Source organism: Benincasa hispida, chromosome 5 (assembly GCF_009727055.1).
Source record: "Benincasa hispida cultivar B227 chromosome 5, ASM972705v1, whole genome shotgun sequence".
In the NCBI taxonomy this organism is placed as follows: Eukaryota; Viridiplantae; Streptophyta; class Magnoliopsida; order Cucurbitales; family Cucurbitaceae; genus Benincasa; species Benincasa hispida.
In genome coordinates this window covers 6,024,448-6,096,536 of record NC_052353.1, presented here as the reverse complement: position 1 = coordinate 6,096,536, position 72,089 = coordinate 6,024,448, and the positions used below count along the sequence as shown (strand labels likewise).

The following is a 72,089-nucleotide window of genomic DNA, read 5'->3' as shown; positions in this document are numbered from 1 at the left end:
GCTTCAGTAGTTTTCTTAATGTTGTATGTAGACGATATACTACTCATTATGAATGATGTAGGTCTACTGATTGTAGTTAAGAACTAGCTAGCGACCCAATTCCAAATGAAAGATTTGGGAGAGGCTCCAGTTTGTTCTGGGTATACAGATCTTTCGGGATCGTAAGAACAAAGTCCTAGCACTGTCTTAGACATCGTACATGACAAGTTGTTGCTCACTTGATGCAGGACTCCAAAAGGGGCCTACTGCCGTTCAAGCATGGAGTCACTTTGTCTAAGGACATGTGTCTTAAGACACCTTAAGAGGTTGAGGAAATGAGACGGGTCCCATATGCATCTGTCGTTGCCAATTTGATGTACGCGATGCTCTGTACTCACCAGACATCTGCTACGCTGTGGGCATAATTAGTAGGTATCAATCTAACCTAGGCCAGGGTCACTGGACAACAGTGAATAACATCCTCAAGTATCTTCGGAGAATGAGGGACTATATGCTCGTGTATGGATCTAGGATTTGATCCTTATTGTATTTACGGACTCTGACTTTCATACTAAAAGGGACTCTTGCAAGTCCACATCAGGGTTAGGCTTTACTCTTAACGGAGGAGTTGTAGTGTGGCGAAGCACTAAGTAGGGGTGCATCGCCGACTCCACTATGGAGGCAGAGTACGTAGCGGCTTGCGAAGCTACTAAGAAGGTCGTCTGGCTCAGGAAGTTCTTAATAGAACTAGAAGTTGTTTCAGATATGTCTAGGCCAATCACTCTCTATTATGACAATAGTAGGGTTGAGGCGAACTCCAAGGAGCTTATGAGTTACAGGCGCGACAAACACATAGAGCGGAAGTATCACCTTATCCGCGAGATAGTGCATCAAGGAGACGTGATTGTCCCGAAGATCACTTCGAAGCACAATGTTGCTGACCTACGAAGGCTCTCGTGGTTACAGTGTTTGAGAGTCACCTTTAGAGCATAGGTCTACAGGACCGCCTGCGGCTGGACTAGGGCAAGTGTGAGATTTTCTTGTACTGGGCTTTTATGCCCTAGTTTATTGTTTTGTACTTGTTTTTGTACACCTCCCTTCACTTTAGGATAAGTGGGAGATTGTTGGGGTTGATGCCTTAAAGTCTCATGTCCTATAGTTTGTAAACATTTTGTACGAACGCTTTTGATGTATAATATATGATATTTACTTCACTTCTTGATTTTGCTCATCTGAATGTTTTATTTGCTCTATCACAAACCAATAAACCTAAAATCCTTGGTTGTCTTTAAACCCGAAAACATTCATCAACTCCATCCATAAGTGATAACCAAAATGGTCTATAATATATGGATATTAGAGGAAAACTTTATCCTAGTAACGCTACGGATGTGGCCCACATGTGGAATAATAGTTACAAGTGTTGTGACTTGTCACAGATGGTCTGATCCTGATCATTCGTGTAGGGGACATGTGAGCGGGGGCATCCTATACAAAGAGTTTGTATAAGACCTGACTACGAAGTGTTAACTTCTCGTTATATAACACCATTCATGACAGAGATTTCACTTCACTAGGATGACCATAGGTAACATGACATCAATCCTGAGTGAGTTGGGAACTCCTGTCATTGAGAGCGGTCCTTTGATTTGCATGAGTGCGAGTAGTCAGCCGCCGACTCAAACCTACCACTTTGGGGATTCGTCTGATTTGGGAGTTGGGAATTTAGCTACACAAGATGGAATTCACTCCTTCCCCAAAGTAGGGGTAAGTAGATAGATAGCCCCATTAAGGGCTGATTCCAGGGCTTGAACGATGTGACGTCACACACCTTCTCATGGCCTGAGAGATGTTCACATAGTTGGACTATGTTGTATTGTTCATTAGAGGGATCAGTGATACTTAAGAAGTGAGATGTAACTACAGGGGCAAAACGGTAAATTGGCCCAGGTGTACTTATGAGCATCTGTGAAGGGTTATCGTATTCATGATTGGTTATATCCAATGGACACAGAAATATACCTGTGGTAAGAAGAGTTTAGTTGTTGGTCTTTAGTGGAATGCCTGGCAGTTAACGGATGGTGGATCTCGTGGCTAAAGAGTTTAGTCAGTTATTCACGTATCGTTGGAGCTTCGAGCCATAGGTCCATAAGGTCCCCTTGGTAGCTTGGATACACGTTGAGAATCAGTTTGTGGGTCAGTTTGAAATGTTCAAATTGACAAGAAGAAGTTTGATTATATATGATATAATTGAACTGGTTAATTATATATGATATAATTAACTAAATGTATGAGATACATTATTTTGGAGAAAATTGGATATAAATGTGATTTATATACTATCTGAATTTTATAGGAACAAATTATCTTTGTATTTAATTTATAAAATTAATTGTGACAACTTTATAAAATTTTATAGATTAATTGATAAACAATAAATTCAATTCAAAATTTTGAGAAAAATAATTACTTAACAATCAAATAATAATAATAATAAAATTATTAATTACAAGTATTTGTAAAATGAGTGATTTAGAATTAAAGTTACTAGAATAATGAACAATTATAAAGTATTAAATTAAACCAAATTTACCTTTCAATAATTAATTTACACCATAATAATTTTAAACAAAATAATTTAATATAATCTCCATTCATAGAATGGAAAAGTATGAGAATAAAATGAAGTAAAATAATAAAATAAAAATAAAAAATAAATACTAAATAGAATGAAGAAGAGAAAAATAAATAAAGGAAAAAATAGAAAAGAAAAACATGTAAAAATATCACATAAAGCAAAAAAAAAAAATGATTAAAAAAGTTGAAATAATGAACATAAAAAGAATAGAAAAATAATGAATAAAAAAGAGAAAAAATAGATGGGAAAAGAAATAAAAATAGAGGAAAAAATGAAAAAGCAGAAGTGAGTTTATTAAAAACCTACCAATTACAATGAAGATAAAAAGCATGTAAATAGAGACATCCTTGATGCTTGGGAAAAATGTTTTCCCAGATAAATACCTCAAATTCTCCAACCAAACAAGTATTTTATATATCTATATCCATTCTTATCCTCTATTCCCTAAAACCAAATAGTCCATAAGAGCATTAGTTGAATCTAAAACATGCCGTTGATCATTTCCCATGAATATTAACATTCAGTAGAGGAAAATTTATAGAGCATGTGAATTGAAAAAAAAAAAAAAGAAGAAAAGAAAAATGAGATTTAGGAAAATTTAAATTGTTTTCATTTTTTAATAAAGAATTAGGAACAAGAATATGGGATGAAGCTAAAAAAATATAGTGTTTTTTCAAACAATTGACAAAAGTAGGGTAGTGAAATCGTGTACAGGGTACACGATAACCATTTGGAAAAATCGTGTACAGGGTACACGATTAACATTTAATCCAGTCACTACTAGGTCAGCTGACTTGGTTGACCGGTTGCATGAAGACTCGTGGTCCAGATCCATGATAGCCATAATCGTGGACCCGGTCCACGAATTTTTTCTTTTTTCTTTTTTTAAAAAAACTAGATTGACTAATTATTATTTTTAATTGGAGATGCTAAAATAATGCAAAAGTCTATTATGATACATAATGGTAGAAATTGACTCACTTTTGTTTTGATATAGATATTTTCTACAAAACTCCATAAGTCTAAATAGAATTTACCAATTCCTTTGTATTTCATTTGTAGTTGTTGCAAATTCCAATTTGAGTATCAAAGTCTCTTTTAGAATCTAGAATAAAATAATAGAATTTATATATTCTAAACAATATTAAGACTTTAGGACTGGGTCCACAAATTCCTTCATTATTAAACTTAACAATATATTTAGTCTACAATGAAAACATAATTATTCTACACTTATATTTAAAAAAATGTCATGATATTAAAAAAGATTTACAATTAGTTTTTAATTTGAAAATGGAAGTTTACATGAAATCTAAAGACGACCCCCTGGCCCTTACCCCTCATGGGGGTTGTCTTCGTGTCCTTCTAAATTAGGTTCACCCTGTTGTCATTGTCATCTACGACGAATACGTCTTCGATCGGTGTCAGCAACATTGAGCTGTCTTGTTTGTTGAATAATACTTTCTATGTTGACCAATGTTTGCTGACACATTGAACCCAACTCTAGTAAGTTGTGCTGCACTGAATATTGTTGTACATCTCCGATAAAATTATTCTGTACAATGAAAAAAATAAATATTAAACAATATTCATATGATATATATAAAAAATGTCTGATTTTAAATCTCTTACCATGCAGTAATAGTAAGCACTACCAGGTGTGATAAATCGCCTCGTGATTGAATCGTACCAGGAAAAATAGTCATCTAATACAGCTGACCCATTTGTTATTTCTCCCTGTGCACAACAATCATGTCGTCCATGCCAGTAGGATATATATTCTGCATGGATTCGATGCTAGTCTTGGTCGTGCTTACCTCTCAAATCAATCTGGTGTAGTGTTGGGAATGCATAGGACAACGAAGGTATCATTTGTCGCAGACCGAACTGTCTCAACACACGATCTGGATAATGCCACACTATTATATGGAAGCATATAAAAGGGTAACGGTCAACCAGATGTCTTCACCATCACGATAGTAATCAGGTAATGATGACCAAATCTGTTGTGTGTATGACGCCCAATTAATCTGACAAAAAAAGAAGATAAGTATACATCCAAAATGTTTTAAATATTCATTTATATATACATTTATATATACATTTGTTACTTGATTGTGCATCAGTCTGTCAAATATTTTTTGGTACACGAGCAACATATTTGCTGACTGTTTAGAGGTAGCTAATACACCATTCCATCTAAAATTATAAAAAATACAATTAATTTATATTCTTACATAAAATGATAACGAAATAAATATATAAATGAAATAATACCGGGCACTAATTGGACGATGATCTGGGGCCTGTAACTGGACTTATGGTGCTATAATTGGAAATCTATCATAAGTCCATACTGGTAGTATCAGTGGTCCCACTATTTCCAACGCTTGTGCATTGGTAGCCCGACAAATTTCTCTATACAATCATGCAAGACATGCACCACCCCACAAGTACGTACCAGCATGCTCGAAATTAGACAGTAGTGAGATGAAACATGAGATGCACTAGAGTATTTGACTTGTCAGCGAACAAAAATCTTCCAATAAGTTGCATAATTTATGCTCGTGCATACCTACGTACGCTGATGTCGTCGCATCGGAGGTAATTCTGGAAACTGGGACGCCAACCAGGGGTTACTCAATCTTGAGCCTTTCAGATCATCTGGTAGAACGCCTAAGAGCTCTTCATAAACATTCTTCCAATCAGTAGTGAACCTGTCAATGGTTGCCCGTCCACTCGTAACCCAAACTGTATGGCAACATCCTGTAGCGTGATTGTACATTCCCCACAAGCGGTGAAATGTGTAAGTTTTTTTGTCTCCAACGCTCAACTAGAGCAATAATGAAGTGCCAATCAAGTTGGATAAATCCAATTTGTGCAACCAAGAAAACCCATTTGTTCAACGTAGAGAATAATTGGTGATCAAATGGGATAGTATGTTATGCAGATGCCTCCCTCTCTGACAACTCAAAACTACTGTAGAAGAACTATCCCATATAGATTGTGAACGATGCGTATTTTGTTGATATAGTTGTACAGGATTAGAAGAACCAGGCTCCATTATCTAAGAAAGTTCAAATTACATTACATAATAAAATCCATCACATAAAAGATACATAAAAAGATACAATTATATAAAATGAAACTATTACATAAAAAAATAAGTATACATAAAATGATATATATATATATAATATATTATTAATATATATATATGAAGATTATACATTTAAATCATGGATCCATAAACTATACATTTTCGAACTTGATCCTCATTTTTATAAACAAAGACATATATTGGAAAAAATTAAAGAAAAAACTTTACCTCAATCAAAGAAAATGCTTCGGATGAAGAAAATCCTTAGGTAGATCGACTCACGGTGGCAGCAACAAGAGAAAATAAGGCAAAGCGGAGGTTTTCGAACGATGTTTGGACGGAGGAAGATCGAAGTTTTTGGAGGAAGAACATTTCGGATTGAGGAAGAAGAAGTGGTGCGGCAGTTTAATGGAGAAGAAAGTCGTATACATGACTTAAAGTCATCGTGTACAGGTACACGATTACCTCAGTCAACGTTGTATGACTGCCCCATTGGCAGTCTGTGCGTACCAGATCAATAGGTACTCGTATACCAGGTACACAATTTAGAGCTAATCATATATTGGGTACACGATTAAGGCGTAATCGTGTACCGGGTACACGATTAAATAACCTATTTTTGTCAATATTTTCAACCACTCTATTTTTGTTAATATATATTAAAATAACATTATTTACAAAAAATCAAGAATATGTTTATAACTATTTTTATTTCTTGTATCTTGAAAAGAAGAAAAAAAATAAACTTATTTAATAACTATCTTTTGTTTCGCGTTTATTGTATTTTCTCCCTTATCTTATAGTTCAAATATAATTTGGTTATATAATAGAAAAGGGTAAATTACCTTTTTTTGTCCTCAAATTTTGAGTCTAGTGTCAATTTGATCTTTAAGTTCAAAATGTTACACTTTTAGAGGGTGTTTAGGGCAAGGAGAATCCTAAGACTATAAACCACGAGTGAATACTATTTTGTAGTCCTCAATTGGATACAGTCAATACTATTCGAAACCTCTATTTATACGACATTTACTATTTGCCACAGTCTTTACTACTTTACATTTATCATTTTTTTTATTCTTTACTACAGTGCTTACTATTTCCTTCTCAAACTAAAATAATCTACCCCTCAAACACATACTATTATAACCCAAACTAAAATAATCTACACTCCAAACACAAACGTTTATGATCCAATTATAATAACCTAGGACTATAATAACCAACTCCTTGCTCCCTCTATATTTAAGTTTTGAATTTGGTTTCAATTTAGTTCCTAAGTCACAAAAAGTTACAATTTCACAATTAGCCAAATTGAAACATAATCCATTGATGGTAAAGCAAAAAAGTGAGCCTCAATTGATTATGTTTATTGTTGTTTACCTGTGTCCCATAATCGTAATGAACTATGACACTCTCCTCCAAATCTGTAATAAAAAGTGCAATCTAATTGAGAAACGAATTGTACTTGAAAATTACGTGGGACCCATTATCTTTACTGTGTTACTATTACAGATATTGTTATTGTAACAGTATGAGAATTATGAGTCTATCACATTTACTGTTATCTTCACCTTTCCTGTTATCGTAAATGTGATAGATTCTCAAATTAAGTAAACGTAATAAAAAACAATTCAATTATGTTTACAAATCAATTACGATTGATCTATTAATAGAATCTCATTACGATTAATTTTTATTATAGTTTGGTAAATGTGGCTTTAATTCAATTTAGTCTCTAGGTTTCATGACTTGTACTTTTATTCTCAAATTTTCAATGCTCATTTTTTTTTATCTTTGGTGCCAGTGTCTATTAGTTAATTTAAAAGAATTATAATTAATTAATTTTTCACTATTTTTCACCAATAAGTTTTTTTTTTCACCAACATTAAAATTAAATTTAAAATTTTACTTCAAAATTAGGGACATTTTCAAATATAGAAAATGAACTAAACTATTTTGAAATATGCTGAATTTATCAAATGGGCTAATCTTGTTTTTTTGTTATATGTGTAAATAGTTTCAAGTTTTTTCCATTTATAAGAATTTCCCTCATAATTATTTAAAACTAATTAATAGATATTAACGCCAAAGATTAAAAATGAGTATTTAGTTAAAATTTGAGCTTAAAAGTGTAAATTTTGGAAATCTAGGGATAAAATTAAACTAAAACTCAAATATCAAGAGTAAAATTACAACATTTTGAGCCTATGGACCAGATTGAAACCAAACTCAAAACTTAAGTACAAAAAATTTAACATCTTGAAACTTAGGGACCACATAAAAACTAGACCCAAAACCTAAAGATAAAAATGTTTTATTTCACAAGATATATAGTGTTGGGGGTTTCAAGGAAAGGCCTAGACCCATGTGCTAGCCTAACCCAAGGACACTTTAGGAGTTCACACATCACAAAATAGGCAACCTCAAGCTTTGGGTCGAACTAGTCGTGCTCATTAGCCAGAAACCTGCAACCGCAAGAGCTACACTTACATTGACACTATTAATATTGCATACGTCCATAATGAATGTCAGGTGATGAACTCTATAAAAAGTCTGTGTTCGACGAGATTTTCGGAGAAATTTAATTCATGGAATTTGAACTTTATATTTGTATTAATTTCTTTGATATAATGAGTCGATCTCTAGTACATAATCCTTTGATGTTTTCTCTTGAAAAATGAACTTTAATCTTTAACCTTGTTGATCTTCTTGGATGATTGGCCTTTGGACTTGATGATCTTCTTGGAGGATCGACCTTTGGGCTTATTGATTTTCTTGAAGGATTGACCTTTGGACTTGTTGATCTTGTTGATTAGTTTAGATCGGTCTCTAGCTTGTTAATCGTCTTGGATCGGCCTCAAAACTTTAGGAGAGTTATATTCTTCAGATCTTCAGAGCTTTAATCATATGGACTTCAGATCTTCAGAGCTTTAGAGCTTCGGTCTTTAGAATTTGAGAGCTTCAGAGCTTTGGTCTTCAAAACTTGGGAGCTTCAGTGTTCAGAGCTTTAGTATGTCTCCTAATCTTCAAAGCTTTAAGGAAGTTCTATTCTTCAAATCTTTAAAGCCTCAACCTTGGAATCTTCATAGCTTTAGAATTTCAGTCTTCAGAGCTTCAACCTTTATTCTTTAAACCTCTTAATAAAAGGGTAGGGTCACTATTTATAAAGGTTTCCCGTGAGTCTTATATGGGCTTGGGTTCAATTGCTTTTGGGCCCAAATATTGAGCTTGAGCTAAAGTTAGGTATGGGCCTAATCTTTTATTTAGTCTAAAATTTCACCAAGGGCTTGAATTGGATTGGGCCTAAGCAACTTTAATTACTTGACTGATCCCATTTATAATTTCCACAAAAGGCTGGGGCTTTTGGTGTTATGACATGACAACTTGTGATTAGTCGAAATTTCTCATACAACAATCTCATTCCACCACTTCAAGGGATAAATAATATTATGTATGCTTAGCCAATCCAAATAACACATGTACTGATTTAGGCATCGAAGTATATCTGGCTCGTTGACACGCTGGTGTAAGTTCTCTTACAAGTCAACTCAACTGAAATCCTCAAACAAGAGAAACTCCGCCTAGAGACGAGTAGCCTGGAAGAGATTCGCGTGCCAACATATAACATGCATTATAATATATAAAAAACAATTACCAAAAGGTTACATAATATAATATAAATATATCTCAATGCAAAATTAACAACAACAATACAAGTATTTTAACCCCCAAATATTATCCAAATTTTTGGAGTTTATGCCCTAAATCTCGTGGTCTTGTAGTTTATAATTGTATTGTATAAACATTTTTTAATCTAATAAAATAAGTGTATTTTATTCAAATTTAGTTGCATTAACCCATAAAAACTAATAAACTAAGATTCAAAGTTATCTCTGGTAACTTAAACATATATGTGGAGACATACATGTGGATCGTGTTTAAGTGATAGCCTACATGGTCTGTAGTAGATGGGCAAGGCTGGGTACGTTATCCTTGTGACACTACGAATATGACCCGTGTTGTAGTTGTTACAATTGTTGTAAAGTGCTATAAATGATATGATCTTGATCATTTATGTGGAGACATGTGAGCATATTCTATAACACCGTTGCTAGAAAAGACTTACATTTCACTAGGATGATCATAGATAACTTGACCTGAATCCTAGGTGAGTTGTGAACTCCTGTTTATAAAAAAAGGTCTTTTGATCTACATGGGTGAGAGTGGTCAGTTTCGTCGACTCAATATGCCTACCATTTTAGGGATTCGTCTTGGAGAGTTGGGAACGCAGCTTCACAAGAAGGCATTCACTCATTTTCTATAGTTAGAGTAAGTAGAGAAATTACTCCCTTAAGAGTTGATTCTGGGGCTTGAACAATGTGGCGACATACCCTCTCCTAGCCTGAGAGGGGTTCTGTTGTTGTTAAACTATAACTTATTGTTCATTAGAGGAATTAGTGGTATTTAAGGAGTTAAATGTAACTACAGTGACAAAACGGTGATTTTGACCCAACTATATTTACAAGCAATTTGTGAAGGGTCAACACACCATTGATTCGTTATATCTAATAGACATAAAAATATATATATAGTGCGAAGAATGAAATTGTCGGTCTTTAGAGGAGTGACCGACAGTTAGTGGAAGTTGGTTAATTTAATTACAGAGTTTAATTAATTAATCATGTATCATTGGAGCTTTAATCTATAAGTCCATAAGGTCCTCTCGTTAGCTCAATTGGGATTAATGAGAATCGAATTAATTTGAATTGTTCCAATTAATAAAGGGAATTAATTATATGAGATATATATATATATATAATCAATTTAAAATTTAAAATTGGTTATAGTTTAAATTAATGATAGGGGAGGGAATTATTTGATCACTCCCTCTCCCTTTTTTTTCTTCTTCCTGCTTCTTAGATGTACGGAAAAAAAAGTTCTCCCAAGAAGAACTATGTAAAAATTTTTCTCTCAAGAGATTATTCCTTATTCCCTTCCAAAAATTAATTTTTGAAACTCACACACTCTCAATCGATTCTCAGCCTTGAGAATACTGAGGTTGTCACATGGTGGTGTCTAAATTCTTGGAGAATTGTTACTGCGTTAGTGAGTTTGTTCGAAGAGTTCGAATTGTTCATGCTAATCACCGGGAGAGGATTCACGAAAATAATTTGGTCTTCAAGGGTGATTGTTCTTCCACCCTTTATCACCTCTTAATTCTGTGAAAATTGCATGCTTAATTAGAATGTAGATCCATGTTTCCATCCTTTGTAAATTCTTATGTTCCGTAAAATTGAATTGGGACTACGGTCCATTCCACTGTAGGTGTTCACACATCCCTTCACAAATTTGATATATAATATTATTTGTCACTTGAGTCCAGTTCCTTAAATGATGTCAACTCAGATTAAACTCAATTATATTGCTTTTTGTAAATTTCGTAGTGGTAAAATATTAAAGTAAGACTAAATGCATGTTCCATAAACAAAATTGTATATTATTGGATAATTCTAACTGATTCCAAGGGTATAAAATTTAAAAAGCAAAATTTGATATTTGAAACTAAAATAATATATAAATATTGCTACTGCAGTTGTGTTGGCTGATCATTTTTTCTTTAGGCATTCTATTGAGTCCTTTGTCCTTACTCTTGTCAAGGGCTCTTGTCTGTCTAGAGAATATTTTCTCCTTTTATGGTGCAGAGATGATTTTGTTGGCTCTTTGGCCATTGATCTGAAATTAATTAATTTTAATTAATTAATTAATTAATGTTTAGATAATAACAAACTTAAATTAATTTATTAACCATCTGAGTGTTTAAATTATCTATTGCGCAGAGCTCGAAATAACGAACCCAATGCAATTTTAATCGCTCAAATTGAAGTTCAAACGAAGAAAATATGCCCAAAACAAGCTTAACGAAAAAATCTTGAGCTAATGACGTGACAGAATTTTTCTCATCAAATTGGACCCAATTGAAAGGTGACAGTTGGAGCAACGGAGGAGTAACACATTGTGACCTTTTGATTTTTGAATTGGTTTTAAAAAGAAAATTAATTCAATATATGTTTGTATCGACGGCTAGTTTTTGACACATAATAGACTTTTTTTTTTGTTGGGTTTTTAAATTGAAAATGAATTTAATATTATTTTATGTTATGTTTAAAGGCTAATTTTAGAAACAACATTTGTTTTTTTTTTTTTAGGTTTTAAAAGAAATGATTTCAAAAAATAGATATTATTATATTCTTTTCCTGCTTTTGTCTAACTACTAGATGAGTTTAAATCTTCACCATCCAATTTCCTTTAAACAACATCTGATTGCCCAAATTGAATTGGGTTTTCACCTACTCCATCTCTTTTTAAGCTATTCATCTTCTCCATATTTAAAAAAATATAATTTTATATTTTTACAATCCTCAAAATCACATTATTATTCTCTCTAATCACTTAATTGTTCCTTTTCATCTTATTCTTTTGAGATTTATTGTATTGTGAGAATTTATTTGTTGTGAGCTCAAAATATATAAATCTACTTTTTTAGAAAGTTTCTCCCGTATGTTCTTTAATTTTTCCAAACATTTTGTGAGGGTTGCTCTTGATCCCGAAAAAGTGCGATTGTAATGGTTTGATCCTAGAAGGGGTTGAGTTTGCTCTTGAACTCGCAAAAAAAATGGTTTAGCAGTTGCCTCTAATCCGTGGAAAGAGTCGGTGAGATCCTTATCCAAGATCCCAAGAGGTGCTTGGGAAAGCGGATATAGATTAAGTTTGACCAAACCACTATAAAAAAATTTCGTGTTGATTTCTTTATCCCTATACTACTTTAATTTTGCAATTAATGTGTTATTATAGTTTATTACATAAAATTAATTGCAATATTTGTTCATGAAGTTAATTGCTCATATTTATATATTTTGATCTGTAGTTGTCAAATTTGTACGTTCATCATCAATCTTATTATTAAAATTAAATTAGGTACTTTAAAGTAGTATTATTGACTTCTTAATTATTTTGGGTTTAATTTATTTGCATGAATTTATTGTTTAAATTACTTGTTAGCAAAATGTTTGTTAATTTATTTAATGGGGCCCACATTAAAAAAAAGTTTTCATTAATTTTTGTAACCCTATTCACCTTGCTCTAAGGTTGCCATACTAATCCTACAACTTTCCATTTTTGGTACCACGAGAATTTTTTATCTTGCAGATTTGTTTTCTTTTTGTTTCTCTTATTATTCGTCTTTATACGTCTTGTAAGGTTAACCCTTTTGATTATAAGGATTGTAAAAGTGTGAAAAGAACAGGGAGATTTTGTGTGCTTGTTGTAGGAGTGGTGCTTGAGTTTTTATTCAACCTTCTGCAAGTTCATTCTACTTGAGTTGTTGAGTAAACGTTCATTCTTTCTGTTGAGTGATACAACTTTTAGTGAGAAAAAAACTCTTTCAAAGATAAAAGGAATTGCAAAGCTTCATGTTTAAAGTTTAGAGGGAGCCACAGCCACGTGAAGCATATCACGAGAGAAAGTCTCGGGTTTAGGGGAGTTTAAACTTTTCATTAGGAGTAACCTCTTTGTGAGTTTAGATAGTGTACACTATCAAATAAGTATTCCTCTGTAATTACTTAACTCTATTAGTGAAGTTTTTTTCATCAGGCTCTCCAAACGTAGGCGTGGTTACATTGAATTGGATTAATAATTTCTGTGTGTTCCTTCTTCTATTTTTTTCTATTTGATTATATATCCGTGACATTGTATTTGATTAGTATGCTAACTTTTTCAAATTTTAAAAACAAGAAATGAGAGATTATCAAATAATTTTTTCCTTAAAAAAGAGAAATAAGAAACAAGAATGCTATCAAACCTTTCTTATAATAACATTTAAGAAGAAAGTGAGAGGAAAAAAAACTTCAAGTGGAAAAAAGTAGATGTTAACCACAAGAATGAGTGTACATCAAACTTTAAAGACAAACTTTTAAACAATAATAATGCAGAAAGTTGAGCAATAAATAGTTACCCAATACAAAATATGGCAAATCACATGCATGAACTAAAAAAATTAAAAGAATGTTCAATGAATTGGATAAATCTTAGTCATCAATGGTAGAATTTTGGAATATCACACCAAAATTTCTACAATGGAAAAGGTAAAGTTTATGTGTCTTTAAGGGATGGGTCCAAATAATTTTTTTCTTTGATGCATTATTTTTTCCAACCTAACATCATAATTTATTGTTAAGCATGGGGGCAACTTTTTCAAAAGGGGTTATGACATTAATACATATACCACCTAGTTTGCACAATCAACAATAAAGTTTAAAAACAAATATTAAATATTAAAAGTAAATATTGTTTGAAATTAATTCATTTTTATTGTGGATAAAAGTGACTAGTGTTGTCCTTTCTTTTACTTTTGTAGTTTTGTGATGATAAATATTGGTTTCATAATTTCATTACTTTGATTAACCACTTCAAATAGCTATTTCATCCAGGAGAGGTTGTGAAATTGTCCAAAAATAAATAAATAAATAAAACCTCCGACTACTATGATAGAAATAAGTAGAGAAATTTGAGAAAAACAAAACAAAATTGGAAACACAAGAATTGACGTGAAAAAACTTCAAACCAAAGAAAAACCACGGACCAAAAAAACATCGCTATGTGAATATTATTACAGTCACGTAGAGATCTCTCTCAAATCCCAATTACAAAGAAAGTATACCCTAACAGCATTGTATCACATATCTGAGTTAGTTGTATACTAAACTTTAAAATGTTTCGAATTGGAATGTTTTGAAAAAAAAAAAAAAAAAAAAAAAAAACATAGGTTTATTTATAGTGCTTGGAGTATTACTTTCTTGAACCTTTCTGATGTAAGATAACTGCTTTTCTAATATTTGGTCAAAATTCAAAAAAAAAAAAATCTTAGAGATAATACTTGTACTTGTGCTAGATTCATCATTTACATGATTTAATGGAGATTAAAAGAGCCCATAGGTTTGTCAAATTTGTGCTTGGTAAGGCTCTCATCACATAGAGGTGTGTAGGTATTTGATGTCCCAATTAACTTTGGTAAGAACCTTTGCTATACTTGATACTACAGTAGAAAATGTATTAAGTTTAGTTTCATCCAATACATCTTCTTTAAAAAAAACGTTCAACGGGTTCTTGAATTTTCAATATTATTTTGTTTACATCTAATATGTATCTAAATTTTCAATTTTGTGTCTAATAGACCTATTGATTTTTTTAAATATAAAATATTTCAAAAACTCATTAGTTACAAAATTGAAAATTCAAGGATCTTTCGTAGTTAAATATCAGTTCATAAACTTGTTACTAGTTAGACACAAACTTGAAAATCTAAGGATTAAATTTTGTAGTTTAACTTGAAAATATACATCGGTAGTGCAGACACCTCTAAGAAAGATTTTAGACAGCCCATATAAAAAGAAAAATAGAAGAGATTAATCAAAACCTTTTGAGTTTATTATGAGAAAATTCAAGTTTCTAACTTGTTGATTGATGACATATGTCTTAAGAATTGAGTTATAGTTAGTAGGAGTATTCATGGATTGGATTGGATTGAAGATTGGATTGAAGGACTCTTTTAGACTCAATCCAATTGTTCGGATTGTAAATTTCTTTAAGCCAAATAACCTTTATTAAAAAAATGAACCCAACCCAACCCAACCATGAAATCTTTGGATTGAGTTGATTTGGGTTAGATCATTTATTTAAAATTTTGTTATAAAAGAAGTAAAATATAAATATGTAAAAATCGGATTTAATTATTTTTATATATTGAATTAAGATTAACAACTCAATTTCAATTTATATAATGAAAATTTTCTTTTTAGAGTCCTAAGAAACTATTTTTAAGAGTGGTTGGAAAATAAATTATTAAAAAATAATGAAATTAAATAAAATTAAAATCAATATATTTATAAATAATTGTATCATAAGTAACAAAAGAAATATATTTTAAAGTTAATAATAAGTTCGGGTTGATTAGGATTAGTTTGTATTATATTAGGTGAATCTATGAACCAACCCAACTCATAAAATTTTCATTTATTTGAAATAAACCTAACCCAAATGAGTTGATAACCTAACCCAGACCACATGGGTTGAGTTGGGTTGATCGATTTTTTCGAATTATCAGATTTTTTAAACACCTTTAATAGTTAGTATATTTGGAATGCATTTTTCAAATGTTTAATTTAAACAATAAATTATTTTAGAAAAAAAATAGAGTATTTGACAACTATTCAAAATAGCGTGTGAAGAGTATTTTCAACCATATTTGTCAAAAGTGTTCAAATAAAAACGAACTTTTTGAAAAACATTTTTTTCTCAAGTCAATCCAAACGAGTCCGTAGATTGGCTAATCAAAACTATTTAGATACATGAGAAAATACAAAATCAAACCCCATGACTCATTACTAAACATACAGTACTAAGAAGCAATTGAATAATATAACTTAAAAAAAAAATCATCTTCAGGGTAGTTTGGAAAATATTTCTAAGAATAATGTAAATAAAAAACAATACACAGATATAAAGTAGAGAGAAACAATTGACAAATAGAGTATGGTAGAATTGGATGAAACTCTACATAGTGCAAATTGTGTAGCACGTAAATGATTTTGGTGGTATTGTACCCGATTAGTTTTTAGGTAACACCATTAAATCATGGACATGGTACACAATTTATCTAATTCGTGTATCACCTTCACGAGTTATCAACATTATTTTTAGAAATAGTTTCATGTTACCCTCTTTTCTTGAAGTATTCCTCTCCCTTTCTCTATATATACATATATATAAAAGTGTACTTTCTATGATGACATGGTTGATTAATTAGAAAAGAACAAACTATTATTTAGAAAGTATATAAATTTAATTTTTCTTTTAATTATTTGTCAATTCATTGCCACTCATTTGGCAACCAAACCAATCAAAACCACAAACATGAGGGAAGAAAAAGACTTAATTTTGCAATTTAAATGAAATAATTTTCAAATAAAAACAGTGAAGAGGTTGTCAAAATTGAAAACCCAACTTGGAGATGAGGAATGGAGAACTTTTCATACAGAATATTTTTTATTACTTTAATATAAATATTTATTTTGGGGATGAGATCTTAGCGGTCATCATATAATCTCAACCAACCAAATGAACCAAATTAAACAACATAGAAAGAAACAGAATGTCAATGTCACAAACCATAAATGCAAAACAACTTCATCCATGTTTTTATGATTTTATCAGTTTCACAAATGAAAAATAAGTATCTTTTTAAAAACCAATTAATTTTTACCTTCTTTTTGTGTGAAATTGCCACTTTTAACCCCAAATATATTCTTCTTTCCTTCATTTTGCAGCGTTTTATTTTAGTTTCTTCTTCCTTTTTCCTTTTTTTTTTCTTTTTTTTTTTTGCGATTCTTTTTTCTACATTTTCCCTGCATTTCTTCTTTGGTTTTCTTTTCTTTTACTTTTGTTCTTTTGTTCTTTTTTTCTTATTTTTTCTGTATTTTATTTTTGTATTTCTTTGCATCGAGCATCGAGTGAACTTCTGAATTGAGCATAGAACATATAGCATAGAGTATCGAGGATTGAGGATCAAGGATCGAGTAGCATGTACCTAATATATAACATATAACATATAACATAGAGCATAGAACGTAGAGCGTAGAGCATAGAACATAGAGCGTCAAGTATCGAGGATGAGTACCAAGAAAACTTATAAATCACAGCGTGCAAATGGTTTTCAGGTCGAATGGGTAAATTAACAGGGTGTTGACACAAGTAGAATGCTACTTTTCATTCAATTTTAATGTTTATATATATATATATATATAAATAAGTTCCATACTTTTCAGTACAGGGTAAAAGCAGGAAGACTTGTATAAACAAATGCCTCCACTAGATGGTTTATTTTGAGTAAGGTTAAAGTAAAAGATGATATTATTAACGGTCCATGTTGACCATTTTGACTTTTATTAAGTTTTAGAGTCCATTATCGAGGCGCAACAAAATGGCATCCCCCTTTGCTAATATAATATCTTACTATATCACTACACAAAAAATAAGAGTCATTGTATAATTATCGACTCCTAAAAAGGTAATGAAGGAATGATTTCAATCCAATTAGGATTTAATATCCAACAAATTTCTTCAACACTTAAATGTTGGACAGTCATTGTCATCCAAATTGTCCAATTAGATTAGTCGAAGTGACATTTAAGAGGACGTTTGGGATGCCAAGTTGGTTATACAATATATGGATTATAATAGTCTGTGTTCGAGGTGCGGACAATTTATTAGTCTAAGTAAGAAATACACTATAATAAAGAGGGATTTCAAACAGTATTACTATAGTTAATTGTAAATTATAAATAGTTGTAAACACCACTATTATATTTGGATCCCCAAACATGAAGTGGGTTATAATAATCCGTCCAAAACATGAAGTGCAATAGTAGTCTTTAGAGGGGTGGAGAAGGACCCTCTCATCTGCTTTCATGTTTCTTGTGCGTTTCGGCTTCCAAGGCTTTTTGTAACTTCTCTACATGAGTTATTTTGCATAGTTGGAAATCCTTTTTGTAGATGGTGGTCCTTTCTTGTCCTTGTATTCTTTCATTTTTTTTCTCAATGAAAGTAGTTTTCTTCATCAAAAATAAAAAATAACCCATCCCACCAGCTTTAAGTTGGAGGTCCAAACAACTTTTGAGTAAGTTCGAACACTCACGGATACAAAAAAGAAAAAGAAGATATAGATCTCACTAACTACTAAGGAAATACCCAACAAGAAATATATAAAACAGAAACCAACAAAGTAAGAGAGAGAGAGAGAGAGTCACATGCATGATTTGGCTGGTTTAAGATGCTCCGAGTCTTTCTTTCTCCGAAAGCTTGTTAGAAGCCATGCACATGGTCCTCAAAAGACTGCTCACTTCGTGTTCTGCTGTCTCAATCTTTTCTGTTTCATGGAAGATTTTACAATGAGAGAGAGAGAGAGAAAGACAATGAGAAAGAGAAAGAGAGAGCTGCATAAAGTGAAAAAGTCATCGGGTAAAATTTTAGAGCTACTCACTAGCTTGTCTGCTGGTGAATGGCGTGGGGCTTCACAATATTCAATTTTGTCTTACCTTTGGACCACTGCCAGTCTGCCATCTGGTTTTTCTTCATTATTTAGTTTATCATATTCATCAGCTTTTTTCCAAACCCTTACAATACAACATAATTCAACAACAAAAATTGAGACAATCACTTTACTTCCCCCTCTCTATTTATATCCCTTACCAATACCCTTCATCTTCCTCCAAATTATAACACAAACTCTTTATTTCTCTATTTTTCTCCTTCTCATTTGCCGTGTATCACCAGCAGTTGAAGCTGCCAGCATGATCTAAACTTCTTCTTGCTCTCTTCACACAAGCAAGGAAAGATCAGATCATATGGTAGCTTCACCTTTTGATGGTATCACGAGAAAACTAAACTAAACCACCATTCCATTATTCCTCTTATTCTCCCTATTATAGAAGCCTAACCCACTTTCTATCTTCTAATTCCAACACTACCAAACAGCTCCTTTTGGCTGCAGAGCTTCAATTTTACTAGTTTTAACCACTACCCCATTTTTTCTTCCTTGCTGAGTTCAATTTATTTTAGCAAATTCTTCTACATTAACCAACCATTTATGGATAAACTCTTTTCATTTCTTTTTATTCTTTTTTTATTTTCTTTTTGGATCAGTTTGTGTGCATCTCGATAATCTCACGAGATAATCTGTTTGACCCTACAACATTTGGATGCCATGAAAAACACATAGGATATTAATCTTAAGTATAGGTGGCTCTATTATGGATGAACCTAAACTCTTTTCATTTCTTCTTGCAGTGTTTCGTCCAATTCACCTTAACAACTTCCTGTATAGGAAAGACACTTTTTTTTTTCTCTCTCTCTCTCTTGTCTTGCAGGTTGGCTTAATTTGATCCTGTCATGGACAATAATATACTTATTTTGTAGAAAGAGTTGTGGAGAGAGAGCAATGGAGATTCTTGAGATTTGGCTAAAAATGGGGTATGAAGCAGATCTGCACTTGCAATTCCGAGTGGAATAAATGCTTGGGTCTCTGCTCTGGGAATCTCTCGACTGATGTTACTGTTAGGGTTTTGAGTGACAGAACTTCTCTTATCCAAAGAGGTTTTGATGCTTTTGAGATCCCGTTCTCTATGCTTATTGCTTTGAAACTCTACAAACTTTTATTTATTATTTCTTTCTAAAATATATTATATACAAAAGTTTAAATCGAATCGGAATCAAGAATTCGGTTAAATAATTTATTTTCAAGAAATTGGAGTATTATTATTCCAGCATCTTATATATCATCTTAAAAGTTGAAAGCTCCTGAGGGATGGGTGATTCGAATACTTTGTCCTAATGGGTTATTTTCGTTTTATTCGGAGGAAGCATTAAAAAGAGAAGGGTACAAAAAATATAAATGAATACTGTTTCCACGTTGTTGGAGGCATTTTATATTCCATTATTCCCAAACATGAACAGTTGTGGATGTTTGTTTTAGGGAAAAAAAACTTAGGTAGCGCTGGCTGCCCCATCTATTGTGGGGCTCGACTACCACTCAATTGAAATGTGTCACGTGATACGTTTCTTTAAATGATTTTTTTTATGCGTGCAGAGGAGATGGAAGCATGAAATTAGTAGAGGTTGCGTCTAACCATTGTTCTTGTTTTAGGCTTTGACAAATGATGAACTCGAGCAAACCTATATTCCATTTTTGAAACAGTATACAGCTATAATTGTTGGGTTGGCCTCTTACCATGCTCATCTTTACTAGCAATTTTAGTCTCGCTTTAATAAGGGTGACTCCACCTTTTCATCCCATCTCCCTTCATCTTTTTCTCTCAGTATTAATCTTAATCATGTTTGATTATCTATAAACAAGAAAAATAAATTGAAAGGGGATGAAATTAATCCTAAGAAACAAGGGAAGTAATCCAATATTACACGTTAAATTTATACAATTTGCAGTTCAAAAGCTGAATTTATGTTTGATACGAGCCTATGGATTTATTAATTCCACAGGTACATAAAGTTAGGCTATCAGGATTTCAATTATACAAAGCATAAACCCACAAGCAAAATACAGCATAAATCCAGCTTTCTATGATTAATTTAGGGTATAATCCAAACATGAATTATGCCAATCTAGGTTTCTTCTTAATGACAAACTACATCATCTAAAGCTTATTAAACCGGTGCTAATTAATTAATAAAACAACAATAAACTACTGATATAAACCTACCCAAATCAATTAACTAAAGCAAACTGTTTTCCAACTAATTGTCAACTAATTCCCTTCATCGATCATCGTGACGTGCACTCGGTCTATAAAAGAAATTTAACAAGACTCCTATGCCTAGTGGGAGTGGTTGAGCCCAATCCAGAAGTCTCCTTGGAGATCATTCCAAATCCAAAGTGGTAAGGATGCAACCTTCCAAATTAATGCAACAAATTCCACCCAAACTCTTAAAACTTTATTTCCATAATTCTTTTCATCAATTTTCAGCAAACCAATCAACTAACTAACCAGCCTTGAGTAGAGCTTGACAAATCAAAACATATAACCCACAATCAAGAAGCCAAATGTTTGAATCCTCCCATTCTCATATTTGTTGAAGAAAAAAAAAACCTCAAGAACAATGACGAAGTTAGTTTTTATCATTGCATGCTAATGGTTGGTTTAATAGGAAGAATATCTTATTCAATTGCCTCCTTGTTGATGAGAAAGGATTTTCTAGTTACCACTTAGAGCAAACATACCCAAATCTCATACCAAGGGATCAGAGTCATTGGAACTATTTTGAAATCGACAGTATCCAGACGGGGAGGTCTGAATTGACTTAAGGATTAGGAGAATGTTTCATGGTGTTTAGTGTTCATAGGAGGAGACGTCTCTCTGCTAAGTGTAATGTTTCTTTCTCAATGTCTGTTTACAAGGAGCCTTTTATTTTGAGCTTTTCTTTTCATATGGCACATTTCTATTCTAAAGTTTGGTCTTTCGTTAAAGGAAATAGGGGGGAGAAAAAGAACCATATCGTATTTAAATAACAAGCATATTCTTTTTTCACAAAATTGTGCCTACGCTATTGTATTTTCACAAATATATCTCGATTACTTATCTTCTTCACACATGTATCTCGTACCTTCAGATATATCATGGAAATGAATTTCGATTTCCCTGAATTCCGACCAATCTGCAATAAAATCTACAATTACTCAAATCGACTGTGGTAAGTATCGGGTTAATCAAGCAAACCATTTCCATCAAACTCACATTGATTTAACCACAGATGCCACAAAGGATCAGAACCAAATTATGCATTGAAAAGATGCTCTAATTTGGATGCTTTGTCCGTCATTCTATTTTTAATGACGATTAATGAAGAAAAACAGAGGTTCAATGTATCTCATTCCTACCGTTCTATGAAACTGAGGTCTCATTTGGTAACCATTTATTTTTTGGTTTTTGATTTTTTAAAATTAAACTTATAAACACTCCTTTCACCTCTAGGTTTCTTGCTTTGTTATCTACTTTTTACCAATGTTTTAAAAAACCAAGTCCAATCTTGAAAACTATAAAAAGAAATTTTTAAGAACTTGATTTTTTTTTTTTTTTGAAATTTGGCTAAGAATTCAACTCTTGTACTTAAGAAAAATGCAAATCGTTGTAAGAAATTGAGAGAAAATAAGCTTAATTTTCAAAAACAAAATAGTTGTCAAACATGATCTTAATTATAAGGATTTCAGCTTCAGCTTGGAGGATTGGTTTTCAAGTAGTTCTAAACCAGCACTAGATTAAAAAGCTTAGTTCAAGGTGTTAGGCTCCGATATCAATTTTGATTCACGTGGTCTAACATCTAAATAGTGAATTTAATATAAAATTGAGAGAAAATAGTATTGCAGGAATTCAAACTCATGATTCCTACTTTGATAAATACTACTAAATCTAAGAGTAAATATCAAGTTATTAGGCCAGGTAACTCAATCTTTCAAATTTATATTTTAACATGTAGATTGATGGGCAGAGGATGCTTTGATTAGTTGATATTGATCCTACTTGATGCAGTGCATTAGAATGATGACATCAAAAGCCATGAAGAAATGGGAAACCCATCCTAAGGAGAACAAAATATTCCATTAGAAGGAGACTCTCCTAACTCACCATAATCCATAGTTCTTTATACTTTATAAGTACACACTCTGGCTTTTTCTAGCCTTACAAAGAAATGGGAAGAAAAGACTGCAGAATTCCAAGGAAACTATTTAACAACTTAACTAAAGTAATATACTAAAATTAATTTGACTAAACATAAGATAGTATTCAACTTATGCAATTAAAACAAAACTATAATATTATTCCCTGCACCATACTCACTTAACAAACTAGAAATAAATGTTTATGAACCTGGAATTACCAAGAAACTGACCCGGATTGTGGTACATGTACAAGTATGGCCGTCCGAACGGATATTTCCAATTATTAAGTATAAGCAAGGAACTTGCCTGTACATGAACACGGAGAAAGATTCAATTATACTGTTTTCAATAATCAATACTATGCGTTAGTCAACAAATGCATCATAATCTTCCATACTAAGATTAATGGGAAGTCCTGAAAACAGAGTCAACCCACGATGTGATTTACCAAGGAACTTTGTTTTCATTAAATGCTATTGTATTTGAACTTATCAACAAAAGAATGAGGCAATATACCTCTAAATTATTCATCTTCGTTTGAACTATTCCTTGCTCGTCCACTGATCAGAGTTTTCCATCAAAATCCTCCATAACTTGAATTACCATCACCAAGACCAATTCCAGAAAAATGTAGTTGTCTAGAATAATTCACTAGCTCGATAAGTCGTCTCCCCAAGACCAACTCCAGAAAGATTTCGTCTGATGTCAATTAAAGGGATAACAAAATTTTTATTAGCTATTGATGCCCAACAAACCAACATCTTCGCTTCCTTCTCTGTAATCTTTCCCCTCCTCGCCACAATCCTAGCTTCCATAAACGGTTTAGAACACTTCTCCTTCGCAAAACCGACACATTTCTCCTCAGCGGCAGCCAAACAAGCCTCCATTTCTCGCTCTTCGCAATGCTCCCTCTCCTTCAAATCCAACCCCTTCTTCGACCGTAACAAAAATCCCCACCAGGGCGGCTTGCACTTGTTGGAAGCAGTTATTGAGCAACCGATTCTGGCGCCGGCCTTGCATTGTTCGATAATCTTCGACTCGCATGTTTCGTACCCAGATTGCCATGCTTGCGAATCCCTAAATGCAAGCAAGTACGGACCTGCGGAGGGATTTTCAGATTGAGAAGCTCGAATTGGGCCACGAAGAAGGGGAATTGGGCGTTGGAAGGTGATAATTGTGGAAGAGGCCGAGTATTCGTCGGGATTATGGAGTTGCGAGGGCTCCATCATCGGAGGGTTCACAAGCTCATCGTCACCGTCGACGTTTAACTTCTGAAAAAATACAAAGATTTGTTTTTTTTTTTAATTTTTAACTAAAAATAATTAAAAGGTTTGTTTTCAAATATCGTGTCTCTAGAGAATCAGACATCCATGGATACATGATATTTGATTATATTTACGAGTATTTTTACCAATTTTATCACTAAAAATAATTATCCATATTTACAAGTTTTTTAAGGGAATAATTTTATAAGTTAAATTACAAAATAACTCCAAAACTTTTTTTATTTTAAAGCACTCTTTTTTTTTTTTTATGGGAAAAATCTTCCACTTCTACTACGCAAATAAGTCGAAAATAACTAAAAAAAAACTTTAAAAAAAAATAAAATCAAAAATACAAGACAAGACTTAGAAAACTCTCAATTGAAAAAAAAAAAAAAANTTTAAAGCACTCTTTTTTTTTTTTTATGGGAAAAATCTTCCACTTCTACTACGCAAATAAGTCGAAAATAACTAAAAAAAAACTTTAAAAAAAAAACTTAATAATAATAATAATAAAGAAATTGAAAAGTGCAAAAAAAAAAAAAAAAAAAAAACCCACAGTCCACCAGAAAGAAAATCCTATTTGAAAATTTGTTATAATCACACGTAACAATCCTGTCTCCCAATCAAGTTTTTTATATTATTTACACATTTTTCCTACTATCAACTAGAGAATACAAAAATAATAATAATAATAATTAATTAAAGTTAGCACACTGAACTAGTATTTCTAACTAGGACAATTGAAAAACCAAAGGTATGAGCTTCTTTTATAATGTAGAGCCCGTGACTTTCCAACATTTTCAATGTAGGACAAGTTCATGATTTCTCTAAACTTTTTCAAGTTAAAATTGTCTTATCTTTTGTATTTGAGGTTTTTTTACCCTTTGTTGGAGGTCATATTTGGAGAAACTCTTCAATTGCTAGCAAATGGAGAATGGTCAGCACAAATAGAAAAAGGAAAATTGAGAAGAAGAGAAAAAAAAAATTAAGGGTAGTTTTATAATTTTGGTTCATAATGATGTAAGTAAGAATACAAAATTCTTAAGCTTGAAAGAGTGGGATAAAAACCATTTTGGATTCTAAGATTTGGTCGTTTAATCAATTATCTCTTCTTTATTACAATGTCAACAAAAATTAAAACTTAGAATGTATTGCAAATATTGACATGGTCAGAAATAACATATTCAAATTTTTACCTTACAAAACTAGCACCATTTTTTAAAATTCGTTCAAATAGCTTTTCTCGGTTATTCTCGAACAAAATCGACCATCAAAATTTAGTTTAAAAAATTAGCTTTTTCTAATTTATCAATGTTTTGCTCTTTTGGGCCTTTCTCATAGAAGTTAGACCGAGATTCTAGTAAGTTTTTACAAATATTATGTGATCTTCCTGAATCTTATACCAAATCTTATATATTTTCAAAATTTCTCCAAATTCGATTATATTTATTAAATATTATATCAAAATCATATGTAATTTTTTAAATCTTTAGCCAAATTTTCAATTTCCAAATCAATTTACCAATTATACAGATGAATTTTTTAGATAGATCTCAGGTGATTGATTTTGATTTTTAAATTTTTTCAAAAAAAGATAAAATATGAAAAATATATAAAATCTCAGTATGAATATCAGGCAGATTAACACCGAGATCAGTGAATTCTCGGGCAGATTAATGTCGAGATTTTATATATTTTCCATATATTACTTTTTTTCATTTTACAAAATTTAATCTTTCACAAAATTTAAAAATCAAAATGCAATCATCCATCTGAAAAATTTTAGAAATTCATATAATCATCGAAACAGAAATTGGCCTATTACATAATAATTGAATATAATATTGATAAAATAACTAAATTTGGAGATTGAAAATATATAAGATTTTTATATAAGATTTGAATAGATTAACTGATATTTGGAAAAATTACTAAAATATCAGCATTAATCTTTTCGAAATGTACGTTCAAAATGGTCAAAACAAAATTTTCAACCAAATCTGGGTAGTCAATCTCGTCTGAGATCCACTCGACAAAAATTAGTTTAACGACTTTTCAAAAAACGTGCTAGTTTTGAGAGATGAAAAGTTGAGAGTGTTATTTCTAATATTTTTTGAAATCTACCATATTCCTATTAATTGAGTATAGTTAAGATAGACTCATAATTTAACTTGGATAAAATAAAACAATACATGTTCAATTCTTGAAATTTTAGGTGTGTGGATTGTTTGCTTGTTTGTTTTCCTTTTGAGCTCAACATATAAAGTTGGGAATTCAAAACATTGAGTTGGGTTAATTAGTTGAATTATGTTAAAACTAACGCTTTAAATTTAATTAGTTTACTTTAAAAAAAATAATATCATTCTAAACTATTTTAAAATTTACATATTGATGTTTGTGATTTGTTGGAAAAAAATATGATACCCCAACTAATAAAATTAAGAATACATATTAAAAAATTAGTGATGGAATTGGAAAGAGATTAAATGCACATATTTTTTAGTACAATATGAGTGGAGGACTTCAAACACAAATCTCTAAGTCCCTAACGTAAATTTATACATATTATTTTCAACACATAACAAATGTCAGCTATCCATCCCACGATTAATATTTACATGTCTAGAAGTTAACAAAATACATTTTTCAACATTTTAGTCCTTGCTACATCATCTATCATTAATTAAACTAATAATCGTAGGAGCCAAGAAACCATTTTGAACCATTTTCCAATCTGGGAGTTCATTATCTTTTAATCGTAGTTTTGTCAAAAACGATGCTAATTAGGTTCGTACCTAAAAAACCGTTAGATTCTTCATGGATATAACTATATGATTATCTCATTTTTAGAACATATAATGTATGTCATTCTCCTAAAACAAATGTGAGAATTCATATGTTCTTGCAGATGTGATGATATCTCCACAAAACAAATATGAGAAACTAGATGGTCATAAAATGGGCATATCTAAGATTAACACAAAACAAACATCACCCAAAAGCAAAGTGAAGATAAACAGTGAAAAGGGTGGAAAAATCACATTTCTTTGCTCTTTATTATAAATCTAACTTTAGTATCCTAATATACAGTGAGGGCAAATGGTACCAATAAACATAAATGAAAGATTCTTCTTAGGATTTTGAAGTTTCATCTATAATGTACAAATGAAATCAACTGATTGTCATTATCCTGGCAAACTCTTCATAGCTCACTCGGCCATCGCCATCCAAATCGGCCTCTCGAATCATTTGTTCAGCCTCATCGTCTGTCAATCTCTCTCCCAAATTTATCATTACATTTCTCAACTGCAAACTCAAATCGTTGAAATCATTTTGTCGGTAAGACATTTTTATTGGACAATAATATAATGTAGCTTTTGTGGATTGTTTGTTGACTTTCAGGTTTTAAACTTTAAAGTAGCCTGCCTTTTCGTTTTCATTGACTAATGGCAATGGCCTTCAAATGAGTTCAGGGGGCAGGCAAAACAACAAAACAAGCATAACAGCAGAGAGAGATCCTTTGGCAAAATGAAGATTTGTGTGTTGTGAAACCCAATTCAGAGAGAAATGGAAGAAAAAAATTGAAAATTTACCTCAAAAGCTGAGATATAACCATCTTGGTCTCTATCAAACACTTTAAAGGCTTCTTTTAGCTCCTCAGTAACATTGTCCTGCAAAAGCCAACCCTTTCTAAGCCACCATGTACACATAAAATGGCCATTACAATTCATCTGTACCCTTTCTTTTCTTTTTTTGCTCTCTTACCTTCATTTTTCTTGCCATGACATTTAGAAACTCATCAAAATCTATCGTCCCGTTACTATCGACATCAACTTCACTTATCATATCTCTAACTTCATTCTTGGTGGGATGTCCATCCAATGACTGAATTACTGCCCCTAGCTCTTCCACAGTGATGAATCCTACAAATATCCCCACAAGTTTCACTCAGCAGTCATCCTTAAACCTTCACCCTTTATAAACTCAAAAGAAAACAGTTCTCACAAAGAATCAAAAAGCGATAGCTTAAACTAATTTTGAATTGTAAAAGTTCAGCTTATCAAAACTAAGAGAAAGAACAACTTATTGACTAAAAATAGATCATCATGCTCAAGTATCTCACCACAGAACCAATTTTTATCATGTAATCTGTTAGTAATCTCTGAATTTCCAGATTCTGTTTAGTTTGTTAATATTCAGTTGAGTCTAATGAACAAACCATAAATTTTACAAAGTGGGTATAACCCAATACTAATAAGCATGCAAATTTCTTTCTTCGATGTGGGTGGTTCAAATCTCAATACCCCACTTCATGTATTATGAAAAAACTATAAATTTGAGCCTCAGGTTTCGTTCAGGAACAATATCAAACATGTGGTAGGCAAGAATGAAAAAGGAAGAGAAATATGAACGCACCATCAGCATCCTTGTCGATTAAACAGAAGGCTTCACGAAAATCAGCGACCTGATCTTCTGTAAGAGCTTCAGCAGCCATAATAATTGACAAAATTGAAAAGGAGGAAGAAGAAAACAAAGGAATTTGTGGTGGTGCAATGGGACTCCAAAGTTTATATTCATATATATATATATAGACACATGTTGCAATCAGTAGGTGAGGGAAAAAAGAGAATAATATTGTTGATTGTTCAATGAAAAATTGGAATAGTCAAACGCGCTAAAAGAAAACTACAATTTTCCCAGAAATTTTTTTCTCCACTTTGAATGAGAAATTTTCTAGATTGGAAAAATTTGTTGGACCCCAGAAAAAAAATAAAATAAAATGAAGCACATTGTCATAGAGATAATGGCGAGTTTCATACCCAATTTCTTGGGGTCAACCAAATCGGACTTAATTAACATTTGGTTTTTTTATTTTTGTTTTTAAAAATTAACAATATTTACCTTTCTAAATTTTTTCTTTTGTTATCTATTTTTATCAATTATTTAAAAAATCAAGTTTATTTGGAAGAAATCGAAAGATTTAAATTATTATAAGAAATTGAAAAAAAAATAAGATCAACTTTTAAAAATTAAAAAAAAAAAAAAAAGAGGCCTAACAATCTCAAAGTTGATGAAATTTTATTTTAATGAATTCATATTGAAATTATAAATAATTACAGTTCTTTCTTTCTCATCCAATATATATATATAATCAGAGTAGGAGATTCGAATTATAAATCTCATAGTTGCTAACACATGTCGATCATTGGATACAATTATACTCGTTTTGGACTTCTTTCAATATATAAAAGGATCCCTAATTGTTTCGAGAAAAGAATAATAAAAAACCAAAGGCTTGTTTAGTAACCATTTGATTTTTTATTTCTAAGGCTATAAACATCCATTCCATCTCCTAATTTTATTGTATTGTTATCTACTTTTTACAAATGTTTTAAAAATTAAGTCAATTTTTTAATATCAATTCCTTGTTCGATAATTATTTGGTTTTTGAAAATTCAGTTTATTTTCTCTTAAATTCTTACAATGGTTTTTGTTTTTCTTAAGTAAAATGGTCAATTTTTAGCTAAATTCTAAAAACAAAAGTAAGTTTTAAAAAATACTTTTTTAATTTTTAAAACTTGACTTGATTTGTCAAAAAATTGGTAGAAAGTAATAGATATAAGTTTATGTTTTTTTTTTAAAAAAAAAAAAGAACCAAACAAAAATAAAATTATTATCAAACGGACTAAAATATTTTAGAGCATCTTATGGAAAAATTATTCTAAAGATCTCGTGGCTAAGAGTTTTACATTTGTATGAGAAAGAAAGGATAAAAGTATCTCAAATTTATTTTTTTTTTCAATAGATTATTAAAAGTTCGTAAGTTTCACATTTTTTATTTGCTCCATTGCAATTCATTTTACAGTTGAATTTAGCTAAATTATAGATTTAGTTCTTAAATTTTATTATTTATGTCTATTTAATTCCTAAATTTTTAATATTATAAATTTAATTATTAAATATTCAAATTTTAAAAATACACTAAATTACAAGAGGTAATATTCAAAATTAGAGGTTTGTCACGTGAAATTCAAATTTATATATAAAATAAATCAATTAATCTTATAAAAGTTTGAATTTGTTAAGGGTATATTAAATGTTTTAGGGGGTGTTTGACGCGTTGAGTTGAGTTCATACATCTATAGAGTTTATATGTTTGTGTTTTGGATATTTGGAATTTAAATTCATATGTCGGTAAATCTGGTGCAGTTTTTATGATTCTTATTTTGTTTGAAAATTTTTTTATTCAATAATTTTACATATATTTTTTAATAAACTATAAATTGTACTTTATTTTATTATTTTTAAACATATATGGATGGTTGGGAGTTTAGAGAAATGAAGCTTAGGGTATATTTTTGGGATCATGCATTTCAATTTGTGACGTTTGTAGTTAAGTCATTTTTAATTTTACACTTTTGATAAAAACTTTTTAAAATAAAACACTTATGTATCTGACAATTTTTTCTCAACAGTGTTTTTACATATAAGTTTGTTTGATTTCTTATCTAATAAAAATGATTTTATTAGTATTAAATTACTATAAAGAATGACTTTAAAATATTGAGCTAATAAAAAAACTATGAATTCAACGTTTTGACGGAACTTACGTATTTTTGTGTCAACAAAGGTGTTTTTATTGACAATTTTGTATGTCAACTTAAATATAAACATTTAGTTATTTTAAAGCTTTAAATCAATATTTTATTGACAGTTTTATGTCAAGAGCGTTAACAAAACAAAAAACTTGTTTGTCAACAAAGCTCAAATTTGTAATAGTCATAATTTAAAATAATGGTCACTGAAGTTGGTGGAATGGCCGTCGTCAGAGTTGGCCATCAACAATGGTTGTTGGATGTTGCTGGAGTTGGCTGTAAATGGTGGTTGGTAGAGATGATCGCCAGAGTTGGCCGTTGGAGGTAGTCGTCGAAGGTGGTCGCCGAAGTTGGTCAGTCAAAGATGGTCACTGGAGTTGAACAACAAGGCATCGATGGTGATGAAACCTGAGTGCACTATTGGTGGACATGGCATAAAATGTCGGCGACATACAAAATTGACCTCCCAAACAATGAGTTGAGTTCATTTCTCAACTCATCTCATCTTCTCACCCTAAATACTTTCAAATTTAAAAAATTCAACCGACTAAATGAACGCAAACCTCCAAATTCAAAAGACTCAACTTGTAATCCCTTCTATTTGGTTTGTACATGTACCGTTGTACGTTTACCTATGAATAAGATATTAGTAATCACGTTTGATTATTTTATGTCCAATCTCACATGTATTAAGAATATAATAAGAATAATAATAAATAAAAGGAGAGTAAAATTGAAAAGAAAGGATGGATTAAAATCTCTAAACGGGAGTTGACATATATATTATATTATATTATATTATATTATATTAAATGTTGTAGGTTTTAAAACTTATTATAAATATATTTAGGTAACCAAACTCATCTGTACACATTTAATATATTGTAGTTTTGAAGAAATGAATTTCTTGAAAATCAAAATCAGATTTTCAAGATAAAAATTTATCTCTTGATGTAAAGAGTAGAGATATCCAAGGGACAAGACGGGGACGCCCTCCTATACCATTCTCCATTTCCGCCAATTTTTTCGCGGAGAATGGGACAGGGATTTTGCACGGATCGGATTCCCCGCGGGGACAAATTCTCCGCCATTGTTTTTTTAATTTTTTTATTTTAATCAAATATATACTTTTCCAATGCAATTTTAATTGAAACAAAACATTTTTTAGTGCAAATTTCAATAGAATATTATCAATTTTTCTATTAAAAATATCCATCCATAATCCATCAATTATTCTCATTAAAATTCAACTTAAACTTAAATAATAAAAACATCCATCCATAATTATTTTAAGAAAATTTACAACATGACAACAACATATTTGTTTAAGACACAACATGACAATAACATAGCCAAATCAAGTCGCCATCAACGAATTTCTTCCAACTTTGTAAGGGATGATTACTGGAAAAAAAAACACACACAAATATTGTACATATTAATATAAATCAATATTAAATTATTATTAATAATAATACACGAACTTATAACTTACATAATTTGGATCTCGATCCTCAAGAACATTTTCCAAAACTTTAGCATCTATAGGAGTATGCTTATCTATTTAAGACATGTAAAAGGAAAATTAGATCTCAAATTGTAAATAATAAAAGTTTATTGATTAAATTAAACAATAATACTAATTCATACTTTCTGTCCATAACTAATCTTGAGTACACATTACACATTAGAGCTTCCAATAATTTTTCATGAATTTGAGAACGATGTGGATATACATGTCTACCACCAATACTCAATGCAGATTCAGAAGCAACAATAGTGACGGGAACGGTTAGAATATCTTTTGCAATTTGATACAAAACATGATACTTCACTCCATTTAACTTCCACCATTGCAAAATGTTAAAGTTATCTGACCGCGGTAGAGGAGATTCATTCAAATAATGATCAAACTCTGATTTGACATTATCAACATTATTAACAACCTCTTCAAAGTTGAGATATTGATCTTTCTGATTAACAAGAGCAGTTGAACTACTACTTCCATCTCGCCTTGAAGTCGAAGAAGTACTAATTGTAGATGTAGAACGTTGAGGTTTTTCTATTATTCTTGAATTTGAATTATAAAACTTCATCAAATCACAACACAAGTCTCTAACGTGTTTAATTTCAACAGTATAATGAGATCCATAGATTTGAGAAAAATAAGACTGGATCAATCTCATCTTAAACCTAGGATCTACTACTATATATATTTCCAATACACCATGAATCACACTCCAATATTTTTCAAACTTAGCAATCACTCTTGATGCCATTACTTGTACCTCCTCAACATCAGAATTAAGCCACTTAGAAAATTCCAACCTAATTTCATAAACTTCTTCAAAAAAAGAAATTGGAGGTTGGATAACTTGACCCAGAAAACAACTCAATCATCGAAAAGGTTCTAATCCATCACACCTTTCTTTTGCAAAATTCTAATCAGTATCTGAAGGAAGACAAATGTATAGTGGTTCACGTTGTTTTAGACGAGGAAAAACATCCTTGTATTCTAAAGCAGTTTTGAGCGTCACAAATGTTGAATTTCATCTTGTAACACAATCAAGACTTTGTTTTTTAGTACATGACATTTGTAATTGATGAACTTCTTCTTCAACTTTTTCCTTCCTTTTTGCAGAAAGAGTCTAGAAATGAACAATGCCTCTAATCTTCTCTATACCATCCGAAATTACAGCCAAACCATCTTTCACTATCAAATTCAAAATGTGTGCACAACAACGAATGTGGAACAAACTTCTATGCAACTACAATGTCCTTAAACCTAACTTCCTTAATAAAATGTCAACCACTGCATCATTTGTTGAACAATTATCTACTGTTAAAGTGGATAATTTAAGATCTATGTTCCAATAAAAAATACACTCCATTAATGCTTTAGAAAGTAACTATCCAGTATTTGGATCTGGCACGTGTAACCTAGTATAGTAGTATTATGTAATAATATGTTAAAATGAAAACTACCAAATGAACAAAAATATATATAACAACATAAAATATTTAAATTATCTTAAAAGTCTGCTTTGTAGGACCCAAGAATCATCAATAAAAGGTGCAGTGATTGCCATGTATCCCTTCTTCTAGCCAGACACAATTCACATGTCCGTAGTAAGAGCAACCCTACTTCTATTGTTTCCCAAAAACTTCATTGTTTTAATTCTCTCATCTTCATATATTTTTATTATATCTCTCCTCATTGTGGTTCTTGAAATCATCTTAAACAATAGTTGAACACCACTTAAAAATTTTCTAAATCCTTTGTGTTCAACCATGTTTATTGGATATTCATGTAAAATTATAACACAAGCAAGATCTCTTCTAGAAGCTTCATAATCAAAGAGGGTCAGATTTAGGACTACTTTTCCTTCATTGGTTTTAGTAGGTCTCAAACATGATTGTCTAATATCTCTTTGTCTCCGTAAGGGACAAATTTTGAAATAGTCAAGTAAATGCTTTGTCCCATTTTAGATTCCCCTCCTAATTTTTTTACACAATAATTACATATTGCTTTCATCGTGTCATTTATTTTTTGTTTTTTATAATGATTCCATACTACTGACGTCAACTTATTACTTTTTAGTACATACTCATTATAATCAGTATCTAATGTAATAGGTGTAGATTGATCGTTTCCACTAGAAACACTGTTTATTGAGGTTGATTCGCTCATGTTCATAGATGTTGGAGTTGAACCACCTTATTCTAACTCATTATTATTCGATAGAGTCATTTTCAAATTTCACCTACAAATAGTCAAATAGTAGCAAGGCAATCACAAAATTGAACAACAAAAATTGAATTTGTACACCAACAATCAAATTTGTGCACTAAATCAAATTTGTCCACTAAATCAAATTTGTACACCAAAAATCGAACAACATAGTAGCAAAAATCAAATTTGGTATGTAAGAACCAATAACAATAACTCATTTTTATCTTCTGCACACATCAAATTTGGACATAAATCATATCGGGCATGGATGATTCAATTTCAGACATACAAAAAATCAAATTTAGATTTCTAACAGATCAAATCAGAGATCAGACATACCAAAAATCAAACGAATAACTATAATTCATTTTATCTTCTACACAAATCACAAATCAGATCAGAAAGTGGAGTTTCAGATTTCGGGCATACCTTGGGACGAAAAGATGTCGACGACACTTCAGACGATAGATCTAGCAGAAGGACACCGAGGAAGACTGATCGAACGCCGAAAAGGGATCAAGTTTGGTGGATGGGTGGCAGACCGGCAGTGGATGTGATTGATCTAACAAAGTTTGGTGGATTAGTGGGCGGGTGCCTGGGTGGGATAGAGACACAAGGGAGGACGACGAGGAGGAGGTGTGGTGGGTGGGATGCCTGACGACGACATGGGTGAGGATGAGATGAGAACTAAAACAGGGGTGAGTGTGAGAACTGACAGACACGTGAGTGTGGCCACGCACGTCGCGCGAGAGTCACCGATGATGGGAGTGAGATGTGAGTCAGAGTCACCAATGATTTTTGTGAAAAAGATTTTCACTGTTGCGTGAAAGGGAGAGGAAGTTCACTTCAGGTTTAGGCTGAAAATGTTAGGGTTTTATAAAATATATATGTGTGTGTGTATACTTTGGGTGGGGCGGGGACTCGAGGTTAGGGAATATATTCCCCGTCTCTAGCCCCGAAATGTAAATGGGAAAAAAATTCCCCACTCCTTCCCCCATTCCATGTGTATTCGGAGATTCCCCGCAGGGTCGTGGACATCTCTAGTAATGAGCATGCTTTTGCGAAGGAAGATTGTCTCTTCAAAAGACCAGCTTCATCTTCCTACACTCAACAAACAGGAAGTTTACTAATATTGTTCATACTTCCCACGTTCACGATCACGTCCATATATGTGACTCTGTCAGTGTACGAGGATGAGAAAAGTTCTTCTCTAGAAGAGATGATCTTCCTTTCTTCATGTGTGGAATGCCTTAAATTTGGGTGTTGGTGCTTCGAACAATCAAATACTAGGGTTTCGTTGTCTAGTCAGTGAGCCGGGGTCCAGGGGCAATACATTTTGGTGGGGGTTCGAGGGCAATGCGCCCCCGAGACCTATTCAGAATTCATATTTATTTATTTATAGTTATTTACGATTATGACCCTAGGGTTTAGAGTAGTGCGCTATATAAACTGTCTAACTCTTAGAGGCGCCGTTTTTGGTGTATTTATAAAACATTGTTTCTAATAATATTGTTCTCCTTCTGTCCCATTAACGTAGCTAATACACTATTAGTGAACCATGTATATCCGTGTGTTAATACTTTTTACGTTTTTTGTATTCTTTAATTGTCAATTTCATAACACTATAGATAAGAGAAGAACTTACCTTGGAATATGATTTTGAATAAGTTCGTCTGTGAAGAAACAAACTTCTTTAAAACTACAGTATTTTGCTAATAAGTTTTGAATTTTATATATATTTATAATAAGTTTTAAAGCATTTATTTAAAAACAAACAAACTACTCCCATGTATGAAAAAAACTGGTGTAAATGATTTTGTTTTTGCCATTTAATTCTATATAAAAAATAATAATTCAAAGATGTTAAGTCTTAATTTTCAACTACAATCTTATGTACAAAAACGAATCGTTAATTAATGGTTGTAATTCATTGTAAATTAAATAATTGATATAAAGTCAAAATAGTTATAAATAAATAAATCTTACTTATCTAAAATTGTAATAAAATTGTGTTGACTTTAAACATCTCGTCATGAATTTTCATCCATAAGGATAGACAAACTTAAGCTTTTGTTTTTAAAAAACAAAAAACAAAAAACAAGAAAAAAAAAAACAAAAACGACTTTTTTCAACCATCAACCAAACTTGGTTGAAAATATATAAAGCTCATATATGATTTAAAAGTTTATCGATCACAAAAACTACGGACCATTATTAAATTTACGTGAATTTGTTAATATGGACATTAATTTACTAAATTTTTTGTTAAAAAAAATCTTGTGGAATGTCAATGGAGGTAAGTTTTTCTTTTCAACAATAAATGAGGTGTGAATTTGGACCTTTGATAATTTGATTATCAATATAATATCTTAATTAATTAAATTATGTTCAAATTAACCATCATGCATAAATTTAGTTAGTTTAAATTATAAACTATTTTCAAAAACAAAAAAATGAGCTAACTTATTGGGCTTTTTGTACAGATGACCCAAATTGGGACGGGTAAATGGGATCTACTCTACTTTTTGAAAATGTGAGTTTTTTTTTACCCTTTGTTGACGTCAACATCGGATGAAACTACTATGAAATCCTCGTGTGCACGTAGAAATGGTCAATCTCACTCTTGGCTCTCTCGCTCCTCTTTCTTTCGTTTCCTTTCTTTCTCATACAGATCACTCTTCTCTCTCTTGCTCCTTTCTGTCCCGCTCTTCGCCCGTCTCATTCTACAGCTTCATTAGAGAAGAACGAGTTTGAGCGTTCGTCGTCGTTGGAGGAGCAAAAAAGAAGATCAAGAGAGAAGAATAAAGAGGAAAAAGGAAAAGGAAAAGGAAGAAGAACGCAGGAGAAGAAGAACGACAACAAAGAAGAAGGAAAAATAAAAGAAAAATAAAAAGACGAAGAAAATGCATAATAACAAGAGAAGAAGAAAACATAAAAGAAAAAATCGTGGAGGAAGAGATAAAAATAAAATAGGGGTAAATTGATAAAATTGCTTGAAGATGGTGTAAACAATAGGTAAAAAATCTTTGGTTTTAAAAAAGTAGGTTATTTTTCATTTTGAGCCTCCAAATGGGTCACCCATGCCATTTTCTCTCCAACTTATTTACAAATAGGAATTTCTACATTAAAAAAACCTTAAAAATAGACCCATATTATATTAATATCTTGAACATTTCATTTTTAACATAAAAGAAAAAAATAAAGAAAAACTATTGGTCTCTCTTTTTCACTTATACAGTGACTATTTACAATTTAGCTCTCACCTACGTTATATATATATATTTTTCTCTCTCTCCCGTACATATTCTCTCTCACATGCATATATTCTCTCCCTCATGCTTCAAGGTCATTTCTTCTTCCTTCCTCTCTTTTCTCCTTCTTCCCCTCTCTTTTTTCCTTCTGTGAGTTACCGGGAGAGATGGATAGCGTGGGGCAACATGGGACGACAAGAACGACAATGGCGAACTCAGAGCGGACGAGCGACAATGAAGGATTCAAAGCAAATGAGCAGCAATGACAGACTTGGAGTAGATGAATGACAGACCCAATTCAACTTTTAATTTTATTTTTTTTCTATTTTTTATATATATTGTGATATATATGTACTTTTTTTTTAGTTTCTATAGGAAATTTGATATATAATGTGGTATATATATTCGTTTATTTGATATAAACAAGAGTGTTTTTTTTAATTGACTTCATGTATTATGATACCTATATTGTGGTCTAAATGAAATTTGTGAAGATTTATATACTGTGTATATTTCATATATTGGTTTATACTGTGATTTATGTCAAACATTGAGTCAATCTCTAATTTATAAACTGTAGTATATTTTATATATTGGTTAAAATATTTTTGAATACCTAACAAAATGCTCTAATGTATATTTAAAATAGTCATGAATCCGTAAAAATATTCTAAGGTATATTTAAAATAATCATTAATCCGTCAAAAAAGCCGATAAGTTGATATGTGAAAACCAATGTAAATAGAAAATAAAATTTTATTAAATGCATTTTTCAATTTGGAAAATAGGAAAAAAAAATACAATAAATATATTTTCTCTCTCCAATTGATAAATGAGAAAAAATTATATTAAATATATTTTCTCTCTTTAGTATTTTCTCTCCCCATAATTAAAGTAGCTTTGAAAATAGGAAAAAATATATAAAAAATGGATATAAATAAATGAAAAATGGTATAATTGTCCAAAATTAACCCTAAAAACCATATTTGTAAAAAAAAAATCAAATTTTAAGACATTTATGAAATATAAGGTTTTATTTTAGGTCTTCTATATAGAAGAAACCCCTTACAAATATAGTAAAATGTTGCTGTCATGAGTGATAGACTACAATAAACTTTTATATCTAAGCGATACACCGTGATAAATTTCTATTATTGATAGTGACATTTTACCATACTTAAAAATATTTTGAAGGGTCTTACCATTTAAAATGATTACCCATAAATTATTCCTCACCTTTTTTAAGTAAAAGTATCCCTCATAAATTTTAGTTGGTTTAAAGTATCAATCATAATTTCAATCCCCTAAATCCTACCTTAAAATTATTTTAACGAAGGGGAGGAAAAAAAGGAAAACTAACTAGTAAACTATGGAGGATGAAATTCAATAATAATAGTAAAAGATTTTAGATCAATATAAATTAGGTAAATTAAAAGTTTAATCTCTAAACATTCATGGTTGTATCTAATAGGTCAATAGATTTTCAATTTCGTGTCTAACAAAATATTAAAGCCTCGTTTGGTAACTATTTTATTTTGGATTTTTGTTTTGAAAATTAAGTTTATGGACACTTCTTCTGCCTCCAAATTTCTTCATTGTTATCTACTTTCATCAATGATTTAAAAAACCAAGTAAGATTTTGAGAACTAAAAATAGTAGCTTTCAAAAAGTTGTTTGTGGAATTTGGCTAATAATTCAATCATTTTACTTTCAAATCATTATAAGAATTGTAGACGAAATAGGTTTAATTTTAAAAAAATAAAAACAAAAAATCGAATGGTTACCAAACAGGGTCCAAATTTTCAGTTTTATATCTAATCGGTTCATGAATTTAATAAATATCAAATAAACTGACATATTAAATACAAAATTGAAAACTTAGTTAAGATATTAAACATAAAATCTAGTTCAAGGATTTATTAAATACTTCTGAAAGCACAATAACTTGTTAGACACAAAATTAAAAATTGAAGAATATACTAATCACTTAATCACTTAATAAAGTTCAAAAACTTAGTTGACACGAACATGAAATTTTAGGAGGTTAAACTTATAATTTAACTATAAAAATATGTTTTTGTCAGTCACATCACTACTTGAATAATAATTTGCATCGACTTTTTAGATCAAGTAGATAAAAATAAGTTTTTCTTTAGTTCAATAATTATGGAAGTGAGGATTAAATCATGACTTTTGAAAAGACAATAAGTGTGGATGATTAAAAAAAACATATGATTTAATTATATCTTTTGGGAAAAATACATTCTTAGTTCCTAAATTTTGGGTTTAATTTCTATTTGGTTCCTAGATTTTAAAATATTAGATTTTTAATTCTTAAATTTTGAGTTTGACTTTAATTTAGTCATAAATTTCAAAATATTACATTTATAATCCTTAAGATTTGAGTTTTTGTTTCAAATCGGTCTCTATATTTCAAGATTTATACTTTTAACATCAATTTTTTGTTAAATACTCACTAATTATCTTTGCATTCATGCTTTTCTTAATTTTAAATAATTATGAAGTGATATTTTTAAATTAATTTAATTAATTATGATTTTTTAAATTCTATAAATTAATTAATAGACATTAACACTAAATATTAAAAGTGGGTATTTAGTAAAAAAAAGATCGACCTTAAAGTGTAAAATTTGAAACCTAAGAACCAAATTCAAACAATGTTTAGACCCAAGGGTAAAATATAACCTTGTGAAACTTAGACTAAGGTCACGTTTACCAATCTGTAATAAAAATTGGTATAATCATAATGTGATTTCATTGATAGATCAATCATAGTAGGTCACAATCGCAAATGTAATTGAATTGTTTTTTTGTTACTTTTACTTATAATTATAAATCTACCACATTTATGATTATCTTAAGGTAAACGTGTCCTAAATTAAAATCATACTCAAAATTTAAGGATTAAAAACGTAAAATTTTGAAAACTAAGAATAAAAACAAACAATCCCAAAACTTATGGGCTACAAGATATTTTTCCTATATGTTATAACACGTTTGATGACTTTGTCAGTTGTGGTTAAGACGAGGGAAATTCAGAGCTGAATTCAAGAAGCTGACCATTGACTTTTATGAAAAGTTTTTGGTTAAATTAATTAATAATAAAAACTAAAATTAAGAAATTTGCGAAGGAAAAACAAACAAAAATATCGTAAGGTGGAAGAGTGGCCACCAATGCATATAAGACTACACTCCATAACCACCAAGTGCCGTAGTCCCTCAGCAGCCTGACAGAAGAATCACCATACTAAATTATAATTGCTTCTTCATTATGGTACTTCATACAAAAAATGTGTATAATCCACACATCTCAATCTCGAAAGGGAGAGATTACTCAAATTTATATCTCGGATTTATGAAAAATTGTCAAAATTAGTATCCAAAAGTTTTCATCTTTCAAATCTAGCACCTTGTAATGGTTATTTTCAGTCCATCTCGACCGAAATCAACCGCTAAGATTCAAATGTTGAATTTTTCCGATGAAATCTCGAATAGGAGTGCAATCAATTATGATCCATCTAGAAAACCCATTTGAATAACTAGTAAATCCATTTGGAAATTAGAAAATTGTAGAAAGAGAAATTGAGTAAATGAGATTTAGTAAAGATAACCAAATTTGGAGAATTTTTTAAAAGATATTGTTATTTTTGGGGATTTAATCCAGCTCAGCATTTGTGTGATTCATGTGGTAATTATCAGAACTGGGGCCAACTCACTTTGGTTACTAACAAACATAGAATTACTACTTGAACTCTGTAGCTTGTGAAGTATTTTGGTGTGAACAAGTTTTGTTCATCTTGCTGAGATTGTTCTGATTGTATTTACTCTCCCCTTTGAGGATGTTCGCTCATCTTGATTCTTCTCTCTTTTAACTCGCTGTTTTTCTTTATATTTGTAAAAATCAGTAGAATCTCAATATTGATCCTGAGCGAAATTCATCGGAAAAAACATAAAACAGTTGATCGGATGAAAGAATGAACCGAGAGGCACTATTTCTCAAAGATGAAACTTTTGGGCAATTTTCCATTTTTTAATCCACATCCAACTTTTATATGTGAGAGCGGTCACAGTATGACGGACTCATTAAATATTGGTTCTCTGTCTCTTTGCAATTATTTTAAATCAAAGTCTGACTTAGAATCTGAATAATTTTTGGATGGCTCCTGAAGTCATTCTGACCTCAAGATGAGGTAAAGGGCTTTATTTTGGAAGGAGGATTGGTTCTATGGAAGATTTCTGATTCCTGCAAAAGTTTGAATAGAAATCATACACAATTCTGATGGGTATTCAATTCATTATCAAAATAGAAAGGACAAGTAGTAAGAAACAAACAGTGCTACAACTAGCAAACTAAAATTGCATCTCCAAGAGTAGAATATCAGCTTGAACCCTTTTTCCCAGCTCAGATTGGTTGACCTTTTGGAACAATCTGATCTTTGATCCACATGTATATGGGAACCAGCACATAGTATGTAGCTGCCAAGGCTCCCAGAAGGAAGCGATACAGAAACACAAATGGATTTACGGGTTTCGACACGTCCTCTTCCTTGGGACCAAGCTGAAAAGAAATACATTTAACACTCAGGAAGTTAAATTTGGAAGTAAAACCAAACTTACAAAGAACAAGACAATTTATGTTGGATATGCGACATAGTTCCCAGGCAGCATAAAATTTCAATATGTATATTTAAATATTTTATAAGTTTCTAAACTTTAAATTTTCGCCAACATGAGCGTAGCTCAACTGGTATAGTGCTTGTACTATCGACCTCGATGTCAAAGGTTCGATTCTCCCACCTCACCCTTTAATTACAATACCTTTACAAAAGAAAAAATATTATGACATAGTTAAAGATTTCACACTGCAGATCATCACTCGACTTTTATGATTTTGACGTCTTGATGCAGATGATTGTGTTCATAATTGTTTGTGGCTTGAACTGAGTGTACATGTCTCATGTCATGATTTCAAAAACTAATTCCATATGATAACCATGTACTTGGCTTTTGCAAAAGTTCGGCTATTCATAATTGTTTGTGGCTTGATTAAGTGTTCATATCAAAGTCTTGATTTCCAAGAACTGAACGTGAACCCATATGATAACCATCATTGTACTGATTGTTTTTAGATGCATCCTAGCAAAGGTGCAAAGCAGAATCCCAAGAAGTTTTGGGGCAGCATGAACCATGTTCTAATATGTAAATAGGAATGGATTTGGAGGAATTAAAATAAAAAATGCAAACATGTCAAATACAAACCGAATGTTAATTCAAAAAAAAAAATTGGTGAATGCTAAAACTCAAGTTCGACCTCTCTCTCACCCACACATTATTAAGTTATAATCCTAACCATCTAGATTCTCTCTTCTCGAGCCAGAGCCAGAGGCCTGAATTTCGGAGTCTATACTTATAGAAGTGAGATGATTAGAAATCCTATGAGATAAGGGAATACCGAGATCTATAATTTAGCAATTTTTTCACAAACTTATCAACTTTGAGAGTTTATGATAATATCAATCAGAGCACACTGTTAATTAGCCGTGCTGGACGACTTAAAAGAAGAGCAGATAAGCAATCTTATACTAATACCATATTATTGCTCTATTATTAACCATTTCTCACAATACCAAAGAAAAAAGTTACATATTAAATAGACTCTGACACTAATATGGACACAAACTAAGAAAAAGGCATAACACGTGTAAAACAACAATCTATCCAAAGGCCTGCCGTTCTGACAATGGATGCAAGTTATATCACAATGACAATCAGATATGATGAATCAGGATCATTACAACAACCTACAACATAGGTTGAAAATGGGGAAAAGAATTACCTGCAAAGGAGAGTCACCAGAATATGGTTTCACGCCAGTCACAGAACATCCCATGATCAGACCGTGGCGACGAACTCCTCGATACCATTTTGGGCCAATCCTTTTCAATTGGACGTCCTTAAATCCAGCATTTGTGAACCATTGAATATACTCCTCTTCCTTTGGGAAAAGCATCCACACATCTGCAAAGAAGCGAGACAACCAAAACGTTGGGTACACTGGACCAATTATGCACGCTTTTCCTCCAAGTTTCAAGACCCTATATGCTTCCTTGATGCCACGTTGTGGATCTGGCCAATATTCAATACTGAGCAGAGATATCATAAAAAAAGATCAGAGCTACCACTAAACCTCTCTCTCTTGTTCTCTCACATACTAAAAAAAATGTAAATGTATAACACGTAGTACCCTTATACTTAAAAATCACTTCTCCATCCTCCAACTCTAATTATTAAATCACTGATTGACCCAAAAACTTAAGTTGATAAGTGAAAGTAAATTTAATAATATATCATCTAACACTTCCCTTCACTTTTGGGCTTGAAATATATAGAAGATCCAACAAGTGGAAATCAATATTATTTGGGGAGGAAATAAAATTGCAGTAGATTGAACACAAGACCTTCAGGACCATCTTCTTTGATACCATGTTAAATCACTAATTGACCCAAAAGTTGATGGGTGAAGGTAAATTTAATATTATATCATCTAAAAATAATCACTTTATATCAAAAAACTAATTACAGATTCCTAAAGTTAATTTGAGCTGAAATGATTCCCAAACCACATGCAGCCACATTTAAAACTTCTAAGTTATTCATCAAATGGGAATGACTCACTTCTTAAGTCTTGATATGACAATGCAAGATTCAAAGTAAACATATTCTAAATTTGGTCTTCTTTCAGGGTGATTCACAAATTTTTCACTTAAAAACAAGATCCCTAATACTTCAGTTCAAACCAGTAAATTAACATAAGGAAACACACATTACAAAACAACATGCACAAAAGAAAACTAAGAAGAGTTTTAACGGTAAGTAAACCTTCCAGCAGAAATATATCTATCTGCATAATCAGTACGAAATGGAAGATCCTCAGCATCCCCTTCAATAATTTTGCAGTCTTTCAATGGCTCTTTCTGCTTAGCCTTAGCAAGCTGATGAGGCGATTGGTCAAGAATGGTCACATTTTTGGCATCCACATGCTTCACTATCCCTAAAGTGGTAAAGCCAGTGCCACCACCAACATCCACCACAATCATATTTCTATCGCTGAGATCCGCAGGCTCAAGAGCTTCGTCCCTCATATCCTCAGTCCAATGCCCGGGGTTTATGATGTGGTCGTACACAATCGAGAGAAACCTATAAAACCAAAAGGCCTCTTTCTTGTGTTGAATAAACCTAGGCTGAGAAGCAGGCCGTGAAGCAGAAAGACTGCATTTAGGCGCCATGGAAACAGCCTTGGAACACCCAAAACTGGAAACTAAACCTAATTGAGGGAAATTCCTCCCATGGAGATTGGAACCAGAAAAACCCAATCCTCTAGTGAGCTTGAGGCATTCAGCTCCATTGAGCATTGCAGAAGCCATAATTTAAACGTAACAAACAATCTAGTAGGCAAAGATAGCGAAATTTGACAAAATGGGTGGACAATTTCAGAGCTTATCAAGAAACCCAACGACCAAAATCGACTAGTTTATCGGTTGTGGAAGTGAATTGGTAGTGTACATGCATGCAGTGGCGTGAAGGAATTGATAATGTCAATGGTGAGAGGAAGGGGAAAGTGGAGCTTACCGCTACGGCAACAACAGCTGCCTGAGTGAGATGGACGGTTGAGAGGATGGAATGTGTGGAATAGAAAGAGTTAACGCTAATGCCACTCGTGAGCCGAGCAAATTGTGTGGCGCTACTTCCTTCTTTACACAAATTTCCAATTACAAAACGATCGGTTCCTTTTTTTTTTTTTTTTTTTTTTTTTTCTCTCCTTACATCTTCTTTGTTGTTGTTAAGTGCCTTTGAGATACTGAATTGAAATAGGATGTCCATAATTTATATATTTGTAGATTTCATATATTTGTATTTAGAATGTAGAATTATTTGGCCCAAATTCATATATTTGTATTTCGAGTGCAGAATTCTGGGCATTTGATACAGTTTCTTTAACTCTCAATAATATGTTTTTATGATTACTATTTTTGTTTTGAAACATTTTTATTCAATAATTCTAATATTTGTTTGAATAAAACATGGATTGCATTTTTTTATCTTTTAATTTTTAAGACTTTTCTTTCTTTCTTTTTGGGCAATGAACAACTATTAACTCATTACATGTAGAAATATGCTTAAATAAAATGAGAAACTAAACCGAAATCCAAATTTTTTATTCTAGCTAATTTTTCTCTATGAATTTCATTATCATATTTTTTTCTTTTTCTTCTTCTTTTTATTGTTGCTCTATATTTTTACTATGTCATGAATTTTTTTAAATTAAATCTCCTATATCATCGTAACAACCAATGAAATGTCACCAAGTTTCTTCAACAATTTCACTTTCATTTTCTCTAAATTTGGAGGATCTTCAAATAACAAATCTGTATTTTTCACTAATTCTTATTGAAAAATGTTTCAATTTTTTTTTTCATTTTATGGTTTTTTTTGTTATATGTTACATACTTTTCAACTACATATATATTTTTCGTTTAAATATTCTTAACATTCATTTAATATGTGAATTCATTACGTATAAATATAGCACTTAATGTAGACAAAATAATATTTTTTTTATATAATCAACAACCCTACAACATACTTTGACAGTCATCGGTCTTATAGTAGTTGGAAATGGTTGTTGAAGTTGATTATTAAAGATGATTTTTTATAGAGTTTGTAGTTGGAGGTGGTTGTCGGAGCCTAAAGTTGGTCACATGAAAGTGTATTAGAGTTGGTTGTCGAAGTTTGTCATCAGAAGTGGTTTTCGAACCTCAGAGTTGGTTGGGCGAAAGTGGTTGTCGAAGTTGATCATCAAAGATGATTTTCGTTAAAGATTGTAGTCAGAGGTAATTTTCAGAGCCCGAAGTTAGTCGCATGAAGGTGGTATTAGAGTTGGTTGTCAGAGTTTGTCATCGAAGGTGGTTGTCGAAGTCTCGAGTTAGTCATCGGAGTTGCCCGCTCAAAGGTGATCATCGAAGATGATTTTCATTAGAGTTTGTATTCGGAAGTGGTTGTCGGAGTTGGTCATCGGAGTTTGTTATTGGAGCCAATTAGTCGTTGGAGTTGGTAGCACGAAGGTGGTCGTCGAAGTTAGATCACCGGAGGTGGTTGTCAGAGGCCATAAATTGGTTGTCTGAGTTCGCTGCACGAAGGTTATTGGAGCTTGAAGTTGGTCGCCAGAGCTGTCATCAGAGGTGATTGTCGGAGTTCGAATTTCGTCTCCAGAATTGTCATTGAAGATGGTTGTCAGAGACCGGAGTTGGTCACTAGAGTTGTCATCAAAGGTGGTTATCAGAGCTTGCAGTTAGTTCTCGGAGTGTGACAGTGGCGATGGTTGAAGCCATTGAAAACATGGGAAGAACGGAGAGTTGGGATGAGTTGTGGTGAATTGGTAAAATATACCAACTCAACTCCACTAACATTTAAAATTGGTGGGTCAAACAATGAGTTGGCATATTATACCAACTCAACTCAACTCATGTTGGTGAGGGAAACACCCACTAAAAAATTAGGCTATGGTTTAAATCCTATTTTGGTTCCCAACTTTGAATTGTGTTCTATCTTAGTTCTTAAACTTCCAAAGACGTCCATTTTAATCCCTGAACTTTTAAAAAGTGCTTATTTGGTCCTTGTTATTGAGATTTTGTTAACTCATAAACATAATGGTGAGATGAATTGTATTTTTGGATGACTAGACTATCAAATAAGTTAGTCATGTTAAAAATATCTAGGGTTTCAATTGTGAATTAAATAGTAAAGTGATTTTTATAAGAGATCTCAAGTTATTTTGCATTCAAGATTTTAGCTATTCACTATTTTGACACGTTGGTTGTAGATATTTTAGTTCACCTTTATTACGCTCAACCCATGTTAGATGCAATTCATCCTTAAACAAATTTCATCTTTGAAGAATTAACATAATCTTAACAGCAGGGACTAAGGCAGCCATTTTTTTTTATTTTATTTTAGGGACCAAAATAGAACAAGATTCAAAATTCATGGACTAAAATAGGATTTAAACCTATACAAATTTGAGGGCATTTAGGACAAATGGTGGAGTTGTAAAGTTTGAGGACTCAGTGAACTCTTAGGTTCACAGTGTAAAGAGTTCATATAAGGTACAAAATCAATGTGTTTTTAGTTGTGGGGGCTTAAGCACTCCTTGAGCCAAATAAGTCCCACAACAACCACGTAACTTAGTGACTGTCAACAGACCAAGGTCACTAACCGACTCTTGTGACCATCAGTCACCGACCATAATGATCGTTGATAACCAACTGTAATGACTCGACTTCCTAGGATTTTTGTTAGGTAGTTACTATATGCATGCATACATCTGACATTTCTCATGAATTGGCTAAAAACCAAATAAATGTTATAAATTAAATAATTTTTATTAAAACTAAATAACTAAAAATCGCTAATCAGGGTACCCTTATTTTAAACAAACATTATTAGAAAATTTATTTAAAACGACCAATGGAGCAAACACTGAAAGTTTTTTAAATTCAATTACAAAATTAAGATTTTAAAACATGAAAACACGAAAACATGAGCAGAAGCATCTATGTTTTAAATTAAGATTTTAAAACATGAAAACATGCATATAGTAACATGATCACAGATTTCCTTCTATCATTCGCATCATTTCCCTTACCTAAAAAACATAACATAATAAAGGATGAATATAAAATACTCAGTATGTAACCGCACTACTGGGGTCAGACTATGCACTTATATCCAATAAATGCAACTTACTGGTGGGACATGCATATAATCAACTAAATTCATGGATGGCCATCTAGTGAGCAATTTAACTCGACCTTGAAGGAACTTTTATTCAAGAGTACCTATGAGCGAAAGCGGATCTTTCTAATTCATTGTGACAGAATTACCACATATGCATTCAAACATATTAAAATGTATTCATAATAAAGAGATCGAGAAATCATATCAGTTGAAGACTTCTTCTTCATAGCAAATCTAAAACTCGATCGTCTACCTCGAATAATCTCCACACGAACAGAAGGAAACAGAGATGACACCACCACTCAGAGCCCTCAGTATTCTTGGAGTGAGAATCCAAAGGTTGGGCTTTGTTCAGATTTGGTAGAGGGATTGAGGAAGAGAGATCGTATACAACGATCAAGCAAGTTGGAGATGAGCTCATCTATGTATAGACAAGATGCTTGATCGTTTAGGTAAAGTATACGATCGTGTAGGAAAAAGGTAAGCGATCGTCTAAACAATCGTGTAGGAAAAGGTAAACGATCATCTAAACGATCATGTAGAAAAACTAAGCGATTGTAATAATCATTTAGTAAATATCGGGAGCTAAACAATCGCTTAGGAAAAGGTAAACAATCATTTAGTAAATAACGTGCGCAGGTGTAATCATTAAGCGATTGCTTAATGATATCGTATAGGTACGCGATCATGCAAGCACTATCGTATAGGCACTGATTTTCTAAGCGATGACACACTTTTTAACACAATGTCTGCTCATCTCATGCTTAACACACCATGAGCTATTTGTGCGTCTCAAAGTGATCTTTCAACTCACTCATCTGTTATTAAAACAGAAGAGACGCTATCCCATTTTTCTTTTAACCGTCAATGAATGTGATCACATCATATTCATAACATATAAATTAATATCATATATTAATTATAGTATTTTTTCTCCACTAGATATAAATCATATTTATATTCAATTTTCTCCAAATTAATGTATCTCATACATAAAGTTAATTATATCATATATAATTAATTAGTTGAATTATATAATATATAATCTAACTCTCTCTTGTCAATTTGAACATTTCAAACTGACTAAAAAACTGACTGTTAACTTGTATCCAAGTTACCAAGGGGACCTTATGGACCTAAAGCTCGAAGCTCCAACGGTACGTGAATAGCTGACTAAACTCTTTAGTCATGATATCCACCATCCGTTAACTGCCAGACATTCCACTAAAGACTGACAGTTGAACTCTTCTTGCCATAGATATATTTCTATGTCCATTGGATATAACCAATCATCAGTACGATGACCCTTCCCAGATGCTCGTAATTACAGCAGGCCAATTTACCTTTTTGCCCCTGTAATTACATCTTTTCCTTAAGTACCACTAATCCCTCTAATGAACAATACAACATAGTCCTACTATGTTTAAACACCTCTTAGGCCATGAGAAAGTGTGTGGCGCCACATCGTTCAAGCCCCGGGATCAGCCTTAAGAGAGTAATCTATCTACTTACCCCTACTTTGGGGAAGGAGTGAACTCCATCTTGTGAAGCTGAGTTCCCAGCTCCCAAATCAGACGAATCCACAAAATGGTAGGTTTGAGTCGGTGCTCTGGCCACTCATACCCATGTAAATCAAAAGACCGCCCGCAATGACAAGAGTTCCCAACTCACTGAGGATTGAAGTCATGTTACCTATGGTCATCCTAGTGAAGTGAAGTCTCAGTCATGAATGGAGTTATATGACGAGACATTAACACTTCGAGATCAGGTTTTATACAAACTCTTTGTATAGGATGCCCCCGCTCGCATATCTACATGAATGATCAGGATCAGACTATATATCTACATGAATGATCAGGATCAGACTATCTGTGACAAGTCACAATAATTGTAACAATTCCACAAAGCGGGTCGCGTCCATAGTGGTATCAGGATAAGGTTTCCCTCCTATATCCATATACTACAGAGTATTTTGGTTGTCACTTAATACATGATCCACTTGTATGTCACTACATACATGCTTAAGTTACATAAAGACAACTAGGGATATTAAGTTTATTGGTTTTTGGTAAAATAAAAAACCTCTAAATGTACAAAGTCAATAAGTGAGGTAAATATCATATATATTATACACCATAAGCAAAGCTGTTTACAAACTACAGGACACGAGACTTTAGGGCACAAACCCCAACAGACCTAACATGCATCTGGTGGTCCAAAGGATCATAAACATAGTAGGGTACCCATCGGCACCTGATAACATAGTAGGAACCCGTCGGCACTCGGTAACATAATAGGAAACCTGTCGGCTTCCGATAACACAGTAGGAAACATGTAGGCTTCTGGTAACATAGTAGAAAACCCGTAGGCTTCCAATAACATAGTAGGAAACTCGTTAGTTTCCGGTAATATAGTAGTGTTAGAAAAGAGTAAATTGCCACTCTTATCTACAAACATATCATGCTTTCAGTAAATTTCACAACATAAATCATAATATATATCTCATAGTCTCATCTTAATCATATCAGTAACATACTAGAATTGTAATCTATATCAATAATATATTTTAATCAACATGCTCACAAAATAGTTCTAGTCATATCTTGACTCTCAATTCATCCAGTCAAATCTACTAAATCATAATGTCTAAGTCGTCTGGCTCAAAGGCGGATCCAGAGTAAGATTACTTATCTCAAATTAAGTCTAAAAATATTATCGCGACAACAAACTCCACAAATTCTTGAATTAAAACCTAGGACACAACCCAAACTTAGATTAAATCTATAGGGCCTAAATCCAATCATAGAACTAACCAATAGACATCCAAACAATTCCAAATAACTTTACCTAAAGTGATATTTAATCCAAACCGCTTCCAATCTTCTCAATAGTATAGTTCTAGATCAACCACCAAAATTTAGGATTAAAAACCCAAAATTGCAACATCAAAAATTAATCCAAAAGGGTTCCAAATTTGATACTCACCAAAAATACTCATGAAGGATCAGTAACATTTGATAAACTCATGAAGGCTCTCCAAGTCTTGAATCTAAAATCCAAACACAGTGGGTGAAGATGAATCGACGCCAAACCCTAATGGATATTCAAGTTTTTCAAGAAAATCCACAAAAAATCACCCTAACAAACTAATCCTTACCCTGTTGGGTTTTATGTCCTAAAAACTCATGGTTTGTGAATGTTAAACATATTATATTACTAATAAAGATGTTACTGAGGATTATTCAATAAAACTATTATTGAATATGTGAATTGCATATTTCATTTTAGAGAACACTAAATCCAATCAACCAAAATCCATGACTATAACGTGAATACTTGGACTTTATGTAGCGAATAAAAGTGGATCAAGTTCGATTAAATAGTCTAAACGATCTATAGTTTACGAATAAGATTGGGTACCTTTATGGCAACGCTATCGGATGTAGTCCACTTTGCATTTAGTACAAACGACATGATCCTAAATCGTTTATGTGGAGACATGTGAGTGGGGGTATCCTGTGTAAAGAGTTTGTATAAGACCGAACCAAGAAATAAGTCAATCTTACTTTATAATGTTGTTTACTATTTAAGACTGACTATTTCAAAGTGATGACTTAGGTAACTTGACCTTAATCCTGAGCTAACTATGAACTTCTGTTTATTCGGGATATCCTTAGATTTACATAGGTGAAGGTTCACTTAACAATGCCAGCTCAATAAGCCCTCCCCCCATTTCAAGACCGGATAGATAGTCAGAGACATAGGGTGCAAGACGGAATTTACTCCTACCCGCTTTTAGGGATAATAGAGAAGTTGTTCCCTTAAGTATTGACTCGAGGTCTTGATCAAGAGGCCTCACCCTTTCTTTGGCCCATGAAGGACTCAGTTTGGTAATTGGATCACAAACCAATTGTCCATTAGAGGAACAGTGGGACTTAAGGAGTAAGATGCAATCTCAAAGGTAAAAAAACTTTTGACTCATCCATTATTACGAACAACCTATGAATGGTTGACTTACAGATTATGGTTATTTCAAGTAGATAGAAATATATCTGCGGTAGTTAACTAATGTCGGTTAATTGGGTTAAAGAGTTTTGTCGGTTAATCTCAGATTGTTGGAGCCCATGATCTGTAGGTCCATTAGGTCCCCTTACTAGCTTATATCGAACTAAACCTTAGAATAGTGTGACAAATGAGTTTGAAGTTTTTGAATTTAAATTTTGGAGTAAAGTGTTAAATATATCCGATATATTTAACCTAATGTTTGATTATGAATTAAACATATAGAAAGAGAAAAATACATTTAAATAAAATTTGAATATCGAAATTTCTAAATAGGGATTCAAAAATGGTCAATCAAGATTGATTGGGATTAGTGTGTTTTTAACTAATTAAATTATTTAATTAATTGTTTAATTTAATTTTAAATAAAAGAGGTCAAAATTGGATTGAAAGTAAAAAAATTTTACTAGGTCAAAATTGGACTAAAAGTCAAAATGTTGACTATAGACTTTGAGAGTCAAAGCTTGATTATTTGACCAAGTTAATGGAAAAATCCAAGATCAACTTAGTGGGAAATTCTAATTTTTTTTGTGGATTTGTTTTGCTAGGTGTTCATCCCTCTTAAGACATTAATCTCACTTAGAGTTGATAGATTTTTTAGTGTCAAATTGTCATTAACTCAACTTTGCATGATTTGCATTAATTGATCTATAAATAGAATGGTTCTATGAAGTTTAATTCTCTTAGCAAAAGTGGAAATTCTTGAGATTTTGATGAACCCTAACCCATTCTCTCTCAAACCCTTATATAATTTTTCTTCAAATTGGTCACTCACCGGATCCTACCATTCGTTTTAAGGCCAGAGAATAGTCAAGAAGACTCTCATGATGGTCTACGAATTGTTCATGAAAATAATTGATAAAAAATAAGAAGGAATTTGGGGTACAAAGGTTGTATATTCTAACCCTATTTTAGTTTTAAAATCCATGCTTATTCCTTTTAATCAATAAAATTAGAGTGATCTAAATTACTTCCGCTATGTATGTGTATGTTCCATCATACCCAACCTTCAAGATTACGGCGAAACATGGTAGAATCCGGCATCAATAGGGGTTGGCAGCGTCGGTCCGGTGGACAGACAATTGGTCTAAGCCGGCGACGGCAAGATGCGTGAAGCGAACAGAGAGTGAGAGGAGCTGAGAATGAAGATAGAAAGGGAGAGAGAGTTCCAACGCAACGAGTAATGACGGTCGATGAACAAACTGGAGCGATGGTTAGCAGACGCCGATGTGACTGCGGATGATCGGACGGTGAGCAACTGGGAAAAGCCGAGATGGAAACCAACGCGACGGCAGCGAGGCTGGAACCCTATGCGACTGAGAGAGGAAGTCGGCTGAGAGAGGTTTGTGCGGGAGGGGAGGTTGCAGCACGGGTTGGAGGGAGAGAAAGATTTGATAACTTTTTTTAAAAAAAAAAAAAAAACCTAATATGTATATATATATATATATATACATAGATAAAAATTCTTAAATCCAAACACTAATTGGATTTCAATTAGAAATATACATATTTTTTTCCCTTTTAAATTCTGAATTCAATTTAGATTCCTTCAAGAATTCCAAATCTCCCAATTATCAAGTATATCCAATTAATTTCAAAATTTTTATCAACTCTCATTAAATTAACTATATAAATAAATTAATACCCAAATAATTCAAGTAAATTTAATAAAAATTCCCTGAAAGTTAGGGATATTACAACAAACAATGGACGACTGTCGGCTTCCGATTGTCGTGAAGATTGAACACTGATGTCTAGTCCCCCGTGATCGTAGACAACCACCGTCGGCCAGTCGCCCATGATTATTGGTCGTCAATGACGTTATTCCTCTCTCTTTCCTCCTTCCTCCATTCCCTTTCTTTCTCCCTTTTCCCTTGAATTTTTCGTTCCTTTCCCCTTGTTCATTTTCATAAACGTAAGAAATAAAAATGAACTCCCTTGTTCTAGAAGCTTTAATGCCAAAGCAAGTCATAAATTGTGTTATTTGTGGATCGTTGGATTTTCTTTGTTGTCTGTCACCCACTTTCGACTAGTGATTTTTTTTTTTTTTTTTCCACTTCTCCCCTTCTTACTCATTTTTCCACACAAAAAAGATTAAGAAATCAACTCTTTCACATAAGAGCTCCAACCACTGAAGGCCATTGATCGTATCGGTCATGGGTCGTCAGATTATTTTAATTGCTTGTTGTCCATCGACCATATTGTTGGTCACCACTGCCAATCATTAATGACTGTTTTCTTTTTCTTCCTTTTCTATTTCTTCTTCTTCTTCTTTTTTTTCCCTTCAAATGGAATATGAATGCTAAAAAACGAAAGAAGAAGTAGTAGTAGAAATTGTCGAATGAACTAAGAATGTTATTACATACAAACTTAAAGAGTAAAAATCATTTCATCACAAAAAAAAATAATAATAATAGATAAGTTAGGGATTTAAAACAAACTAAATTTGTTATAAATGTGTTAGCAAACTAGATTTCAAATTTTGCTATTTTGTTATCAAAAGCTAAATTTGTTATAAAAAATAGATAAACTAGAAACCCAAAGTTAAACTAAATTTTTTTAAGGGATTTGAGCGTTTGACAAAATTTAGTGTTTTGTTCTGAAAAAATGGTAAAACCGACCAATAATAAGATTTATGGCAACTCATGTGATATGCACATGGCCACAAATCTTTAAATATCTGATTTGTCCGTGTCTGGTTCGTAGTTGTTGTTATTGATGAAACTACAAATACATGATAAATGTAGAATCATAAACAAGGTCGAGTTATGTATATAGTGTAATTGTTGATTTTCCTCAAGAACAATTGCCCTTGATTTTTCTCATGTAGTTAATGTACTTTGCATATTTTATTATTAATTTAGATTCTATTTAACCATTTTTCGAATTAATATCACTTTAATTAAATATCCAGATTTTTCTACCAAATATATTTTAAATTTCCATATATTATCAAATTTCATTTTATCTAATCAAATTTCAAATTTATTCTAATATTTGAATTGTTTTTCATTCTTTATACATATTCAAATTTATGCCGCACGAGTTTTCAAGAGAAACTTATTTCGTAGAACTTGAACTTTGTATTTATATTAATTTTGTGGAAAACGAGTACAATCTCTAATACATAGTATTTTGATGCTTTCAAAATAGACTATATCTTTAAGTTGGTTGATCTTCTTGAACGATCGACCTTTAGGCTTATTGATGATCGGTCTTTGGGCTTCATGAGCTTGGCCCTAGCCTTGATTGGCCCATGGACCTGTCTTTTGGGCCTAATTTAATTGGACTTGGGCTTGGCTTTTGGGCCTAATTAATTGGACTTGAGTCTGGTCTTTAGGACGTAATTAATTGGACTTGAGTTGGGTCTTTAGGTCCAATTAACTGGGCTTAAGCCTATTTTGATGTTTTAGGCCCACATTAAGCCCATATTTGGGCGTAACTGGGCCAACGCCTAAATTATAACGTTAAATTTGTCGAAATTAATTTTACTCAATCGATTTCTGCGACGAAAACACAGAATTTGTCTTCAATTTTAATTTGAGACACATGTCAACTCTTAATTGGTCACAAATTTGACGATTTCATAATTCCGCCATTAATTTAGCAAATGGAGGTTCGTGGTTGGTCCGAAATTTCTCCTCCAACATGCACATTTCTGTTTTTTTTTATAATTGTATACATATTCTTAATAAATTAGCTGGATGTTTCTCATATCCTTGAAGATTTAAATTGTATTATATTATTTTAACGATTTGGAAAAAATATCCATCACTATCGTAAAAAAAATAGTCATCACTTTTATTACTCACACAAAGTGTTTATCTATTTAAGTTTTGTTTGTGGTTTTTTTTCACAAGCTATTGTTTTTGCTATGGCTTTACAATGGATTACACTTCTTTTTCCTCTTTTCCTCTTTTCATCGATCTATCGATTTTCCTCTTTTCCTCTTCATTCGTTTTTATATGACGATTCAATATTCTTTTATTTCATTATTATAATCAAATTTCTTTGTTTTCGGCCAAAGAGTATGAAATCTTATTCATCGGAGAGAATCAGAGTTTACAATAAATCGGAACTTCTACGATTGTGGGGAACGCTAGAGAATTGGAGTTATGATTTTTGTGTGGTTGTTGACTATTTTCTAATGACCTGTGAATCTTGAAAATATTATAATTTGAATAATAATTCAACAGAAATAAAACGTTCTCTTCAACCTTCTGTGCACGTTATTATCAATTTTTTTGTTTATCTAACTCTTTTTCGATTGGTTTAACTTATTGTCACCAGATTTAGTTTTATATAAATGTTTTTTCATTGATTTAAATATGTTGTTATCAGCTTCAAAATGTAATATAAAGTTACACGTATTTCCATTTGCCATCGATGGGCTCCGAAAATTAACTAATATACATTTACTGATACAATGTAATTATAACATGAAGTTATGAGATTAATGCCAATAAGAGCGTAGCTCAACTAACATAGTATTCATACTATCGACCTCGTCTCCCACCCCAAACTTTAACTACAAACCTTTGCAAAAAAAAAAATGAGATTAACTAATTTTTCTTCAACAATATCTATTTGAGTCTATCTTTTGTTATCAGATTCTGTTTTATCTTTTTTATTTGTTTATATATTTTATTTTTTGTGTATATTATTACTATTTATATAGGTTATACTTTCTAAAATCACTTTAATTAAATATCAAGATTTTTCAATTTCCATATATTATCAAATTTCATTTTATCTAATCAAATTTCAAATTTATTCTAATCTTTGGATTGTTTTTCATTACTTTATACATATTCAAATTTAGGCACATGTTTGAACAAGTTTTTATAATTAAATACATATTCTTAATAAATTACCTAGATATATCTCATATCTTTGAAGGTTTAAATTGTTTTATATTATTTTAACGATTTGGAAAAAAAATATTCATCACTAACGTAAACAAATAACCATCACTTTTGTTACTCACACAAAGTGTTTATCTATTTAGGTTTTGTTGTGGTTTTCTTCACAAACTATTGCTTTTGCTATGGCTTTACAATGGATTAGACTTCTCTTTTCCTCTTTTCAACTATCTATCAATTTTCCTCTTTTCCTCTTCATTTATTTTTGTATGACGATTTCAATATTTTTTTGTTTCATTATTATAATCAAAATTCTTTGTTTTCGACTAAAGAAGATGAAATCTTATTCATCGAAGATAATCAGAGTTTATAATAAATTGGAACTTCCACGATTGTGGGGAACACCAGAGAATTGGATATATTATTTTTGTGTGGTGATTGACTATTTTCTAATGTACCCGTGAATCTTGAAAATACACTATATATTTTAATAATAATTCAACAGAAACATAACCTTTTCTTCAACCTTCTGAGCACATTATTATCATTTTTTTTTGTTTATCTAACTCTTTTTCGATTGGTTTGTTTTTTTTGTTACCATATTTAGCTTTATATAAATCTTTTTTCATTGATTTAAACATGTTGTTATCAGCTTCAAAATGTAATATAAAGTTAAATGTATTTCCATTGTGCCATCGATGGGCTCTGAAAATTAATTAATATACATTTATAGGTACAGTGTAATTATAACATGAAGTTACAAGATTAACTAATTTACATTTACACCTACAGTGTAATTGTAATATGAAGTTATGCGATTTTAACCTTCATTTTTCGTATTTCCTAATTTAAATTAGAGATTCTTCCTATTTTTTTTCCAACAATATCTATTTGAGTCTATCTTTTGTTATCATATTTTATTTTATCTTTTTTTTTATTATTTATTTATACATTTTATTGTTTTTTTTTTTTTGTGTATATTATTACTATTTATATAGTTTATACTTTTTAAAATAATCTAATGATATAACAATATATCATTGGTATATAAAACATATTTATATACCTATTTATTATTTTGATAAGATTTGTTTTATATTGTTTTATTTTTTAAAAAAGGGGAAAAAAAACCTAACACTTATTTCCAAAGTTTCAATATATTTATAATTTTTGTGAGAAAAAATCTAAACACTTTTCTCCCTACATATTTAAAAATATAGGGGGCGTTTGGGCCCCCTATTTATAGTTGGGCGGGCGGGCTATAATAGCCCACCCAATGTTTGGGGCTCCAACTAAAATAGTTGGAGCCCAAATGCCCCCTTAAGTGCTCAATTATTTTGGTCTGTTTCCTTACTCTCCCTCATTTTCCTTACTTCTATGCACTCGATTATTTTACTCTGATTACTCGATCCTTAATGGCTCGTCACTCGATACCTAGCTTTATGGTCACTCGATATAGTTGCAATCGACACGCGTATACTCGATCATATCAACGTCATACTTGCTGTTTGATTACTTTATACTCAACTATTTTGAATTCAAAACACGTTTGAAGGTCACTCGATACCACATTAATACCAGAACAACTCTTGCTCCTATAATGACTAGCCATCATTGATTTGGCCAAGAGATCATTAACTTACTTAACCATCTCCCGTAAGTGTGACCCACATTTTAGGCCCTAGAGGTCCGCCCCAAAAAGCCAATCCGAAGGGAAAAAATCCGATTAGGGCAAAACCTAAAGCGACCGTATCCATTTCTGGAGTTCACCTTGATTTTGACCAACTGCACAAAACCCATCCGAAGGGGGACACTCAAAGGCGACACGAGGGAGTACAAAATGATCTCACGGTGTAAACCAATGACAAAGACCATAGGACGTGTTGACACACACCATTCACCCACTTACTATAAATACTCTCTCTGTCCACTATGATATTGACTCACGCAAACACCATCCGAAGGGGGATGCTCCCAGGGCACCATGAGGCCAAGCATGAATCTTATGATGTCAACATATAGGGAGAAAAGTGAGTAGAATCATAGACATATCATATACATCTCTTCCTCCCACTGAGTATTTTATAAACCTAGGGTTTGGCTTACTTAGAAAAAACACGGCTAAAGATTTTAACTAAGTGACTTTTAGGTTTGCCCAAGAGTAACTTTTACTTTGGATAGTTAAACAACTTTTGATTATCATCCATTAAACTCTTTAACGGAGTCTTTGACCAAATCGTTGCATGCTTGTTGAAAATCTATCTAATTCACCTTTCCAGGCAGGTTCCCCGGTAGGAGTATTACGTTTCCGTCAACTTAAGATCTCCAGCCTAGCCAGGACCCGCCTTAGACAAAAGGTCCCTTATAGATATATTTAAAATAAATTTAATCTTTTATGCCAACCAATTTAATCCTATTAAACTGATTTAAAAAGATTAATCTAGGTTACTAAACTCTTTAGAATCACTTGAACTTAGGTCTTTCTCAATCCAATTTTTAAAACCCTTTTAAAAAACTTTAGTTCACATTAAGTCCGCATGCAACTCTTTCTTATTGATTTTAGGTCAAATTTCCTTTATAATACTTATAAACGAAAACCATAATCACAATGCGAAGCTAACACATGCAAGGCATTCATAACGATTATAAATGGCCTAAGTGTCATGCTTAATGCATTGTCCATTCATTGCTACTTCTTTTATATAACACTCATACAAAACAACAATGAAACAAGCAAAACATGCTTCCATTCACCCTTAGACTATAACACTTATAATAAAAGGATGATGCATGATAATGCTCTCTGCATGCAAAATATAACTCTTATATTTCATGATGCATGCCCATGTGTTCAAGTAATTTCTTCATGCTCGATTATAATATTTATAATACATGATGCATGAATAATTACACAACCTAAGGTAGGTTTTAAACTATATGTCAAACATTTTGGCATATAAGCACTATACATCACATGTATAAGAAATAAATGTTGATGAATTGGATAAAATTGCCTTAAAAACACAAAAATTAAAGCTAACTATTACAAAGACAAAGAGTCTCCGGTTCAAACAAGCGACCCGGGTCTTGAACCGCCCGGGTGAAGCAACGTATCTGCAACCATCGTGTACTAAACTCCCGCGATCGTCTACACGATAAAACAAACGTTTTGCTCTATCGCTTACCAACGCTCCCAGAGTTAAACTATCATCTAGCAAATACTACACGATTGTGTACCTTTTACTAAGCGATGAAGCTTGAGGTATGCGATTGCTTAGCGCGCTCCACACAACGCCCACTTTTTGCGATCGTCCAAACGACTACGATGTCACAAAGCATCATCGCTTAAGCGACCGCTTAGCTAGCCCCTCTGTATCGTATACGCGCGATCGTGTAGGTAGTAACTAAGTGATGAGGCTTGCTAACTACAAGATTGTCTGGCACGCGCCTTTTACTAAACGATGAGCATCACATACTCCCACTACGCTTGTCTACCTCCAGTGCCTACGCGATGGACAATCAACGCTACACGATAGAGTAAACAATTTATCCCATCACTTAGCATTAGCTAAACGATCGTTTAGTAAATACTACACGCATCATTTAGAAAAATCTAAACGATCGCTTAGTTAATTCCCAACGATCGTTTACCTTAGGCTACACGATACGACCAACGCTTAGTCTTCTTCTTCATTGAGAACCGCATCTCCATGCTTCGAACTTCATCACGAACAACTTGACTAAACTCAAACTCTTTGAATTACAGACTCGATTGCAAGTTAATTATGCCCAAAAACACAGGGGCCCTTACAAATTAACACTTTGTAATTTGAAGAAAGCTTTAACTGAAGGCAATTAAACCCGAAACATTCATCAACTCCATTCACAAATGCGCTTAACGATTAAACACAAATGTAGAAACCTACCGCAACTGTAAAATGAAGTTCAAAACAGACTTGTAATTTGGAATATCATAACAACCTGACTCTGATACCAATTGAAGGAAATCGATCACAAGGATTTTCATGAGCAGTGGAAAGATCATTCCAAATTACAATCATGTATGAATATTACAAATTACAGTCAATACACAAAAACAAATGGTTATGCATTCATTACAAAATTACAGCATGAAACTACAAATGAGTAAGGAGAAACTATACACACATTGTTAGACTCGTCTCCACGCTCCTTGATCACGAACGCTCGAACACAAAAAACTTAGAAATGCTCGAACAACACGACCGCTACAACAGCACGAATCCCGTGCACTCGGAACTCAGCGATCACCTCGGTCACAAAATCCCTAACAGCACGAACTGCCTCCACAGAACCCTAACGGCGTCAAGTTGAGTATGACACCACCAAGAAGGCTACCTTGGTGTTCTCGGTGTGAGAATCCAGAGGGTGGCCTTTGTGTGGACTTGGTTTGAAGCAGAAGAATGAGAAATCAACAATCGTGTAAACGATTGAGCAAGTGGGAGATGGCTGAAACCTATCGTATAGGTCGATGCCCAATCGTTTAACAAAATTTAAGCAATCATCTAGCAAAAGCTAAGCGATCGTTTAACTCATCGCTTAGTTTTGTATCTATCGCTTACAAAATACTACACGATCGTTTAACTTGGTCAAGCTGTCACTTAGTAAATCTATGTTGACTTGACAACTTTCGTGAGATTCTTTTTCGAGAGAAAAAATCTCCAAAATCAATTTTGACAAAAACTTACTAAAATTAGGAAAATAATTTTCCTTTTATCTCACGGTTACTATGAACCACCAATACCTCTCACTCAATTAGTTATTAGAGAAAAAGATTTAATTATCCAATAATTAATATTATTAAAAATATAAATGATAATCAACTTATCATATTATATTTATAACCTATGGTTTTAATATTTCATCTCATGAAACGTATAAACCATAGTTCTTTTTCTATTCCATGGTACTTAATGTAAATCTCATTTATATCAATCCTCCACTAGATGTATCTCATACATCATACCGATCATATCATATATAATAGAATTACCTCTTGTCAATTTGAACATTTCAAATCAACACCAATAACTGATCCTCTACTGAATCCATTGAGCCACCAAGGGACCTTATGGACCTGTAGCTCGAATCTCCAATGGTAGGGAATAACTGACTAAACTCTTTAGTCACAAGATCCACCATCCATTAACTGTCAGGCACTCTACTAAAAATCAACTGCTAAATTCTCCTTACCACAAATATATTATGTATCCATCTTAACCAATCAGAAGTGTGACAACCCTTCACAGATCGCTTGTAAGTATAGCTAGGCCAATAACCGTTATGTCCCTGTAGTTACATCTAACTTCTTAAGTACCACCGATCCCTCTAATGAACATAAGTCATAGTTCTACTATGACTGAGTCCTCTCTTCCAAAGAGAAGCTGTGGCCACTATGTTCAAGCCTTGGAATTAGCCCTTAAGGGAACAATCTCTCTATTTATCTCTGCTTCAGGAAATGAGTGAATTTCATCTTGTGGATTGAGTTCCCAGCTCCCAGATCAGAAAAATTCCCAAAAAGGCAGGCATGTTGAGTTGGCAATTTGGCCACTCTCACCCATACTAATCAAAGGACCACCCTCAAAGGCAAGAGTTCCCAAAACACTCAGGATTGAGGTCGTGTCACCTATGGTTGTTTAGGTGAGATGTAAGTCTCTAATATCAACGACGTTATATACAGAGTCTAGTCATCTCGTGGTCCGATCTTATACAAACTCTTTGTATAGGACACCTCCACTCGCACGTCTCCAATGAATGGGCAGGATCTACCATTTGTAGTAGTTTACAATTACAACACTTGCAAACCTCTACAAAGCGGGTCGTATCCGTAGTGTCACCAGGATTAGGTATCTCACCTTAATCCTTAAACTACATGCTTATTTAGGATATCACTTAAGGCATGATCCACTATTATATCACATATATATGTTTAAGTTCACATAAGATAACCTTGGAGCATTGTTTATTGGATATGAGTAAATTTCAGAATTAAATAACATTTATTTTATTCATCAAACAACGTGTATCATTACAAAAAACGAGACTCCGAGAGAATTAGGACACTAATCCCAACACCTCTTTCATCTTGCATCGAACGCCACTTCTTTCGGTTCTTTTTGCTCTCTTTACTCTAAACGAGGGTTTCTTCTTGCCGCTTTTTTCAGTTCTCCAATATTTTGTGTTGTTCCTCCTGTCTATCTAAGTCCAAATCGTACAACCATGTTGGAGCTTAGATCTTGCTTGATAGGGGATGAAGATCCTCATTTGGAGCATGGTAGGGGATGGAGGATGGTATTCAGATCTTGGTAGGGTTACCAGATCCAACGGTAAGTCTTCTTTCTCTTCACCAATCAATGATGAGCCACTGAATATTTTTTCCTTTTTTTTTTTTTTGATAAAATGTAAGCTTATTTTGTTCTATGCTTGATTTCAATGTTCTGTTCTTGGTCTTTGATTATCGGTCTCTAATGATCAATGTATCTATTCTGTTCAATGATTGTTTTTGTATATTTATGCTTGATTTCAGTGTTCCGTTCTTGGTATATGATTATTGGTTTTTTATTATCGATCTTTGATTATTTTGTCTCTATTTCAATGACTCTTTCTGCATTACTATTGTTCTTGGTATTTGATTATTGGTCTTTGATTATTTTGCTCATATTTTGATGACTCTTTTTGTATTGCTATTGTTTTTGGTATATGGTTATTGGTTTTTTATTATCGATCTTTGATTATTTTGCTACTATTTCAATGACTCTTTTTGCATTGACTCTAATGATCAATGTATCTAATTTACCATGATACATCATATTATCCGAAATTCAGAACAGACTTAAGAAAGAATTTCGTTGTTCTGAGGCTATTTCTTACTGTCTAAGCATATTACTAGGATAGTTATTGGCTTCTTTGTTTTTTTTTTTTTTTTCAATCTCATTGCAACTATGTCATAACTCTTGTTTGGTTCCCAACTTGTTTGGTTAACTCTAGTTAGATTGCAAGTAGTGGTTTGCAAGTACTTTGATGATGTGATTGACAATAGTGAATTGATGTGTTTGGTTCATAATCTCAATGGTACACTATTCACTTTATTTCACTAGGTACGGTTCCAAGGTGTATTTATTACCTCTTTTCCTACTCATAACCTACCCATGAATGAGACCTAAACTTTATTTCTCTTCTCTATAAATGAGACCTCTTTTCCTTATAACTATGAGGACAACCCCATCTTCACCACACCATTGTTGGCAAGTCCCTTCCCCCTCCGCTTTTGTGTTGCTTATCACATCTCCTTTTTTTTCTTTATATTATTACTAAAGCATTTGTTTATTGATTGTCATAATGTCCAACTTATTAGAGAACAAGCGAAGCTTCACATTTCCTCCTTCTATTGTACATAAGGTGGTACTCTTCTAAAGCATCTTATATATTTGAAGTGTTTGTTGTGAATATACTTTAACTTTTCATTTAAATTTTTTATCCTGTATATTTATAAACTTAAAATAATTTAGTTATATATTAATTATGCTTTTGCAATTGATTTTCTATCAGTTATATATTAATCTTTTCTTTTAATTGTTTGTTGATTTTCTTCCTAAATACTTGTTAGGCTTCGTCAGATTTTTATTGATTTATTTTTCATTGAAAACTCAAGATTTGATAATGAGCCTAAAATGAAACCTACTAATATCAAGACTATTTTATCAATGATAATTTTAATTTCCATGTTCGTATTCAAAAATGGAATTATTCGACAACATTGCGTGAAATTGAATATGGTTATTGTTGTTGATTAAAAATAATAATAAGTTGAACATATTTGATAAAAATGCAAACAAAAATTTTATAGCTTCATTTGGTATGGTTGAATATATTTGATAAAAATGCAATCAAAATTTTTTATTGATAAATTATTAGTATAGTACAGCTACTAATTGTATCTAAATTAACTATTTTTAAGGATTGAGGTGAACAAACTTAAAAGACCGTAGATAACGATTTAAACTTATTTGTTAAAGAAGTAGAAAAGAGATAATAGTAGTAATAGTTCCAAAATTGTATATACAGAATATACTTTTACTAATGTACTTTTTAATTTTAGTTCCAAACTAACGTGCTTTAGATTTTAGTTCCAAACGCCCCCTCAATTTTATCCAATTGCACTCTAAATTTAGATAAAAGTTTTACTGTTAACGTTAAACATTAAACAGTATTGCAAGCTACTGTTACTACTATTACTAAGCTATATCATATAATTTTGCATTCATTTAAAATTCCATGATCAGTATATTCTTGTTTAGATTAGGAGTACATTAATTTGGAACTAAAATTATGATATAGCTTTGTAATAGTAGTAATAGTTCCAAAATTGTACATAGAGAATATACTTTTACTATGTACTTTTTAATTTTAGTTCCAGACTAATGTACTGATTTTAGTTCCAAACGCCCCCTCAATTTCATCCAATTGCACTCTAAATTTAGATAAAAGTTTCAATCTTAACGTTAAACATTAAAAAGTATTGCAAGCTACTATTAGTACTATTATTAAGCTATATCATACAATTTTGTATGCATTTAAAATTATACTTTGTGTAAATTTGAAAAACCACACATGAATAAATGTTTTAGGAGCCAACAAATGAATGGACATAATGAAGAGATGAATTGGCACATAATATGTTTTCTGACTGGGAGTTACGTAACAATCAGTAGCTTCATGCTTAGTTTGTGGCTTTTACAACGTATTTTTTTAATTTCATGTATGCGATTTTGTAAATCAATTTCCAAATTTCTTAATATAATTAGATTTACTACCTTATACATTGTAAATAACACATTACCTAACAATTTCTTTCTTTACTACTTAAATTGTACTACGATGTACATTAGTAGGATGACAAGTTCTTCTAGAGCTCCAAAGCACACTTGGACGAGGGAGGAAGAGTTGAAGCTGGTGGGATGTTTGGTGACTTTGGTTGAATCTGGTAGATGAAGATCAGACAATGGGACCTTTCGCCCTAGGTACCTGGCACAGTTACAGTGTATGATGGCTGATAGGATACCTGGCTGTAGAATACAAGGGACCTCCACCATAGATTGTAGGGTAATGAGCCTTAAAAGAACATACCAAGCTATAGCAGAAATACGAGGACCGGCATGCAGCGGGTTCGGTTGGAATGAAGAATTCCAATGCATCACTGTGGAGAAAGAGACGTTCGATGGTTGAGTGAAGGTAAAATTTCATAAACATTCTTTTTTCATTCATCGTCACCCGTTATATTGACCAGTCATACTCTCCATGTAGAGCCATCTTGTAGCAAAAGGGCTTATGAACAAGTCATTCCCATATTTTGATGACTTAGCCTATGTCTTCGGCAAGGACTGGGCAACTGGAGAAGGGGCAAAGACACCTGGTGACATGGCCTCAAATGTGCCCGGGCATATGCATGAAGGTGCTTTTATTGATGATTCACATGAATATGACCTGTCACAGGATGATTCTCATGGAGCCCCGACGGGTTTTGGTTCCAAATGAGGCAATTCATCAAAGGGTAGTAAGAGAAAGTGTCATGGATATCAGTCTGAGTTGGTTGAGGTTTTTAAGAATGCAATAGACTTTGCAGATGATCGACTGAAGTCCATTGCTGAATGGCCGAAAGAGCAGCGTGCAACAAAGGTTGAGCTACGTGCCAAGGTTGTGAATGAACTTAACGATATTCCAAAACTGCAAACCCGACAGAAAATGAAACTTATGAATATCATATTTCGTAATGTGCATAATACAGAGAGTTTTTTGTCTGTTCCAACGGATATGAAATTGGAGTATTGCGAGCTTCTTCTTTTAAACAACGCTTGACCAACTATTTTCTTCACCTGCTTTTCCATGTTTAATTTAGACATATCTAAATTATGACTTGTACTTTATAATATTTTATGTTTAACTCCTTACTATTTGATGAACATGAATATGATTTGGTTTTCTTTTTTTGCTGATTTCTCTATCTCTACATATATTAATGTGTTGGACAATGATTAATATCCTTTGAAGATAATGGAATCTTATTTGTTCCATGCTCACGAAATTTGATACGTCAAACAAGGTTAAAATTAGTGGAATGGACAATGCAACGTTCAACACATTTTATACGAATTGGTGGAACAAACAATTTTATTTAAGTTCGCGAAAATATGATATTTCATTTAAATTTATTTTCCTTTGATATACAGAAAAGTATAATCGATTTGATATATACTAAGATAACATGCATTTAGTTTACATGTTGTTATAACCTACTATTATAATAATTTACACCCCAAACACAAATTATTATAATCCATACTATAATAATATGCACAACAAACACAGACTATAATAACCTACACACCAAACACAGACTATACTATTATAACACAGACTAAAATAATATGCACTCCAAGCACAAACTATTATAACACAGACTAAAATAATCTGTACCTCAAACATAGACTATTATAACCCACGAACTATAATAAACACTGACTATTATAACCTACTCAGCGCCCCAAATGCCCCTATATAGTTTTTGAAAAATCCTAATTCTACTTTACCACCCTCTTATTTCATCATTTTCTTTCTCTCTTTCCTATTTCCCATTTGCAGCAAGCTTGTAGCCATAACATCTCCACAACCTCTCCTTTAAAATCTATGCTAGTATACCTTTTCACCACAGTCGCATCTTGCGTCACCTCCTTTAGAACCTTCCATTCTTTCTTCTCCCATCATCACCCTCTCTGCGACATTTTCAATTTGCATGACTGTCAAATCTTCTTTTGCTCATCATCGACTGATTCTCTAAGTAGCCACATGCTAGTATCGGTGCACCACACCACAGACGCACCATCGTTGTCGCCCATCGAAAAAACAGCCGTCAATTGTTTCTTAGTGAAGACCATATTGGCGAGTTTTTAGATTTTCAAACCATTTCTAAGATTTTGACCATGTTATTTATTTTTTAGTTTTTTTTTTGTTGAGATTGTAAATTTTTTTTGCTTCTAGAAGTTTAATTAGAGTGTATTTGCAGTTTTCAAGTTATTTTTTAAGCGATGTCTATTTGTACTCAATTAATTAGTCTTTGGGATAGTTTTGTCATTTACTAATTTGTATTTTCTATTATTTAAATTTGTTTTGCTATGTTTACAATTTTGAAACCTTTTTGCCATTTTTCCAAATGAAACTTTAAATTTTGCTATTTCTCTTGCCAACCCAATTTTTTATGAATATGTTATAAAACTAAATTTAAAAGCTTAGTTACTTTATTACCAAAAACTAAATTTGTTATAACAATAACTAAGGACCCATTTGGTAACTATTTTGGTTTTAGTTTTTGTTTTTGAAAATTAAGCATATAGACATTACTTCCACTTTCAAAATTCTTTATTTGTTATCTACTTTTTACTAATAAATTAAAAAATCAAGCCAAAATTTGAAAACTAAAAATAAAAAAGTAGTTTTTAAAAACTTATTTTTGTTTTTGGAATTTGGCTAAGAATTCAACCTTGTACTTAAGAAATATGTAAATCATTGTAAGAAATGAGGATAAAATAGGCTTAGTTTTCAAAAAATCAAAAATAAAAAACAAAATGGTTATCGAATAGGACCTAAATCATTGTCATTTCTACATTAGTGTCATGGAACTTAATAGAGTAAAGAAACTAATTTAGGAGTACAAAAGACATTGCTAATATAAATTTCAATTTAAAATGAATTGAATAAATGTTTCATTCAAAATTATCGGAAAAAAAAAAAGACCATTTTTTCTCCCCTCTTACTCTCCTGATTAATCGCTATATATTTAAAAAGAAAAAAGAAAAGAAATTATCCCCTTCCAATCAAGATATATAGTTATAACAATAACAACAATAATAGGAGTACTAATGGGACCTTAGGACTTAAATATAGTATTAACAAGATTGTAAGTTTTATCATTTTGTACTAATGGGACATTAGTCTTACTCTTCTGTCGAGTGCGTGTTAATAGACAAATACATCATTTTTCTATTTGGTTATTTATCATTTTGTAAGTTTTAGTAGGAGATTTTGATTTTGGAATTTTATGATATTTTATATCTTATCTTCAAATTTTAGTTTATATTTTGTTGTGAGAAAATTGTGTCAAGAATTCATGAGAGAAAAAATGAGAATATCGTTACAAAACAAAGGATGATATCTATATAATTTATTTTAAAATTGGTGTTTTTAAAACTAAAAAAAAGGCTTTAAATAATCACTATACTAATGGTAGGAGCATTTATAAACTTTGTTTTATTTATTTATTTATTTATTTTGTAAGATTAAGAGTATCATTGCAACTTTTAAAATTTAACAATATTTTTGAAATGAATATTAATAATTTGGGTTCATATATTAATAATAAGAATATTTTTTAAAATTTTAGTTTATTTTTTAAAGTTTTGAAAGTTGGAAGATATTTTTTTAAATAATTTTCCAAAAATGTGAATAAGAAATAAATCAAAATTAGTTTAATATTCATATTGAAATAATACAAAATTTCTTTGAGGCTGAAGCGTGGGAAGTTTTGTTTTGGAAACATAAAAATGGAAACAAAAGAAAGAACAAAGTCTCGATTTCTTTGCTGATTTGCTCATCAATTTTTCGGATCTCTCTTCCTTTCTCCTCTGTGGAGTGAGATTTGTAGGTTGAAGAATTGTTCAGCCTCTTCAAATCCGGTGAGCTCTTCAATTCAATTTTGCTTCATTTAATGGAACTAGCGAAACAGTGAGTGTGTAGTGTAGACTCTCGGTTGCGTTGCAGAGCTCCATTTTGGTTTACGGTAATGGCGTCGTCTCTGGACGAAAAGTTCGTCACCGAGGCTTCCATTGGAGTCGGAACCGTTGTTGACTCCAGAGGAAAGCATCGCATTCTCGCCGAACTCAAGCGTCTTGAACAAGAACTCAGATACTTGCAGGTTTTTGTTCATCTCTTTCCTCCGAATTTCCACTTATTTGCTGTTTGTTTCGAGCATTTCTCTGATAGTTCAATCCTTTGCCTGTTACTAATCTTCGTATGAAATTCTGGTAAAATGATAGCAAAAACAGTAAGGCGCGACATTAGAGAAATTAGGCTTGTCTTGTTTGCTATCTCTTTAAAGCTCACAAACGGAAAGCTATAGATATTTTCTTTAGCGGTTTCGAAACTTTGAACAAAATCGTAACTCGTATGATGAATTGTTCAATAATTACAGAACTTAAAATAGTAAGCTACCGTGGTTCCCATTCGGATTATATAAATTGTGCTTTCAACTACCAAGTATCGCAAGACCTTAATTCTCGACTGGAATATTTGATTCTAAGTTCGATAAGTAATCTTGATTGAGATCAAACTGTTGGAAAATATAATTGACAATGCCTCACGAGTCACAAGAGAATATGTAAGCGGAGTTGAGCTCTCCAATTAGAGTGCATCAACTCAACTATGATCTTTTGTTGTCTACTATAAGAAAACTTCATGGGACAAATCAAAGGAATCAATGGAATTATCAATATCATTTGGGCCATGGGGATGAAATATAAAGCTATGCATGTCCCATTGTGTTGTAGGCAGCAATTTTCTTCTTATAGTAATAGTTGAATTTGTTATCAAGTTTCAAGTTACAAAATATGCGAGTCTATTATACGAGATCTTCTTGTTAAAGTAATGGTTGAGTTTGTTATCAAGTTTTGTTACAAAACATGGAAGTTTCTTGTACAAAGTTACTCTTGCTTCTTGTAATTTCATGTTTTCCAGCCAGTAATACCATATGCGATCTATTTATCTATGGATTTGAGATGAGCTAATAGCTTCATCAGAACGGTACTCTTAAGTTTGATTCCCATAGATTTACCGGGTTGGTTTGAAATCTTCTTTATGTGCATGTATAGTCATTGATTGTGAATACTGAATACAGCTGCGTATTCGAGGTAGCTGCATACGTGTTGCGTATCTGCAACTCTTGGAGCTAAGGTTGCCACTTATTATATTTGGGGAAGCTCTAGAACTAGCTGAGTTTTTTCACAGTTTTAAGTCTTCCTACATTCTATATATTAGACTTCAATCCCTCTGTATCATCAACAATTTGAATATCAAAACAAGAAGCTGTGAATAAGTCATGATTCCTCGCCTTTGCTATGATATATACCCTTTCAGTATTGAGATGATTACTGACCAAATGTGTTCTTCTTTCTGTGAATTCGGTCCAGGAAGAGTTGGAAGAAGTTGAGAAAATGGGAAACATCTCATCAATATGCGAGGAGTAAGTCGAGTAATCCTTCTTATTCTTTTCCCCTTTCATTTCTGGTGTTGTGCAATTGGATTTGAATGAGGAAAAGAAAGAAGAAGGTACCTTTTCATCAATACATTTCAAAAGAAGATGAATACAAGTTTATAAATGATCTTTTTTCATGCTCTCAGCTTGCTTCCCTGCATCGAAACCA

At 32.1% G+C, this 72,089-nt stretch overlaps 4 protein-coding genes across 14 annotated transcripts in view; 1 reads left to right on the top strand and 3 right to left on the bottom strand.

Annotated features, from left to right (window-relative positions):
• Positions 1-18,037: 18,037 nt before the first annotated feature.
• On the bottom strand, positions 18,038-24,322 carry LOC120077983. 9 transcript variants are annotated; one of them, XR_005481878.1, is made up of 4 exons: positions 23,515-24,322; positions 23,217-23,304; positions 18,811-21,995; positions 18,038-18,696 (listed from the first exon to the last, which is right to left on the bottom strand). XR_005481878.1 is itself a non-coding variant. In XM_039032133.1 (4 exons), the coding sequence occupies exons 1-4, from the start codon at positions 23,527-23,529 to the stop codon at positions 18,596-18,598; spliced, it is 255 nt and encodes an 84-aa protein (XP_038888061.1). In that variant the 5' UTR covers positions 23,530-23,587; the 3' UTR covers positions 18,038-18,595. The 9 variants fall into 9 exon arrangements, 2 of the variants coding, with proteins under 2 accessions (XP_038888061.1, XP_038888062.1); XR_005481877.1 differs by having other exon boundaries at positions 21,945-21,995; XR_005481879.1 differs by having other exon boundaries at positions 21,945-21,995; positions 23,229-23,304.
• A 2,948-nt stretch (positions 24,323-27,270) lies between these two features.
• On the bottom strand, positions 27,271-28,899 carry LOC120078182 (calmodulin-like). The gene is made up of 4 exons (XM_039032408.1): positions 28,680-28,899; positions 28,029-28,186; positions 27,857-27,934; positions 27,271-27,569 (listed from the first exon to the last, which is right to left on the bottom strand). Exons 1-4 carry the CDS (start codon positions 28,756-28,758, stop codon positions 27,435-27,437), a joined length of 450 nt encoding a protein of 149 aa, XP_038888336.1. The 5' UTR covers positions 28,759-28,899; the 3' UTR covers positions 27,271-27,434.
• A 13,168-nt stretch (positions 28,900-42,067) lies between these two features.
• Positions 42,068-45,613, bottom strand: LOC120077947 (2-methyl-6-phytyl-1,4-hydroquinone methyltransferase, chloroplastic). The gene is made up of 3 exons (XM_039032080.1): positions 44,744-45,613; positions 43,701-44,007; positions 42,068-42,422 (listed from the first exon to the last, which is right to left on the bottom strand). Exons 1-3 carry the CDS (start codon positions 45,286-45,288, stop codon positions 42,267-42,269), a joined length of 1,008 nt encoding a protein of 335 aa, XP_038888008.1. The 5' UTR covers positions 45,289-45,613; the 3' UTR covers positions 42,068-42,266.
• Positions 45,614-70,184: 24,571 nt separating this feature from the next.
• Positions 70,185-72,089, top strand: part of LOC120078236 (guanine nucleotide-binding protein subunit gamma 2-like) — a 2,807-nt gene continuing 902 nt past the window's right edge. For 2 of the 3 annotated variants that reach the window (XR_005481960.1, XM_039032458.1), the window contains exons 1-3: positions 70,185-70,585; positions 71,856-71,908; positions 72,067-72,089. The exon at positions 72,067-72,089 is cut by the window's right edge and continues 22 nt beyond it. Coding sequence is in view for 2 of the 3 variants with exons in the window: in XM_039032458.1 (XP_038888386.1) it covers positions 70,454-70,585; positions 71,856-71,908; positions 72,067-72,089 (208 nt within the window). In the remaining variant the exon portion in view is untranslated. The remainder of the gene's footprint in view (positions 70,586-71,855; positions 71,909-72,066) is intronic. The other variant, XM_039032459.1, reaches the window with a different exon arrangement.

Coding starts and splice junctions, on each gene's coding strand:
- LOC120077983 (XM_039032133.1), bottom strand. Junction 21,996..23,216: donor CAATCCGGGTCAGTTTCTTG/GTAATTCCAGGT, acceptor ATTTTATTGCAG/ATTGGTCGGAATTCAGGGAA. Junction 18,697..21,944: donor TTTCCATGATATATCTGAAG/GTACGAGATACA, acceptor TCCATGAAACAG/AAAAGATTGAGACAGCAGAA.
- LOC120078182 (XM_039032408.1), bottom strand. CDS start 28,758: ATGGCTGCTGAAGCTCTTACAGAAGATCAGGTCGCTGATTTTCGTGAA. Junction 28,187..28,679: donor AATCGACAAGGATGCTGATG/GTGCGTTCATAT, acceptor GGATATTTGTAG/GATTCATCACTGTGGAAGAG. Junction 27,570..27,856: donor GTTATATCTCAGCTTTTGAG/GTAAATTTTCAA, acceptor TTGAGTTTGCAG/TTGAGAAATGTAATGATAAA.
- LOC120077947 (XM_039032080.1), bottom strand. CDS start 45,288: ATGGCTTCTGCAATGCTCAATGGAGCTGAATGCCTCAAGCTCACTAGA. Junction 44,008..44,743: donor AGATATATTTCTGCTGGAAG/GTTTACTTACCG, acceptor ATCTCTGCTCAG/TATTGAATATTGGCCAGATC. Junction 42,423..43,700: donor CTGGTGACTCTCCTTTGCAG/GTAATTCTTTTC, acceptor ATTTCTTTTCAG/CTTGGTCCCAAGGAAGAGGA.